The sequence below is a fragment of the Solanum lycopersicum genome, chromosome 1, assembly GCF_036512215.1.
Source record: "Solanum lycopersicum chromosome 1, SLM_r2.1".
In the NCBI taxonomy this organism is placed as follows: Eukaryota; Viridiplantae; Streptophyta; class Magnoliopsida; order Solanales; family Solanaceae; genus Solanum; species Solanum lycopersicum.
This window is the reverse complement of record NC_090800.1, coordinates 18,984,336-19,056,424: the sequence shown is the minus strand read 5'-3', so window position 1 is coordinate 19,056,424 and position 72,089 is coordinate 18,984,336.

The window sequence follows — 72,089 nt, the reverse complement described above, 5'->3', positions numbered from 1 at the left end:
GACTACCTATGATAAGATTATCCCTTTTCAGCATATATTCACCACCTAAGGTTACTCTAAGATTCACTTAAGAAAAATATGAAGAGACTGCCCATACACCCTCTTCATGTCTACATAAGAAACCCTTAAAGCTACCCTGGATAGCTACCTTTTGATTAACATACCTTTAATTATGTTTATATTCATTATAACTATTGAGGAACATTCACCAATCAAGCACTTTCACATAATGGTCTTGGAGAAGACCTAGGTACTCACACACTAACATCTTTAAATCCTAGTCGTGCAATGTCTAAATAGAGTCCCAGTCTACTACCTAAATATGCTAGTACTCATCCAACACTAGCATGTATCCCACATGATGAGAATAGTCAATAACAAACATATACCTTACTAGCTTGGCATGGAATCCATATTCTACCCTACTCCGTTGGAGGGTGTTCTACTTGCCAAGGGTAGAACTAGGATACATTCCATGTAAGCACATGGTTAAGTAATATCAAGGTCTATTATGCACTCTAGTATCCTTATCAAGTAGAGATACATTGAACTCTATTCTCCTTCTCAAAAGAGTTAGAAACCATAAGATATTTACTCGGTGCAGTAATCAACCGCTTCTTTTTAATCTGCCTAAAGCACCTCAACCGTACCGCCAAAAAGTCATCCGTATAGTGCACGAGCAACCTTTGATCTCATACAGTAAGTTCAATTAACTAAAGGCATATGAGAAGGCACCATCTATTTGTCCTACCAACTCATAATACCCCTACAGAGAATGTTTTACAAGGGCAGCCACTCAAGGTCTATAAGGATAGCTCATTCTTAATCTTCTATTTATTTAGAAGGTTCTACGTATTAGTCATGCATATAAAGCCACCATCTTAGGTCTACCGATAATCCACTTTCATTCACCATTCATTCATACACATACAAGAAAAAGTTGCATAAGCTTACCAAGTCAAGATGTTCATATTCATAATCTTCATGTATGAAGAAGAAGGATATATTTTACCTATCAAGACACACACATCATCTCCATATCACATATACAATAGTGTTCAAGTATAATGTATGTTGAAATTCTTGGACATAATGGTTCGTGACAGACCCGCATCGTAGGGAAAAATTTGCCACACTGCGTGATAGCTGCACGGTAGCTTGGCAGTCCAAGTTTGAGTCCTCCTTGGGGACCCTTTTGATGGTCCCTAAGGCGATGTTCTCAAGTGTTCCGATTCTTTGTATGTAAGGATATATGTAAGAACAATCTATTCTCAATTTCACCTTCAAAACATCCCCCAAAACATCATTACAAAACACAATGACACACTAGTTCAATGTTAACTACTTTCCGAACGTCTTGGACGTTCTTGGAGGTTTTACCTCCTAACACTTCCAAACATTATACACTACCTATAAACACTATTGTTAACCTTTTTAAGATTTTAAAATCTCATGAAACAAGTGTTAGGATCTAGTTCAACCTATCTCATTTTGAAGGGTGTAAAAATTATTTTATAATCGAAATCACATCCCAAGAACCTGTCTCATAATTGTTATTTCGTATTTTTTATTGTTCTTGTAGTTGATAATTTCAACCCCCCCCCCGTTTTACATTCATGTCACACTCTGATTTGGATGATGTCTTTATTTTAAAACTTCTATTCATATGTCTGATTTAACAATGTTCACACTTTACTATTGAATCTTAAACATGTACATCTCCCTGTGAGATTCGACCCATACTCATTTAGATGGGTTTTATAATGACTAGTGATCGTTGACCCTTAGAATTGGATGAAGTCTTATTGAAATGTTAATTAGTATCATTGGTGCACCTATTGATGACTATTAGCTAATATATCTGCATCGTTGAAAGATGCAGGCCAAATGGTGTTAGTAAATGAAATGTACGAGCGTACAAGGGGAACCTTAAGTAAAATACATAACCTTAAATTGATAAAAAAGAAGAACGCACTCACCTAATCTCAACTCAACTAAAGGATAATCAAATATAATGAAACTCATAAATACTCAACTCATTTCAACATAAAAGAAACAACAAAAATATATTATAAAAAAATATGTAAAAAGAACAGATACTAACTCAATGAATTTAAAAATATAGTAATAACTCTTTTACTCTTATTTGGGAGATTCTCTAACGAACAACCATCACTATGACCTATATGAGTATACAACCTCTCACCCATGCTTCCGTAATTATCTTATACGTTGTCGGACTATAAGACATCCTCGAATAACTGGATCCACTAAGCTATGCTTAAAGCAATATGGAATCATCGAAAAAGAATGACCCTTTTTACCCATATTGGAATACATTGTTGATGAGGACATTGAGTTGTCTAAACATATCCCCAAATCCATGCTCAAGACTACTCCCAATAATATATCACATGGTAATAGGTTTAAAAACATTTTCTAATTCTTACACTTTGATATTGTTATCAAAATGTTTTCTTAATATTGATAGTGCTTAAAACTTCTCATGATCTCATTTGGAAATAAATGTTTCCGCTCGTTTTACATGTAAACCATTTACTCTTGGGAATACATAGTTGTCATATACTGATTTAAAAAATAAAACTCAACTATCCTTATCCTCATACTTAAGTACATAATTTGAAAAAGTTTAAAAAGCTTACAAAAGACTTCTAAAAATGTCTCACTGGTTCTCTCAAACTTGACTCTTACTCTTTTCTTGAATTTGAAATATAAATTCAAGAGTTATGATTCATTATATATAAGATCTCTAAATATTTAATGAAGTTTTAAAATAGTTATGATTAAAAAATGAATGAAAGCTCAACTTAATGGAACAATTGCAGAAAGAAGGGCGGAAGGCCCTCCACTTATCGAGCCTTGTTTTTTGAACTCCGGAGGTGCATGCCACCATACCTCTTGTCGTATATGGGGTATAATGCTTATCGTTACCAACAACACTTACTACAGTTCAAGTGTCTACAATTGTCGATAATATATGTAACCCAACTGAGGATTGGGGTCGTGTCCCAAGGGAGTGGTAGTGAAAAGTTTTAGCTAAAGAAATTTACAAAAAAAACATTATAAATCAAATGGGGTTACACTAAAGTGTTTGATATTAATGGAGTGTTTTTCACAAGTAGATAAATATGCAAAATAAACAAGAAAACTATGCAATGAAAGGGGAAATCTTGGGATGTGACTGCAATACAAATTAATATAGATTATTCAGTGGATGCTTTCGAAAGAAAATTTGTAGAAGTTAGTTAATATACTAAGCTTTAATGAAAATAAGTACTCTCACGAGAAACTAACCCCGTTTGAAATGGGTTCCTCTCGGACATCCATTTTCTGCATGAAGTCCAATCTACACCTTACCCTACTCACTCTCTCGAGCTGAGTGTTAGGATATGGGACTAGGACTCACCCTTTCAGGCTTAACCTCATGTCGACCCACTCCTTAGTCTCTCAATATAGCGGTTTTAGTCTCACAACTTCTCTCTCTAGCAAGTCGAAAACACATAGGTGAGATCGTATTTGCGACATAAAATCCATTAGATTAAACCACAACCACTATACTAATTCACCATTAAACTACATCTAAGCTCTCAACAAGCATAACCCAACAATATTATCAACTCATATTTGTTAAATTACACCTTAAGAATGGTGGTTTTTAGCCACACATCAAGAAATAAGAAATAATACCTTCAATGATGTTGAAATCAAATGGATAGAGGGAAATAAGTCTTGATTTTATAAAAGGAGGAAGAATCAAGAAGACCCACTTCCGATTTGGGAAAGATGAAATCCTCCTTCTTTAAGTCGTCCAAAAACCATCTTAAATTTTAGGGAAATAATATGAAAATTAATATATTAGAGTAAGTCTTATAATAATGTTCCACTCTCTAGATCTGTTCATCAACTTAAGCTAAGACTAGAAATTATAGTTTTAAGTTTTTGTGTTATGGAGGATTATTCAGCGAGGTTACTAGGAATTTCCGATCGATTCACTTATTCTCCCATTTTCTAGTTCATCTTATATTTTTTTCTTTCCCACAACATCTCTGTGTCCTGGATCATTGGGATATATGGAAGTACTTCGCGGAATTATTTGGCGATGCACTAACTGCTCCTTTTTCCATTGATTTGATCCTTTTTCTTCAAGGCTTAGCACACTGGAACGAAAGGTGAAGTACGTCACTTAGTCGATTTGCAAAGTGTACGTAGCACTGATGAGGCTTAAGGTTTTTTGCTCCGTTTAGCATTTTTGTCCATTTTTATTACATAGTGTCCATTATTTCATTAAATCTTTAAATACCTTAAACTAAAGAGTTTTTATAAGATACTCAGATGAAATACGCAATTGAGGACACTATTTCCATTAAAATATAACCCTAAATGAGTCAAATTTGTGGAATCATCAACACCCTAAGCTTAACTTTTATTTTCCCTCAAGTAAAACTCAAGTTCAGGAGCTCAACAAGGATGTCTCAAATAGTACTATACAAGATTGAATCATGAATGCACACAACAAGACAAACTATTTATGCAAGGATCAATTGTGTCGTAAGGACCCTAAAATGAATTAAGGTTCTTAGATACTCACATGTGTATAATAATGTTTAAAATATGTTAATTAAGTGTTTTACTGTATTCATGCTTAATTTGAAGTCATTTGGAGGTCAAACATACAAGAACGTACAATGCCTTCGAAAGCTAGCCTTGTGACGTGCATGTGTGTCTTGACATATTTTACGTGTTTGTTTTGGTTGAAATTAATATGGAAGGTTTTTAAATTGTATAGTAGTGTATTTACGTTTGAAACGTCCAAGTACGACTTCTTAAGATCCCCGCAGAAGGCCTCAAAGAAGACAACAAACACTGCCTAGGCATTGCCTTGACAATGTCAAATGATGCTCAAGAATGATGGTCAGTATTCATGGTGACACACCGTTGATGGGGATGAGTCTTTCCATACATATCATAGGATCTACATCCCCCAAATGACAAGCCTCATATGTAAACGATGATTCCCAGTATGGCCGGTTGATGGATTTACACGGCGTCGATGCAACATGCAATTGCTGCTAGTCGCACTGTTTCATTAAGGGGTGAATTGGTAATTCACCCCACATCCCAAACTGAACCTATACACTTAATTTAGGTATTTTTGGTTATATTTAGTTTTTTATTAAGATCAAAACCCCATACCTAATTCATTATTCAGAAAAATTAGACTTCCCTCTCCAAAACAAAACCTCTCTAGAAACCTCCATCGGATTGTAGATTGGCTTATCATGGAATCTTCATCAACTTTTCATGGATTCTTCATGTATAAGGTATGGTTATCCTTCATTCATAGTCAATTTTCCTACTAAGGAGTTACTTCAAATGTTTTCTATGAGGATTCATGATCAAACCTTCTATCTTTCAGTCTAGCCATGGGTTTTTTCCCAAATTTATTTCAAAATCATGCTTACAATTACTTGATGTTCATGTAATTATTTTATAGTAAATTTCAATCCAATTTCATGATTAACCCATGTTCTTTCCAATTCTAAAATTAGCCTATATTATCGACATTGTGATCTTGATTAAATATATATTACTCTGCCTTCAATAGATTGCCAATGTAGTGAATTCAATGTGATTTCGATCCTACAGTAAATGAAGCATGATTTCATTTATGTTATGATATCTTTAGATACTGCCCTATATTGGTATTATTTATGAATTATGATTATTGATCATTGAGGATCGTCTCTTTGTAGGTTTACTTAGTATGTGTGAGGTTATGGGACTTCACATGTACAATGCACTAGTAGGATAAGAATGAGATTATGTTTAAGGTCTTATGATGTATTAGTGAAGTAATATTTAAATATTCTATTGATTGACTAATGCGTCTTATGATGATATTGGTATATTTGGACTCAAATGTTGTTTGGTGATAAGTTCTTTTATGTGGTCAATAAAATGTGTCGGGTCAGATGTGAGTTATATGTCCTATTATATGAAATAGAATTATAAATGCATGTTTTTGATTAACAAAGGTTGTATGTATGACTTTTTTGAGCCCTTGAGGTGATGTTTGACAGTGCATATTGTAATGTGACATTATCAATACATTGCACCAAGTATCACGTGAGGGTTACTTGAAATGTCAAGAAGTTAAAGTAAAGTAATCTTACTGTAAAGAAAAAAGGGGCTTACTGCATAGTGAGGTTACTGTAAAGTGATTTTAACTGTGCCTTAAATGCAATGTATGAATTTATGTGATATTATGACTAATGAATATGCTTATATCAAGTATGTGAATTGTATGATGCTTATGTTATCAAAATTTATGAAGTTTTCACAAAAGTACATGATGCATGGTTTCAAAGTAAAAATGTCCCCTTTCAAATACATGTTTTTGCATGGTTGTCATACTTAGTGCATTATTTTACTAACACAATTCTTCTTTACCTTTTTACACAAACTGTAGGTTATGGATGCTTAAAGGTTATCTCTAAGGTGAAGGACTTGATATGTGTTACCCAAGCTCATGGAAAGGAATCCTTAAGTTCAAGGATTTCCTATGTCATGTTTTGTGTTAAGTTTTGTAATAGCTTTCTTATGTTGTTGAAAGGGTTGTGTCCCTATTATGCTCAAATAATGTTGAGTTTAAGATGATAAAGAGACTTAGAGTCTTTAACTATATATTATGGTCTTTTGTATAAATAATGGAAGTGATGTTCTAGCATATGATGTGCTATGAAATTTTATAATTTTCCTTTTAATTTACCTATGACAATGCGATAAATGATAATTATGGGCATGTATAAGACATCTGCGGAGCTTTCCTAGCTACTATAGTTTTATTTATGAGTGTTATATTATTTTATTAAAGACCAAGGAGGATCCTATCCTACAAGAGAAGGAGGAGGAGGAGAGGAGGAGCCACTTCCATTTCAGGTACGACAAGTCCATTTTGCACTTGAAGCGAGCTTGACTTTTCCGGATCATCTATACAATTGGCCTCACGAGTGTGGACCTTCTTTATTGCATCAAACATTCAGACTAGCTCAATAGAGTTCCATACCTTCAAAATAATAAGGCGGAGAAAGGGCTAATTCTGGAAGCTAGTATGCCATTTCTTGGCCAGCACACACTATTGAATCATCCCCTTCCGTTTAGAGGTAATGTAATACATGTTATTTATAAGGGTTGCTCCCCAATCGTGACAAATTTTTTATCAGAGCACGAGGTTATGAAATTGGTTTTATAGCCTAAATTCTCATATTTCCACGTCTATTAGAGTCTCTTTCATCGGTGGTGAGTTGCGACACATCAAGATAGAGAGTCTATAAGATGGTAGAGTTTCCATTCTTCACTATTCTCATGTCGTTCCATAGAATTTAAATTTATAAGATCTCTCTCTTATATTTTCATGTCCAGTGGTTTTTTAAATTTGATTTCTTGGATGAGATGGTATGTGAGTTTGATGCTTATCTTGGTTTTATGGTTGGATGAGTATGTGTGAAGGTGAATTTTTGCATGCTTTGATGATATGATGCCATTTTTTACTATATATGTGATTTAGGTGAAATGACATGTTATGTGAAGATTTATGTTATGATATGGTTATAACTTGTTAAAAGATGTTATGGTTAAAAAAAATGAGTTTCCTTTCAGAATAATGAGTTGCTATATGGTTTTGCATGATAATAGTCTTATGATATGGTTTAGAATTGAAATTCTTTGAAAAAGTGTAGCAAATAGCTAAAGATGCATGTTGCCTTTATGTATGTTTAATGGTTCAATGTTACCTTTGCATATGTGTGGTTCTTCTTAGTTGCCTTATTTTGATTGGAGTCCTTTGTATTGACTTGATCCTAGAAGTGGGTGTAGTATGCTTACCTTGTAGGGTGATGATGTGGGTTGGGAAGTATGACCTAGCTTAATTGTTATCGATTTCCTTTAGGTGTTAAGCTTGGAAGAATAATTATGTTTCAGGTATCATCCCTTGATGATGGATTTAGTAAACTCCTTGATGGGAGATTTGGAGTGAAAACCCTCAATGATGTTAAACCCTTTTGTGTCAGAAGTATCTAGGTTCGTTTTGACTGTCCTAGATGGTAATATTTAGACTACCCTTGATGTTCCTATGTTGAGTTCCTTTGAACTCTTTTTATGTATGAAATCACTTTTAGGTGATATTGATGTAGGTTATACTTAAGCTTAGATCCCAAGAGTGGGATAATGTGATTAATTATTGAAGTTGGTGAGATGAAGTTCTCCTAAGGTGGAGTTAAGTTTCTCTTAAATGAGTTTATAGTAAGTGGGGGATGGTGATGAGAGTAGTAATGTTCTAAATATCCCTATCTTTTCCTTCGATTCTTACTTGAGCTTGAAACTAAATACTTCCTAGTAGCTGGTTCATGATAGGAGTCTTACATAATGTATGAGTTGCATGTTTTCCATATGTTTTGTATGTATTCACTAACACTATGTTAAGATGTTTTGAATATTCTAAATTACATGAAAAATGATTTTTTGATCAAATTCATGTTTTCTCATATTGATTAGGCATCATGACATGTTAATTGTGCATTAATTATTATGATATAAGGTAATAAAAATGTTAGATGACCCTCTAAAAGTGTGGAAGTTTAATTCATTAATGATAAATTGAGTCTCCTTAAAATGGAAAAAATGATGAGCCTTTTGAAAATTATTTGATTTACATGGTTTGGAAAGTGTGATTGTTGGCTCATTCTTGAGTAGTGAAGATATGTAAGTCAATGTTATTGTGTGTGCCTATAAATTGCAAGTATTTCCCAAAATGATGCATGTTTATGGAAGTTAGTGTCATGCTAGAAATTGAAACTATGTTAAATGACTTCTTATTGGTGTAATGTGTGTGGTGTGACTTACAATTTTGACTCCACTAGGAAGGATGTATGAGCATGCTTCGGTTAAAAGTTGAGAATTTCTCATTTAAGATAAATTTATCATTGTGCATTGCTTGTGTATGAACTCATGAGACATGTAAATGTGTTGAGGAGAAGGACATTCCTCCTTAAACATAACTAAGCACGTTATCATTGGGTATGGCCTTCAAGACATTATGTATCAATGATAAGGACCTTTGTTGATCTACTTGACTCAACTTTATGTGTGTTGGAGTATGAGTGCCTATTTTCTTCTTGAATGATGTTGAACTTGCCTAGGTGTGACTTAAAGGTTGTTGAATAATGAAATTTTGATGAAATGAAACGGAAAGACCATGTTATGATTATGACAAAGATGTTTCTTACTATGAACATGACAAGAGCCTATGTGTTTGATGCATTTTGAAAGTGAGTGAAGAAAGGCTTTGCTTGCTTGTGTTGCATTAAGATCTAAGTGGTTTTGCATTTGGTTTTCCATGTAATTTTGGTGCATTGAATTCTATGTGAAGATGTTATGAATGTTGTGAGCTGCTAAATGGGTCATTGAAGTCCTTGAAGTGTTTGAAGTGTTTCAAGTGTCAATCGAGGATTAACGTTCACTAGTTGGGGATATTGTAAGGAACCTCGAATAAATTAAGGTGATTTGAGAATCACATGTGTCTAATCAGGTCTAGAATATGTTAATTAAGTATTTGAAAGTATGTATGTTTAATTTAAAGTCATATGGAGGTCAAACATCCAAGAACGTCCGATGACGTTTGAAATTTAGACTGAGACATGCATGTGTGTCTTGGTGTTTGTTGACATGTTTTACATGTTAATTTTGGTAGAAATTGATATGGAGGGTCATTAACATGTATATGAGTATATTTACATTGGAAAATCAACACAAAATGCCCTCAAGAAGGACACCAGAACTGCCTAGGCACTGCCTTGGCAGTGTCAACAGCACACAAGAACGACGACCAGTAGTCATGGTGACACCCCATCGATGGGAGGGCGTCATTCCATACTTATCATGGGAGCTAAATCCCCAAAATGAAAAGACTCATACCCAAACAACGTTTGCCAATGTGGCCCATCTATGGGTCTACTGGGCGTCAGTTGGAGTCATCGATGCAGCCCGCAATTTCTGTCAGGCGCACTGTTTCATTAAGGGGTGAATGGCAAATTCACCCCTAGTACTAACCTGAACCTATACGGTTAATTTAGGTCTTTTTGGGTATATAAATTTTATTATTAAGATCAAAACCCTATACACAATTCATTATTAAAAAAATTAGACTTCCCTCTAAAAAATAAAACCTCTCTAGAAACCTCCATTGGAGATGAAGCTCAATAGAAACTTGTAGACTGGATTTACATGTATTATTCATCAACTTTTCGTGGATTCTAATTTATAAGGTATTGTGATCCTTCATCCTTAGTCAACATTTCTTCTAAGGAGTTCCTTCCAATGTTTTTAATGAGGATTCATGATCAAACCTTCTATCTTTCAATCTAGCCATGAGTTCTTTTTCAAATTGATTTCAAAAGCATATTATTATGAAATTATGTTAATGTGCTTACTTTAAAGTTAACTATAATCCAATTTCATGATGAACCCATGTTCTTCCCAATTCTCAAATTAACCCATATCATGAGCATAGTGATCTTGATTCTATGTTGATTGAATTATGATTATATCATGTTGAAATTCTTACAGTTACTGACTATTATTTATATTTATGGTGAATCATGTTAATGTATCCATGTGGATCAAGGATTGAAGATTTAATAAGGTTGATCTATATTACTCTACTTTCTATAGATTGCTCAGATGTAGTAAATTTAATGTGATTTCGATCCTATGGTAAATGAAGCATGATTTCGTTTATATTATTATAAATTTAGATACATCCCTATATTTTAATTATTAATGAATTATGGTTATATATCATTGATGATCAAGGAAAGGGAGATTTGGTAAGATTTCTCTATTCCTCTACTTTTCTATCGAGTTCTTAGATGATTGGCCTTGTATGACATTGTGTGATGTTGTCCACTTATGGTGGTGGTGTTTTCCATATTTTTAATGTGTATGTGATATGATCATGTCCTTAAAGGAAATTTTATTATGAAGGTGTGGTGGTGATGATCATCCAATATGAAGTATAATGTCTAGTCTTCCTTTCTAGTTATGATCTAGGTTGTATCGTTATTGTTGTTGTTATAAGCATGTGAATGACTATGTTAGGTGTTTCTTTGGTACTTCTATTGATGATGTGATAATGGTTTATGAACCCCTATCTATGTACCTCTATATGAATATGTGACTAGCTAATGTTAAGAGTCTAAAGTGTAATGTGAAGTTATCTTGTCTCCTATGCTAAATAGTGATGTGTAGTCAATGCATGTATATGATTTTTGTATTAAGAGGTTGGATGACACAATATGATTTTTATAGACATTATGATATCATATTGACAAATGTACACACACTTACACCTCATGCATGCTTACAAGTAGTATAGGTTCATGGTGTCTAATGAAAGGATATTCTCATATGCACTTTCGTCTACAACAATGCATGTAATGTATATGTCCATGAAGTATGTTATGTATCTCTTAACTAGGATGACATTATAGGTGTACTATTAAAGACAAGGGTATGGAACCTTGTCTATGTATTTCACATATGTGCCTTGATAAAATAGTTCCTATTGTTTATTTTCTGTGTACATGAATATGAATGCATGATTAAGCTATGAACATGTCTTATGCATGGTTGAAGTGAAGTATGAACATGTGTGGTCTAAGTATGTTTATGTGAAAGGTTTGATCACATATATGTATACACATATTAATGAAAACATGTCCATTGTGCATGTATGATGATCTAGTCAATAGAGGGGCTCTTGAAAGGTGTTCTTAAGGGTAATCTAGATGGTGCTTCTATATAGTATGTCCATGTGAATGGTTTTCTCACATGATTTAGGTTGATTAAAGGACCTTCTCATCTATGACCTATGAGCTATGCATATGGGGAGGCAATCTTCTAAAGCCTATTTTTTATGAAGTAATGTTCATAATGACTTTTCAATAAAAGGAACTTAGCATAGCAGCGAGTGAACTTAACCAAATGAGAGAATGAGGAAGGCTTGTTCACCAATGGTTTCTCATAAGGTGTTTACTTTCCTTGAAGGAATATTTCACCTATGGGTCCATATAAGGTGTTAAATTTCTAAGATGAAGATTCACCCAGGGTATCTTATGAGATGAGGACTCCAATGTTAAGGGGCATGGAGGGAATCCAATAAAATCTCTTAGTTCCATAAACTATGATTGCCCCATATCAAGTTATATCACCTAATATTATAGCACGATTTTAATATTAAGGCTATAATTTATTTAAATTAAAATGGACAAGCGAAGTAAAGTAAGGACCCTAACTAGGATAACCTAAGGGAAGTTGCTTAGTGTGGATGAAGGTATGGAACTTTACATATGCATTGCACAAGTAGATCTTGAAGAGAGTTCAAGGGAGGTGTTGTAATATATATGATCATATTTATGTTTCTTATGCATTATATTGTAGTGTCATATACTTGTTATGATTAAATGAATGGTATGAGTCCTAATGAGTATATATGATGTGGTGTTACCTTATATGCAAAATGTGGGTCTTATTAACCAAATAATGAAGGTCTTGTTTGGCATGTATGAAGTTGTCTATATTTGTCTTGTTGATATATTAAGTAAATGGTATGTTTGTAGTCTCTTTGTAGGTTTACTTAGTATGTGTGAGGTTATGATGTCCAAGTGAAGTAAAGTATGAATATGCTATTGATTGACTAATGTCTCTTATGATGATATTGATAAATATTGAATTGAAGCATGTCTTGTGATAAGTTCTTCTATGTGGTCAATAAAGTTTGTTGGGTCAAATGTGAGTTATATGTTGTATTATTTGAAAAGTTCTTATGAATGCATGTGTTGGATAAATGAATATTGTATGTATGATTTCATTGTGGTCTTAAGGTGACGCTTGAGTGGGGATAGTGTAATGGGACATTATCTATACATTGCACCAAGTATCACTAGAGGGTTACTTGGGAAGTCAAGGAGTGAAAGTAAAGTGAGCTTACGGTAAAGAGAAAAAGAGCTTAGTATAAAGTGATTCTAATGGTACCTTAAATACAATGTATGGATTTAGGCGAAATTATTACTAATGTATATGCCTATATGAAGTATGTGAATTATATGATGCTTATGTTATCAAAGTTTATGAAGTTTTCACAAAAAGGCATGATGCATGGTTTCAAAGTAAAAATGTCCCCTTTTAAATGCATTTTTTTCCCTTGTACCCATACTTAGTGCATTCTTGTACTAACACCATTCTTCTTTACCTTTTTACATAGAGTATAGATTATGGATTCCTAATGGATGTTTCTAAGGTGTTTCCAATGCTCAAGGAAAGGTATCCATAAGTTCAAGGATTTCATGTGTCATGTTTTATATAAAGGTTTGTAATAGCTTAGTTATGATTTATGTTGAAAGGGCCCTGTCCCTATTATACTCTAATAATGTTGAGTCTAACATGACAAAAAGACTTAGTCTTTAACTATGTATTATGATATTTTTATATATATAATGGAAGTGATGTTCTAGCATATAATCTGCTACAAAAGTATTAATTTTTTTGCTAAATTTACCTATGACAAGGAGATGAATGATAACTATGGACTTGTATAAGACCTTCGAGAGGTAAAGTACACCAGTTTACTTCCACAGTTACTCCTCAATTGTAACATGTGTACTCAAATTTCAAATTGTGACACGCCATTATGGGATATTCTAGAGCTCGCATTACTTGCTTCAAATGTAAGTTAAATCTTAAATGCCCTCACACAAATGACGATTCCATTATCAAACCCAAGTGTAATCAATTTGAAGTTCAGGAATCAGATACGATGAACACTTAGAAAAAGAGGAACACAATGTATGCTTTCACACATAGGTTTGCCTTTATTTTCCAATCAATAATCATTTCCAGTTTCTCAAGATCAAAAATGTATTTTTCAAGGCTTGTAATGAGGCTTAGTTCAAAGTATGGTAATTTAAGCTCATTGACTAAAGATCCTCGTGAATTGTGGTACTCATAACACTCCCTTTTGCTTCTCCTTATTTTATCAATTTTTGTTCCAGTGCTTCTATGTCATCCCTTTATTCACATCCATTGAATGCTTGGAACCCTTTCAACCTTCTTTTTCATTCTTTTCTTTTCTTTTTATTTTTCTTTCTTTTTTTTATGGAGGGTTTCCTTTCCTTTCCTTTCCTTTCCTTTCCTTTCCTTTCCTGTAAAATCCCAGAAACTTTGTGGAACTAAGACACAAACTGTTAAACATAATTAGTGAGATTTTACAAAGGAATTAGAATTTCTTGAGTGATAAGGTCCCTAGACGTAGCACCTTGTGTTCTAAAAGAGCTAAATTGGAAATAACAATAATATTGATATTTTGAGAGTTAATATAAGTATGAGTTTTGAGTCACCTTCAAATGACCATAACTCCTAGAACAAGATTACAAGTTCTACAGGATACCATAGGAATCAGTTTGAATAATATTTCCAACACCATCGAGTTCGGATGAGTGAGATATGGCCTTTTGAAGTTAGGTTGTCCAGTTAAGGAAATTAAACCGAAAAACAGTAATGGATATTTTGGTCTTTTCCTTACCCCAATCATATTTCATTAAATTTTTGTAATATTTTAGGGGTCTAATCCTATTAGGTTCATTTTTATAATTCTAATGTAAGACTAGGGTTTTAGTTTAGAGCTCTAGAAGAGAAAAGAGGAGAAAAAAGGAAAGAATCAAGCATTCGTCCAGATTCTTGCGTCTTGTTTTGGAATTTCGCCATGGGTATAAGAGGTATGTAAGCTTCCATAGTGCTGGGTTAGTTCACCCACTTTCCAAACATATTTTTTTCAACATTGTTTCATTCTCAAAATGGTTAAGGTAAGTTCTTGATAAGTGTTGTTGAGGTTCATTATAAATTTTCTCTTGTTAGGGTTTTGATGATTTCTTGAGATGAAAGTGATTGTTTAGAGTGTTATTTTGAATGTATTAGTGTTTACTTAGGTTGTATAATTTCGTCAAATCTCTGCCTGTAGAGAGGCTTGCACGGAGCACCCTAAATGCGCCCAAGGGACTGGGGCAGCACGCTTGAAGTCCGCCAATATGCAGTCTTTGAAGTTTAGGGTTGTCACCCTTAGCCCAGAACCTGCTCGGATCGCCTGTCTTAACTTCTTTTATGTTGTTTGTCCCGTTTGAGCTGATTTAAAGTGTATCTTCACTACTTTTTAATTCTAAACACTTTAAAATACTTCTAAAAAACATATAAATAATTCATAACATGAATCATAACCTTGAATTAATAATATAAATTAAAGGGAAAGTTAAGTTTGAGAGTTCTTTCGAACTGTTTTTAGAGAGTCTCTCTAAGTCCTTCTGAGGACACTTCTACAATCTCTTATAATTGTTTTAAGACTCGAGGAAGTGAGTATGATAGTGAGCAGAATGTATTCATGAGTATACATTATCACATAAATCCTTCATATCATGAACCATAACTCTTGAATTCATAATTTAAATTCAAAAGAGACTTAAGAGTAAAGTTCAGGAAAGCATTTAAGATCAATTGTGAATCCTTGAGATCAACTATCAATTTGAAATAAGTTTTGAGGATGTAATTAAGAGAATGATAAGAATTGTATACATGAGTTCTATGTAGTTATTATACCTTCGATTCTAGTCAGTCATGCCCATACATTCCGCATGAATTCCATAAATTTAGTGTCATTGAGGAGTAGTATCTCCAAGTTCTATGTCTTGAGTGTTGAGTTCCTAATCACATATAATATTATATTTCTAATCATAAGACTATTACATATTACCCATGAAGTCTTTGATTTTAATTGTTCATTCTCGTAATTCCGCCGAAAGAACCCTATAAGTCAAGCAGCCTTGAGATTACAAGTAGTCTTGAGTTTCTAAGTTGAGTAATTCATGTTAATAAATCTGCATTAACCCTTTGATTTGAGCATTATTAAAATGACTAGTATCATCGAAATTCGTAATTTCCAAGTATTGAGTTCTAATTAGTGTTATTGAAAACCTTACATTAAGCCTTTCACGTCCTTAATTAAGAATGAATCATATTTTAAGAGGTCTTTTACAATTGTATTAGATTTGTTTTAAGACTTGAGTTTTATGTTCAATACAGAGTAAAATTGAAGGTCATTTCAAAAGAATATGGGGACTATGTGTTCCTAAAGAGATTAAAATGTTTCCACATTTAAATAAGAACGAAACTGAGATTTCCAAAGAGCTTTTTAACTAGTTTTTAGCAAAGAGTAAATTCTTTCACAATTAAGAATGAGAGGAAATTTTGATTTCCAAGATAGCCTTTGATATATGTGTTTCAGTAATTATCTCAAAATAACATAAAGAAATATGTTTTTAAGCATAAGAGCTAGTATCCTATTCTGGGAGTAGTATTGAGCAACTATATTGGGGAGAGTTCTGACTACTCACACCCTCTATATACCATGTAACCATCATGTGTAGAAAGGGGTCATACTTTTTAGATGATTCCTTTAGTTTTTTTTAGCATAGACTAGTAGATCCACTTATTTTTTAGGCTATATACTAATGAAAGTGTATAGGACGGCCCTGGCACCGTGAGGCAGAATATTGTATCATCGCAATAGCTCTTATGTGATGGTTGTAGGTCAAAGAAAATCTCATAGAAGTTATTATAATTTTATATACATCATGTAATTGTTATTTGATATACATTTTAGTGTTATGTTCTATCCTTGTTATATAAACATAGTTGACATCATGTATGGAAACAAATTTTCTTTATATTGCACTTGTTTTAAACTGCTTTATATTGAAATGAGTTGAGTATCCTAAGCTGATTTGTGCTTCATTGAGTCGAGTATCATATCTTTAATGTTGATTATTGAATCTATGAGTTGACTGTCTAATCTTTTAGTGGAGTATCTTATATTTGAGTACTTTTGAGTTGAAATAGTAGTTTTGAATATCCTTAAGTACTCCTTGAGTGGCGTAAATTTTAAAAGAGGTAAGTATGTATCAATTTTTTGTAAGTTCAAGCTTATGTTTTGCTTTAAAATTCTTACTGTATCCTGCATCTTCTCATGATGCAGACAGAGGTTTTCAGGATCATCAACAAGAGTATTATTGATACATCCGAGAGTATGTTGAGCCCCCTTGCTATTGGAGGATTTTGTCTACTTTTTTTATTAGTCAGGATGTCGTAGGTCTTTTTCCGATTTCAATCTTTATCAGTTAGAGGTTTTATAGATAGTCAGTATAGTTGAGAAGTCTCTATTTTTCATTTATATTATTAAATTATTTAAAGAACTTTTGCCTATTTAAATGTGAGTCTAATATATTATTATTATTTTGAGTTAATCTTTTAAGTTACAAAATTGTATTTTAGTTATGGAGTTTTTATTCAGTTTTAAGCTTTTGCATGCTTAAGTTAGTCTTCAACTTTTAGTCAGGCAAGATGAGGGTTCTCTTGGGGACCAGTAATGGTTCTTGAGTGTTAGCCACTTCCAGTATTTAGAGTCTAGTCGTGACATTTGCAATACAATGGGTTAAGGGACACTTTTCTTGCACTTTTTTACCTACGCTCTTCCTACTCACTACACCCCAACTTAAGCTTTTGGACTAAGTTGGCTATTCACTAAAGAAAGGTATAGTTCCACAAGTGCTCAAGATAAGTTCACACAATAACAAAGGAGGATCACCAAGGAGTTATATATCAAATTGGCTCACACTTTATAACATTGTCTAAGATCATATCAAGATAAATCATTACTTAGTTGAGTAGACTAACAGGACAAATTTTAGGTTTATTCATGAAGAGTTCATAGTAAGTTATAACACTATGCATCGAAACTTCAATCAAAAAAGACTATGCAGTTTTGCTAGTGTGAAGCGGTTATCACAAGAGAATTAATTTGATACATGGCTAATCACAACGAGATGCAAAGAGTTCATATATTATCTATGCAAATCCATTTTGTCACTTCGTAGCCACACATCAAAATTTTTTTGATTGAGAGAACCATTTAGACATTGGTATTAATCGAAATCGATATTCAAACTCATAACAGAACAACGACTTTCAAAACAAGAGGAGGTGGAATTTTTTTTCAAAAAAATTCAGAAGAGATGTCAAATCTCAATTTAAACAAACAAGAAGCCATAGGCTTAAAAAATCGAACAAGTAGTTAAACATGATTTAAAAGAGACAACCCAAATAAAAAATCAAATATCTCTCAAAAAACACAAAAAAGTGGGTCATACCCCACCACGAATAAGAAACATTTGTCCTTAAACACAATTGTTAAATATCTTAATCTAAAATCAAAGAAAAATAAAGAGAGGTAAAGAGGGGATTTTGTCTAACTACTCGCTCCATCGTAGGGACATCGGTGCCTGATACATCAAATTGGACTTTGACAGTGGTCACCGGAGTATCATCATTTGGATTCTAATTTTCTTTATTTGCTTTAGCCTCTGCCGCGATATTGGCTGTAATCATCCTGTTTAAGTCATGGGTTGCCAGAAATGAGTTTATATTGTGTAGAATTTACGTTTCCACGAACGGATAGTAGGGTCACTAGGATTCCTCGTGCTGGGACTTTTTTTCTTGTTCTCCTTTATTTCTATTATTTTTTAAATCATTTTATCTCTTTTAAACTCTTGTGCTCTTATTTGTTGGGGTGGCATGTCTCTCTCTGCTAACTTTGGTGTATTTATTTTTACAAACACTTCCAGTCAAAGTTAAAAAGTATTTAAGTAGGATCTATGGGGATTTTGAATGTAGAATCACTCCGCCAAACTAGTTGATGAAGTGTTCATTTAGTTCGGCAATTCTCTCAACATTAAGCATAGAGAGCATAAGGGTGAAGACAAGGGGATAACAAAGTACAATTCAGCAAGATGCAGAATATGGTTTGTTGACACCAAACTTACCTCAAAAAGTTAAAAAATTACAACTCGTTTAGCGTCAATTGAAGGTTAAAGGGAATGTTAGGCAAATCGCTGAGTGTATTGGTGAGCTTCGCCCAACATGCCAAATGACTCCTTGTGCCTATTGTAAACCTATCCACACACCAACCCATGGTAATTCAATTTAAGCCTCTAAAGCATAAACTCAATTAAAAACCATAGAAAATGCACATTCCCATGGCAGAATAATGCAATTCACGGCACTAGTAAATGGGATTTTATTATAAAATCATGAGTGATCGAATGACAATAAGTAATGCATGTAATTCTAGTCGCTTAGATAGATTTGGCATAATTTCAACAAGATTAACAACATGAAATTCAGTACAATTTCGGTGAAGTAAATATAGGGATTAAACTACCAACCGTGGATGTTGATTAAAATGTTACGATCACTCTAGGTTGGAACTCAATCTAGATTCGAGCATGATTCCAAAACCTAGAATACTCTAAAAAGCTAGAACTTTAAAACTAGAGTGCTAGTGTGAGTTTGTGATGAGGAATACGTGAGGGGGAGTAGATGAACTTGAGACTTTAAAAATTCTTCTTGCAACGACCGTCCTGATTCCGACTATTTGGCGACTTTAATAATGCTCTCCCATTCACTTGGTGAAACCCCGAGTGTCTAGTTTCTCCGCTAAATTAAATTAAATCGTTGTCTCACAATGAAATCTCAACAATGGTCTTCGTTGAGGCTTCTAGACAGCTGGCGATGCACCAATGATTCCTATAAACCGTAGAGTTTTACATGATCCCATCTAAAGATATCTTGAGAAAATAGAAAAAACAATCGTCATTGCCGAACTTGTTGGCAGCTCGCTAACTAGACTTGTTTCTCACCTTTATTAACCATTTCATACTTGTCCCTAACTATATCTGTACAAACAACACACCATTATTTTATCACGAAACAAAAGTGAACCATTATTTCATCAAGACACAAAAATTAATTAAAGGATTTTGGGTTTCCTCCCAAATAGGCTTAAGTTAATGTTGCGGCACAACGCAAGTCCAATTTCAAACCTCAATCTTGGTGTTGGCTATAATATCACTAGGAAAAGCACCTTGATGTGTAAGATTTAGGCTAGAAAAGATATAACTATATGGATTTCCAATTGTTCGATCGAAACAAAGTGGGTGGTGACGGTCTAACTATGGGTGGACACATCTTCCTTCATGTCTTTTAGTACCTAATCCGACCCTTCAATTTTGTTGAGGATACGCGAGAGCGTATTCTCATATCGTCCACCTTCCGAATCCTTAGGCTTCAGGTGCTCATGGGAAGGCACATATTTATCTTTTTCCCCAATTTTCAAATTTGGATAACGGTCCATCTATTCACTATCTCTATTTTTCCAGCCTTCATCTATATTCCAACCATGATTTGCACCTTGCCTCAGGTAGTTAAAACTTTATCCACAATTTTGATTGGCCAGAAATTTTACATCCTTGTTATATAAAACGTCAAACTTCACTTTCTCCAGGTTTGCACACCCAAACCCCACAACGTTGACATCTAGGGCACCATACCCCATGACATTGTGGATAGATTGTCAAGTAATGTCATTTTTTGGCCATGTTTTGATCTCTCTCATAATACTTTTAAATTTAACCCTTAGATAGCGTAAAGGTGTGAGGAGATACTTGGTCTTCATGGGTATACCATGCTCTGTTGATAGTCGACATAGAAGTTGTGTTGCTACTGCATATGGTTGTTGCATTAATCCTCCATGCTAGAGTTGGTCAGCGACACCCTTGTTTACTGAGTTCATGCAATGGTAAAAATATTGGAGGAGGACTTTATCACATAGACCAAGGGCCAGGCATTGGAGCACCATCTTTTTGAAATGCTACCAAGATTTATACAGAGGCTCCCCATTCAAGTGCTTAAAGTTTTGAATGCTATCCCAGAGTAACATCACCTTCAATTGAGGTAAAATCGCACCCGAAATATGGTTACCAATTCTTCCCAAGAAGTGATAGATTCTTATGAGAGTTCTACTAGACATTTTTACGCCTCTCCCATTAACGAGAAAGGAAATAACCTCAACCAAACGGACTCCTGAGAGATGCTTTTAAAATAGAAAGGTTCACACACATATTATGTTTCGAAGATTCTGATAAGGGTCCTCATGAACCAATACATTAATAAGTCCCTTCAGCTGCAAGAGTTGCAACATGGTACTTGTTATAGGAAAGATTAGATTTCCCTTAGCTGGGGTGTAAGCGAATGGCTCCAGCACCTCCCATTAGATTATGGTCATCGATGTTAGGCTCTTGGATATCATTGAGATTTACAATAAGTCTTGGTGGCCTAGTTGGTTACCATTGCTCCCGTTTACACTCATACTCTTAAAGTGGTTACCCAATTAAATGAAACAAAATTAAAAGATAACTTAGTAAAGATAATACTAAGCAAAAATAAAGGCTTTATTTAACATCTTTACTTAAAACAACTCCCCGACAGTGGGGCCACGTTGATACTTATCGTGAATACAAACACTAACAACCGTTTTCATGTTCTACGATCGTCGATAATATAGTAACTTAACTGAGTGTTGAGGTCGTATCCTAAAGGAGTGGTAGTGAAAAGTTGTAGGTAATTAGAATTTCTTTTGAATTATTCGTAGCTAAATAAATTTACAAATAGTAACATTATAAATCAAAGGGGTGGCACGAATGTGTCAAATATCAATGGGGTTTGTCACAAGTAGTAAAAATAACAAAATAAACAAGAAAACTAAGCAATGAAAGGGGGATTTGTTGGGATGTGATCTGAAATACAAGTTAATATAGATTATTGGGCACATATATTCGATAGAAACTTTGTAGAAAATAGTGACTAGGCTAAGTTTTAATTGGAAAGATTTTCTCTCGCAAATTAAAATAGGTTCCTCTCGGACGCCTATTTGTCTCATTAAGTCCAGCCTACGCCTTACCCCAGTCACTCTCTCGAGCTAAGTGTTAAGATATGGGACTATTGCTCACCAATTCAGGCTAAATCTCATGTTAACCCACTCCTTAGGCCATCAATCTAGTGGTCTTGGTTTCGCGACTTCTCTCTCGAATAAGTTGAAATCACATGGGCGAACTTGTATTTACAACTAAAAATCCATTATATTAAACTAAAACCACCATAACAGATCACCATAAAACTATATCTAATGTATCAATAAGCAAGACCAAACAATTATATTAACTCATATTTGCTAAATTACACTCCAAGAATATGGGTTTTTAGCCACCCATCAAGAAATAAGAAACTTTTTTTTGCAATGATGTTGAAATCAAATTGGTATAGGGAAATAAGTCTTGATTTAAGAAAAGGAACCAGAATCAAGAAAACCCACTTCCAATTTTGGGAAGATGCAATCCTTTCTTCTTCAAGTCTTCCAAAAACTTTTCCAAACATGGGAGAAAATATGAAAACTAATATATTAGAGTAAACCTTACAATAATGTTCCACTGTCTACATATCTTCATCAACTTATGCTAAGACTGGTATTTATAGTATTTAGTTTTTCTGGTGCGGCAAATCGTTTGGTGAGGTTAGTAATAATCGCCGATCGACTATAAATTTGCCCATTTTCTACCTCATCAGCTTTTTATTCTTGCGTACAACATTTGTGTGTCCTAGATGATTTGGTGATAGAGTAATACTCTATGGAACTGTTTGGCGACGTGCCAGCGGCTCCTTTCACTACCAATCTGACCCTATTCCTTTAGGACTCAGCACATTTGAACAAAAGGCGATGTACGTCCCATTTGCGATTCACCAAGTGTAATTGGAGATGCTCATGCTTCTGTTTCTTTGTACTTTTCAGCCTTTGGTCCCTTTTTGAGGCATAGTGTCCATACTTTCCTTTAATCTTCAAATACATGAAACTTATGAGTTTTTATCAGATATTGGGATAAAATACGCATTTGAGGACACTATTTCAATTAAAATATATCCCTAAATGAGTCCAATATGTGGACTCATCAGGTTTTTCACCCTAACCATTTCCGAAAATACTTTTAATTTTTTTGCCCTAATTCACCTATAAGTAAATAACTTCTTCCAGACTATCTTAAATTCGAATACTCAATATAAGTAAATGAAATTCTACTCAAGAATAATCCTCAAACTCATAACATTCACCCTAAGAACTAATCAAACCCTAATATTAGTTATTTCAGAATGAAACTTCAAGAAAACTCATTTATAACTTCAATACATGGATTTTCATGGACAAAATTAAATCATGAAACTCTTGATTGGTGAGGGTGAAAGAAACCATCACCATGAAAGCTTAATACAACGAAAGGAACAAATCCTTAGAGAAATCTGTCAAAGATCGCAAGAAGTCAAGAACACTTGAAGTTTTTCTCCCTTTTCTCCTCTCGAACTTTGCCCTAACTTCCAAAATGCTTTTAGACATTAGCGTAAACTGATTTTAATAATATTTCACCCCTGATTTGGGTGAGAAGACGTGTGGGACAAGTGGGGTAAGGAAAAGACCAAAATACTCCTCCATAATAGAAATGGATTTTCATAATTAGACAGACTTAATTCAAATGGGCATATATCCCTTATCCGAAGTAAATAATTATGAATACTTGGTGGCGTTGGGAAGAGGATACAATGATAATTCATTTGATATCTAATGATCCACCTAACACATCATGAGCTGAAAATATGGTTATTTGAAGTTGACTTAAAACTCATAATTGAAGTCTAACTTGCATATATCTCAAATTCGCTATTCCTAATTTTGTTCATTCTAAAATTAGCCTTTTCTAAGACCGAGGTGTTACACTTTCTTGACCAATTCTTATTCTACAATTCTCCTCCTAACCCCCCCCCCCCCCCCATATTCTCCTATTTCTCCAATTCTCTTTCTTCCTCAATTCAAATCAACACTCGATTTTAAAAATATTCCATCAATGGAGAAAATGTGATTCTCCTACAACATCCTTAAAGTTTAATTTGAGAGAAGAAATTTATTACTTCTCACGTTGAGGAAATTATAGTAAAATTTACTTCTGGTTATAAAAATTTAATCTCATAAATTTCAAATTAACTAAAACTAATACTTTTGAAAACATTAAAATTAACTATCAAATTGTAATTAGATTTCTGCTGCTTATGAGTATCTAATAATATAAGCGTGAAAGTCTATATTGAGTTGAAGAAGTAGAAAATCCTGAAAATACTTTATATCTATTGTTCATCGAATACAATTGTTATTTTTAACAAATTAATACTCGATCTTTGTGTGAAACATCTAAATCCTAAATGATACCACGAGCTTCCTCTTTATTTCAAGAAAATAACTCTTTCTTTCTCTCTTCTTGATTAGCGCATTCAAAATAATCAGGTGAATCCCCTTTTCTCATTGGTACAAAAAAATTACTTTTCTTGGTCTCATGAATCATCAATTGGACAAATTTTCTTTTACATTTGAAGACTTTCCTTGAGAAAGTAGCTAATTACTAGACACTCACTTGATTGTAAAGATAAGAGCAACTATGAAATGGTGATTCCTCCATTTTCATTGAAGTAGGGAGGGCCTCATTCCCCTTCTTTCCGGCCTATTATTGATATTGATTTTTGTTGTTGAATATACCTTACTTACCATGCCATCAATTTTGAATTTAGTCAGAAAGAAATAAGTTAGGAGGAATGAAGTTGTATACGAAGCTTTTCTTCTTCTTTTATAGTCGTAATATTTGGTTTGCCACTAATTTGATTCAAAAGGTAACCAACGGTTTACGACTTTCTCCTCTTTCCACAACCATAACCATTTGTCAATCCGATTACTTTATCGCTAAACTAATATTTGCAAAGGAATACATTAAGGCTAGTAATAAACTCACTTCTGATAACAAGGAATGCATAGAATGCTTTCATCAATATACATTGAAAGGTATACTATTGGAGTCAAAGACAAGGAAAAAATGGAAAAGCTACGCACACTGCACCTCAAATAAATAATCCTACTAAGGCTTCATGAAGTCAACACATACATTCACCACTGGGGCTTGGACACATCTTAGCATACTCTCCTCTAGAAGCATTCATACATTGCTCTCAACTACATCTCTAATATGAGGATGGGAAGGAAAAAGTATTGATTATATGTGAGATGTCCAAGATAAAGGGGGGAGACAGATTTATCTACTCACTATCGAGAAGTATTTACAACTGATTTTCTTGTCTTACTATTTGTGACAAATTTTAAAAGATGTGAGAAATCATGTATTTATTTTATGAGCATTTTCTTATTGGGTAAAAATCAAACCGCATTGTTAATGACCAAGAATTGATAAACCAAAAACCAATAAAGAATTCCTTGTTTATTTAGAATACTTAAAAACCGAAAACTAATAAACTAAATCGATAATACATAAAATCGAATAGTCACGCCTCAAGACTACACCCAGGGTGGGACTAGCACTCGAAGACCATTTTTTTCCTCAAGCGAACCTTTAGTATTGTTTTCTTAACTCAGAGGAAGACTTAACTCAATAAAACAGTGTCATTTTATAATTACATGAATAATAAATTTTCCAGAATGACACTTAAGTCTCCTAAAAAATATTTGCATTAAAAAGACAAGAGACTCAAAACTGATGACTGACTATCTATGAAGTCTATAATACTATGATGGATGAGACATAACCCATCACGTCCTATAAAATAAATATTGGAAAGTGAATAAATATGTCCTCCGGAATGCAAGGAGGCTCATAACTGACTCCGAGTTCTCAATTGGATCAAAGAAGTGTTGGATAATGATGATCCTTGTTTCTAGTATCTGTATCATGAGACAATGCACGTAAACTGGCACCAGTACATTGAATGTACGAGTATGCGAGTTTGAATGGTAAAAACAACTTACGCTTCAAAAAGAGTAAGAAGAAACATATACCTTGACTCTTCTCAACCCATTAATAACATTGACTAAATATAAAGCAATAAGTCACATACAATATATAAAAACTTTTTTTAAAAAAAATACTTAGTTGGTTAAACAAAATGCAATAACAAACTCAACTTTACTCATATATAAAGTAGTATATTTTCTGTAGGAGATTATCTAACCTAAAAGCATCACTATGAGCCTAAGTGATGGTAAAACATCTTACCTCAAAGTGCAAAAGGACCTTCCTATACCTTGCCATTAGTATAGAACCTGAACTACTAAGTGAATCCACTAGTATAAGCTAGAACCACTAAGGAATCATCTAAAAAGTATGACCCTTTTTATGTCCATGTTAGCTACATGGTATATGGGGGCTTGAGTTATTATAAATTTTCCTCCGCATATTGATGCTTACTATGCCCAAAATACTTAGCTCATATATTTACAGAAGAAATTCTTCTCTATTTAGAGGTAATTTCTAAAACTTAGCTTAAAAAACTGTTGAAAATCATTGTTTCCTCTTAACTAAAAGTAGCCAAAATCTTTGTTGGAAGGCCTGATTCCTTTCTTTATAAAAATGTGAACATTTGTGACTCTTAGGGAATACTTAGTTCCCTTTTAAGTTTTGAGAAATGAACTCAACTCCTTACTTTACTCATCTTGCAACTTAACTTCTAGGGAATACTTAGTTCTGTATAACTTTTGAGAAATGAAATCAACTCTTTTATTTTTTCTTAACATAAAACTTAATCCTCAAAACAAGGTTAAACTTTTGAAAACATTACGGACTTACTTTTACTTGCTTGTTAACTTTTAGACTTGACATTTAACTTCTTTAACTTTGACCTTAATCTTGAAATTAACTCTTGGTTATGATTCAGTTTTGGATGACTCCCAGGTGATTAGAATTCATTATAAATAGTTAGAATCACTGGAGAGTGTTAATACACTTTAAAAGGACTCAAATAGACTAAATGACAAAAAATGGGCAAAATTCCAATTCTGGCGCGTTAGGGGCGCGCCGCGCTAGCATTATTGTTAAGGGGATTATTTTGGTGCATTGTAGGAACGCTACCCCAGTATTCTAGCACTATGGGGGTGTGTCGCACCTGGCCCTCCCCATGTGCATCTGACGAGTTTCTCTTATTGTTTTCAACGCTAAACTCTCTAAACTTCCATAGGTTCTTTACCCAAACTTATAGTATCATCAGTACCCTTAATAACCAATATATCTCACTCGAAAAACAACTCATAATTACGAATCAATTCAGAATTAGGTATTCAACAACTCAATCCACAAAAATTCAATAAGTTTTTTTAAGAACTTCACTATTGTCATTCGACAAATTAGAAAATCACTCACTGAATTGAAAAAATCTTGGTGTCTGGGTAAGCTGATCCAACACTAAATTATCTCACATACCTTGATAGGGATCATCCCCGACGAATTCCACTTGCAAGCTTGATGTTCTTGGCAAAATTCTTGAGTTCTCTCTACCTTTTTTTTTCATTTCTCTCTACTTTAAGCCCTAAGAGTAGTTTAATTTTCCAAAACTAATTAACACTTGTTTTTACCTGAATAAACTTCTAAAATGAAATAGGAAATTAATTGGTGAAAATACTAGTTTAACTTTCCTTAAATCCGAACTTGGACTTTCCTCAATCCAACAACCCAACTTCAAAAAAGCATAACTCACTCATACGATATCAAAATCGTGTAAGCTTGGTGGCATTGAAATTATGGTTGTCTGAATATGACCAAAACTAACTTTGCTAACCTAGGTAAATTTTGCAAAGTTTTTTCCTTTTCTTGCCAAAAATGATTATTTTTAGTTTCTTAGCTATTTCAAGATGTGCGATGTTACAATATCTCCCGCTTGGGAACATTCATCCTCAAATGAGATTCTTTTCACTAAGTTAAGTGTATCAACATCAAGTTAAACATTCAATCAATCAAAAGCAAGTAACTACATGCTTACTCATAACTTATTTAGTTATAAGAAGAAAATTAGCACCTTGATATGCATCTTCTCCGAATTCAAAGAGATGTGGATAACTTTTCTTCATATTCTCTTCAGCTTCCCACATAGATTCTTCAACATATTGGTTCCTCCATAGGACCTTGACTGATACGACCATCTTTGTTTTTAACTTGCAAAATTGGCCATCTAAAATCTGAACTAGAATATTCTCATAGGATAAGCTATCCTCAATCCCAAGATATTTAGTTTGTACAACGATGATAGATCTCTTATATACTTCTTCAACATAGAGATATGAAACACCGGATGGACGACTGCTATTTCTTATGGTAGCTCTAACTCATTAGCTACATTGCCAATTGTTTTTGCTACGCGATAAGATCCAATACACTGGCGACTAAGTTTTCTCTTCTTACCAAACCTCATAAAACCTTTCATGGGTGAAACCTTCGAATATACTAAGTCATCAACTTTAAACTCTAATGGGCTTCTCCTAACACATGTATAGGATTTTTCACAACTCTATCTTGTTTTCAATCTCTCTGGAATCACCTTCACCTTCTCCATTGCTTGGTGAACAAGATCTAGTCTTTTTAGCCCTTTTTCACCAACTCCAAAACACCCAATAGGAGATCTACATCTTCTCCCATAAAGAGATTCGTATGGAGCCATTTGGATGCTCGAATGATAACTATTGTTGGAAGCAAACTTAAAAAAGGTAGGTCATCATTCCAATTCCCCTTGAAATCAATCACTCAATCCCTCAATGTAATACCTCAGAAATATAACGACCTAAGATAGATTCTCACGTAGTGTCTATGTCTTTAAAATAGTATTTCTACGCCTGAATGAAAGTAATAAACTTTATTAGGAAGTGTTAAAGCCTAAATGTCAAGAAATGAACATGACGTCCGGAGAGTAGTAAAAGTGACCTAGTGTGCCTTTAGGTTTTTAATGAGTTGAAAGAGTCGTTTAAGGGTCAACTTTGTAAAAATGCCTAGGGTACACTTTGGAGAATGTATGTCCTCGTATGACACATCAAGGACTAACCTAAGGTCGCTTGAAGAGGACCCAACATTCGACCCTAAAATTGTCAAAAGACGGTGTGCAACCACGAGTAAGACAACAAGCTATCAATGGGATGACTCCGCGTTGATGGTGCTCGTTTTTCAACTCTTAGAATGTGAAGCCTTGTATGCATTCTGAGGACTCTCTCTCCTAAACTACATTTGACCAGTATGGTCTGTGGTTTTGTTGACGAGGCGTGGATGGGGTCTCGTCGATGGACCCTGTCACACTGTCCTAGAAACACAGCTTAGGGGAAAGGGGTTAGTTAATTTGTAATTAATGAATTGGTTATTAGAGGTTGTTTTAATTATTTAGTTTAGGGATTAAAAGGATCCTAAGCTGTTAACTAACCTAACACATCGTAAACCCTAAAACCTAACTCTTTCTTCTGTGTAGTTTCACTCACTACCCCCAAAGACCATATTGAAGAAAAAGTTCAAGACATTATAGGGATTCAATATCAAGACTTTCCTTCACTATTCATAAAGTATTCTCAGGTGATGGATTCTATTCACTCTTGGGACTCTTTTCCCCAAGTGGCTCTTCAAAGATTTGATTTCAATGTTCACCAAAAACCTTGTTTTTGTCCAATTTGGTGGTTCTACTTTATAAATTTAATTTTGTAGTATTAATTTGATTTTTATTGATGATTTAAGGATGTTTATGTGTGGATTAATGTTTTCCCTAAAGCCTTGAACTAAATATTTACAAAGACCCATGATTCTTCTTCTTTTAATAACCCTAACTTGTGATCTAAGTTGATTAAGATTAAGGGAGATTTAATTGAATGTATTATTGTATAGTTTAATATTATATGATGATTATGATTGAATTGTGGGTTAAGGATAATATGATTGAGAGTAAGATCTTGTAGAGATTCTAGGAAGCCATTGGTAAGACTTTCAAGATCATGACTACCATACTTAAATTATGTTGGTCTATTATCGGTGTGGTTGCTTAATTGAAGTATTAATATACGAGTGTAATAGGAAGATGATGATATTATGAATATGATAGCATTTTTTGAATGTGACGAATTGTGAAATGATGATAAGTGTGTAATCATGAGAAATTAAAGGTAATTCTTATGTGCATCTTATTTCCATGATTATGATATAATGTTCTCACTTAATGTTGGGATGTGATGAAACGAATTTATCATTCTAAAACCTAAGAATTATGATCATGTTATACAAGGGGTTAGTCTCCAAATACCTATGATAATAACTAATGTTAACAAACACTATAAGATACTTCAAAAAAGGGAATATGTAGCTTAGCACCGAGTGAACTTAACAATGAGAGGTGACCCTTCAAATGAGGAAGGTAGGTTCACCAAGTTCCTCATGATATGGAAACTACAATGATAATTAGCATAAAGAGAGTTTCTAGAAAAAATCTCCTAGTTCCCTAACTATGTGCCTCCAAAATAAAACCTATCAAGTGGATCAACGTAGACGTTATTATGATGTATATGTCCTACCACTACAAGTAGGATTCCCTCCTTTTGGTGTGAGGGGATGACACCAGATTTCATGTTTAACTCACATGGTCTATTATCGATTATGGCGAAGTTCCCTGAAAGTGAAATGAATGATCGGAAGTAAAAGATATATAACAATTAGGATGACTTGAGTGGTGCATTTGTGTAGATAAGGAATGGCACTTTACCCATACATTGCATATATGGATTCCTATGGTGTTTGCTTTATATACTTATTTAATGAATGATATACTCAATGTTGGTCTCATATGATGTTGCATTTACTTGATATACATGTTGTTGGTCTAAATTTCTATGTATGAGATTATATACACTTGTTATGATGTTATATGATGTAAAGACAATGTTTATGGTCTCTTTACTAGTTGACTTAGTTTATGTGTGTTTATGGGGCTTCACATAAACATTGCACTAGTTTATTTGAATGGGGATTATGAGTAAAGTCTTGTAATGTATTGACGAAATGTTGTTTATGGATTTACTATGATGTTTCTCATGAACATTAATATGAAAAAGTTGTATTTTTGCTGGTGTTGTGAACTTGGCTATATTGTTGGAATGTGCATAAGGGATTTTAAGTTAACTTAGCATGCTTTCAAACCAAATGTCCTTGTTAGCGTGTTTCTAAATGTTTTACTTGCATATGTAGTCATACTTAGTACATGTGGTTTGCACTAACCATATTCTCTCTATTTATATTATAGTATAGGTTTGGTTCATTGAAGAGTTTCATGGGCATATTTCAAGAAGATTGGATAGATTCCCAAGTTGCTGAATTCTCAAGTCCGAGGACGAAGACTATTTTTCTAGTCATGTCATTTGATTATTCTAAACATTGTTCTATTTCCTATATTGTAAAGACTATGTTGAGACTTATTGTATTGTTGTAAGGGCTATCTCTGAAATCTTATTCTCCTATATTAGATGGTTATGTGTGAGATGATTGTAGACTATTTTTCGATATCTGAGAAGTCTATATAAACTTCATATGTATTTTTTTTAATTTTTCGTATCTTTATTGATCTATGAAATGTGATTATGTATGCTAAGGGCTTGTTTTAGGCCTCTAAGAGGACGAAAAAGTCGGTTATGATTATGGGGTGCTCCATGGTCGTGAAAAACGTGGTATCAGAGCAAGGTTAATTAATCATAAGAATGATGTCTCACTAATCCACGTGTATTTAGAGTCTTGTTCGTAATTGTGAAGAACAACACACTTATGAATGAGAGATTATGTGATGCTTAGGAAATTCTAATTTCTTTTGGTATTCTTAAGGCTTGCCCTCAAGAGTCTTAACTCTATGAGTCCTTTTCTTCTAATCATTTTTTATGTCTATAGGATATTACTACTAGAAGGGCGGCCACAATAATAGTCAAATAGGAGATTGCTAATGCAGCAGTTCTTCCGTAAGACAACCAAGATACTCCTCAATAACAAGCTCCTTTAGGTGACCAAGCTCTGGTCAATCCTCCAGCTATGATAGAAGAAGAGATAAGGATGACTTTCATCAACTTGTTTAAAATATAACTACTCAATCTCAAGCCATAACTATTCAATCTTAAGCTATGACAGCACAAATGAACCGGGAATTGCACTCCGTGTGAACCAAAATGGCAGTACCATGACTTCTCGCTCGAGAGACTTCTCAGGGACGAAACCTCCAATGTTCTTTATGCCTAAGGTGAATGAAGACCCCAACACTTTCTTGATGAGGTTTATAATATTTTATATGCTACGGGGTGAGTTAAAATGAGAAGGTCGAGCTAGCCACCTATCAACTCAAGGATGTATCCCAAACTTAGTACACTCAATGTAGAGACAATAGAAATTTGAGAGCGGGTCCCATAAGTTGGGAAGTCTTTAGGAGGAAATTTCTTGATAGGTTCTTCCCAAGAGAGAAAAGAGAGGAAAAAGCGAAAGAGTTCTTCAACCTTCACCAGGAGGCGTGAGTATGAAAGAATACTCTTTGACATTCACTAAGTTGTCCAAATATGCCTCTTCTTTGGTGTCCAATCCTAGAGATGATATAAGTCATTTTGTGAAAGGTGTCTCTGATGAACTTGAGAAAGAATGTCGTTCCGCAATTCTTTATGATAATAAGGAATTTTTTTTATTTGATTGTATATGCTTAATAAATTAAGGAGAATAGGCTCAAGAGAAAGAATAGGGAGGTGAAGAGGTGAAGGCTCAATGATAGAGATACTTCTAGGGGTAAGTTTGAGATTGAAGACAAGCCAACGTTCAAGAAGAGATGATCCAACCATGTCCCTTTTAATATTCCAAAGGTTCGAAAGGATAGGATCTCTACCCCTAGGTCCCAAAGAGTAAAAGGTGGTGGTTCACCAAGTGGAGTTATATAATGTACCAAATGTGGCAAGAAACATGTGAGTAAGTATTTAATGAGTACCGATAATTTTTTTATGGTGGGAAGACTGGTTACACTGTTAGGAATTGTCCCAAGTCCAAAAAATAAAGGAAAGGAAGGTAATCAAGCACAATCAAGTGGTGTTATGCACGATGCTTAATAAGAAACGTTTCGATGCTCTCAAGTCTAGGGTTGATCAACTGGGCTCTCCCAATGTTGGTACTGGTATATTACAAATATTTTCCATTAATGTTTGTGCATTGCTAGATCCCGGTGCCACTTTATATTTTGTGTCTCCTTTAGTGGATATGAAGTTTGATATGCTCTCTGATGTCATTGTTGAACCTTTTTGGGTTACCCCGGTGGGTTACTCTGTTGTTAAAGAGTTTATAGGAGTTGTATCATATTATTATCCAGTATAGTTACATTGGTTGATTAGGTATAACTTGATATATTGTACTTTGATGTCATATTGGGGATGTATTGGTTACATTCTTTTTTTGCTTCAAATTATTATATAACAAGGTTAATTAAGTTTCATTTTTCCTAATGAGCTCCTTTTAGAATAGAAGCAGGGAAAATCAATCCCTAATGGTCAAATCATTTCGTGTCTAAAAGCTTGTAAGATTATTTCTAAGGGATGTCTCTATCACATTGTGAGGGTCAAGGACCTTGGGTCCGAAACTCCTCCCTTAGAGTCGGTCCCCATAGTGAAAGACTTCCTAGAAGTCGTCCCCTATGATTTACCCGAAATTCCTCCCAAATGGGAAACATATTTAGGCACATACTTGATGTCGGATACTAAACCCATATAATTCCTCCTCGCTGCATGCCTCTAGCTGAGTTTAAATAGTTGAAGAATAAACAGATGATTAGCTAGATAAGGATTATATACAACCAACTTTTCTCCATGGGGCGCTCCGGTGTTATTTATGAAAAAGAAAGATGGATCTCTTAGAAAGTTTATTGACTACTGACAATCAAACAAGCTCACTATAAAAGAATAAGTATCCTCTTCCTTGGATTGATCATTTATTTATCAACTCCAAAGTGCGAGTTACGTTTTGAAAATTGATTTAAGGTCGGGTTATCACCAACTTTGGGTGAGAGGTGTTGACATTCCTAAGACGTCTTTCCGAACTAAGTATGGTCATTATGAGTTCCTAGACATGTCTTTATGTATAACTAATGCCCTGGCAGATTTTATGGACCTTATGAATAGAATGTTATGGAATTATCTTCATTCATTTGTAATTGTCTTTATTGATGATAGCTTGGTATATTTCAGAAATGAGGGTGAGCAAATGGGCCATTTGAGGGTAGTATTGCAAGTCCTCAAGGAACATCAACTCTTTGCCAAGTATATTAAATGTTAATTTTTGTTGAGATGGGATGCCTTCCTTAGTCACACAGTTTCAAGTGAGGGTATGCAGGTCGATCCAAAGAAAACTGAGGCGGTTGAGAATTGGCTAGACCTTTGACTCCAACAGATATTCAAATTTTCTTTGACTTAGCCAAGTACTATAGGAGATTTATTTATGGGTTTTCCTCCATTACTTCTAATTTGAAAACCTTAACCCAAAATAAATTCATGTTTGAATGGTCAGAATCTTATGAAAGAGCCTTCCAGGAGATGAGTTATAAGCTTACTTCCATTCCGGTTTTGACCTTACAAGACGGTACCGAAAGGTTTGTGGTGTATTATGATGATTCTTTATTAGGTTTGGGTTGTTTCATCATGAAACATGGTAAGGTGATAGTATATGCCTCTATACAACTCAAAGTTCATGAGAAGAACTCTCCTACTTATTTTCTTGAATTAGCGGTTGTAGTGGTTGCTTTTAAGATATGGAGACTATATATATAGGGTGCATCTAGATGTATTCACCGACCGTAAGAGTCTTCAATAAGTATTTACTCAAAAAAAGTTAAATCTACACTAAAGAAAATGGTTAGAACTCCTAAAAGACTATGATATGAGTGTCATTTACTATCCTGTAAAGGCTAATGTGGTTGAGGATACGTTGAGTCGAATGACTATGGGTAGTGTAGCTCATGTTGAAGTTGGTACCCGGTTGGGTGTTCTAATAGAAGATTCTCCATAAGGGGGTTTCATGGTCAATAACAACTCTGTGTCATCTTTAGTGGTTCAGGTAAATTCTAAGCAACATTTTGATCCTCTATTGATAGAGTTGAACGGATCAGTTCTTAGTAAGTAAAATGAGTTATTATCCTATGGGATGGTGTACTTAGGTACCAATGAAGGATGTGTATATCGGATGTGGATGACTTAAGAATATATATTATGGAAGATACTCATGGTTGTTGATATTTTATTCATCCGGGTGCCACTAAAATGTATCATGATCTTTAAGAGGTCTATTGGTTGAATGGTTTGAAGAAGGACATAGCGAGTTTGTGGACAAATATCCTAATTGTCAAAAAATCAAGGCCAAACATCAAATACCGATAGGGTTAACTCAAGATATGGATATCCCTACTTTAAAATGGGAATATATTAATATGGATTTTGTTATGGGTTTGCCCCTCACCCAGAAACAAAAGCATTTTATATGGGTGATTGTTGATAGATTGATCGAATATGCCCACATTATACCCGTCAAAGTTACTTATTCAGTAGAGGACCATGCTAAGTTGTACCTTAATGATATTGTGAGGTATCATTGAGTTCCCTTGTCAATTATTTCAGATAGGGGTCCCCAATTCACAACTACGTTTTGGAAGGCATTCCAAAGTGGGATAGGTACCAAGGGAAAACTTAGTACGACATTTCATCTACAAGCGGATGGTTTGGCAAAACAAACCATCCAAACCTTGGAGGACATGTTGAGGGAATGTGTTATTGACTTCAAGGGTAATTGGGATTACCATCTACCATTGGTTGAATTTTCCTATTATAATACCTATCATTCAAGTATCTTCATGGAACCCTTTGAGGCCCTTTATGGGAGTAAATGTAGATCTCCAATTGGGTGGTTTAAGGTTGGTGACTTTACCCTAATAGGTAGAGAAGCAATCTATGAGGTCATGGAGGAAGTCCAGATTATAAGGGATCATTTTAAGACAGCCCAAAGTCGGCAAAAATCTTATGCCAACAATAGAAAAAGGGACCTTGAATTTATGGTAGGTGACGTGGTCTACTTAAAGATATCACCCATGAAAGGGGGTGATGAGATTTGGTAAAAAGAGGAAACTTATTCCCGGTTTGTGGGGCCATATGAGGTTGTAAAATGCATCGGAAAGGTCGCCTATGAGTTTAAATTACCTATTGAGTTGGCTACGGTCCATCCAGTTTTCAATGTTTCAATGCTCAATAAGTGTATAGGTGAATCGGGATCTGTCCTTCCGCTAGAAGGCTTAGAAGTCAATGTTAATCTTTCCTATGAAGAGGTTCCGGTTGATATTTTAGACCATCAAGTGAAGAGGTCGAGGAATAAAGAAGTAGCTTCTGTGAAGGTTCTTTGGAAGATTCAAGTAGTGGAGAATGCTACTTGGGAGGTTGAGGCAAACATGAAATTGACATATCCTCAAATTTTTCCCTCCTCTTCTAGTCAAGGTTGAGGTTAGTAACTTCTCCTAATTCTTGGTGTTCAAGGGTCTTAATGTATTTTGGAACTTCTACGATTTTCCCTTCTTTATGCATGATTTGTGAAAAAAATCCATGTTTCATATATGCCATGAATTTTGTGTCTTCATACTTGATTACATGTTTGGTATATTCAATTATGTAATATTTCTTGTGAAATTGCTCATGTGTGAATAAAATTGTGTTGTGGTTCTTGTTGAACATGTTGAGTTACATGAAAAGGACATTCCTCTTTGTGGAATTTGAAATAATGAAATAGGTGCATTTTTTGTAGTTGACATGATTTCTATTTTAATAGTGGTGCATTGTTGTATTGAGAATGGAATGAATGTTTCCTCCTTTGTTATTGAATTATTTTATGTCTCATAAGCTGGTTGGGCTTCTATTCTTGAGTCATAATTCCAAGAAGATGTTTAAAGTGTCATTTGAGGACAAATGTTCCCCAACGGGGTGATACTGTTACACCTCGGAAATCTAAGGATCTTGGATAAAGTCTCAACTACTGGATAAGGCTTTAAAACAGCATTTCCAGGACTAAATGAAGGTGTCTACTTGATTGGGAAGTTTTAAAGCCTGAACGTCAAGGAATAACCATAACGTCCCGAGACTAGTCAAAGTTACCTATTGTGCCTTTGGGTTTTGAATGAGTTTTAAGAGTCCTTTAAGGGTAAAAACTTTGTAAAAAGTCCTGCGGTATACCATAGTGCATGTTTAGAGTCCAAGTATGGCTCCCCAAGGACCTCCGTAGGGGACCTTGACGAGGACCCAATATTTGACCCTAAAAGTTATCAAAGGACAGTGCGCCACCCCGAGGGGGACGACAAGCCATCAATGGGATGATGCCCCGTAGATGGTTTTCATTGGTCCACACTTAGAATGTGGATCCTTTTCTCCATTCTAAGGAATCTCTATCTCAAACTATGCTTGACCAGTACGGTGCGTAGTTTGCTTGACGGGGCGTAGACGCAGTCTCATTACCCCTATCACACTGTCTCAAAAACAATTTAGGTGAGGGGGTTGGTTAATGAGTTAATAAATTAATTAATGATTAAGGGAGGTTGTAATTACTTAGTTTAGGACTATAAAAGGATCCAAAGTGATTAAACTAACCTAACACTTCATAAATCCCAAAACCCAAATAGCTCTTACTTTTTCTTGTTTCTATCACTACCCAAAGACCACATTGAAGAACAAGTTCAATCTTTTCTAGGGTTTCAATATCAATACATTCCTTCAATATTATTCAAGAATTATCAAGGTATGGAGGCTATTCACTCTTGGGACTCTTTATTCCCAAGAGGTTCTTCAAAGATTCAATTTTATTGGTTCATTAAAACCTTGTTTTCATAAAATTTATTGGGTCTAATTTCTAAATGGAAATTTGTAGTATCAATTTGATTATCATTGATTATTTATGAATTTTTATGTGTGAATTGACGTATTTGCTAAAGACTTGAACTAAACCTCTACAAAGACCCATGAATTCTCTTCTTCTCCTAACCCTAACTTGTGATTTAGGTTGATTATGATAGAGGGATATATAATTGAATGTATTCTTGTATGATTTTCTATTATATTATGATGGTGACTTAATTGTGGGTTAAAGATCATTTGATTGAGGGAAAGATCTTGGATGAGATTCTTGGAAGCCATTGCTAAGACTTTCCAGATCATGAATACATTACTTCAATTATGTTGGTCTATTATGTTGTTCAATTGAAATATGAATATGTGATTATGATAGGAAGATGATGATATTATGAATATGATAGCATCTTATGAATGTGATGAATTGTGAGATGATAATTGGTGTGTTATCATGAGGGATTTGAAGGTGATTCTTATCTGCATCTTATTTCCATGATTATGATATTATGTTCTCACTTAATGTTGGGTTGTGATTAAAGTGATTTCTCATTCTAGTTACTAAGAGATATGATCATGTTATAAAAGAAGTTATCTCCTAAGACCTATGATATTAACTAATGTTAATAAAGACTCTAAGATACATCAAAATGGGAATATGTATCTTAGCACCGAGTAAACTTAAAAATGAGAGGTATCACTTCCAATAAGGAAGGTAGGTTCATCAATTGTCTTATGATATGGAAACTACGATGCAAATTAGCATAAAGAGAGGTTCTAGTAACAATCTCCTAGTTCCTTAACTATGTTCCCCAATATGAAAACCTAGCTAGTGGATCCACATAGACGCTATTCTGATGTATATGTCCTACCTTGGTAAGTAGGATGTCCTCCTTTCGGTCGGAGGGGTTGACACCGAATTACATGTTAATCTCACATCGCCTATTGTCGATTATGGAGAAGTTTCTCAAAAGTAAAATGAATGATTGAAATTAAGAAGATGCTTAATAACTAAGATGACTTGAGAGATGCACTAGTGTAGGTAAGGGAATGGAACTTTACCTTTACATTGCATATGTGGACTTTGAGGGGATTCCTAGTGTTGATCCTTTATAAACTTATGTTATGAATGAAATACTTAATGTTGATTCTATATAATTGTGGTATCATATGATGTTCCATTCCCTTAATATCCATGTTTTTCTCTACATTACCACGTATAAGATTATGTACACTTTTTATGATATTATATGATGTAAATGCAATGTTTATGGTCTCTTTACTAGTTGACTTATTTTATATGGGGTTATGGGGCTTCACATAGATATTGCACTAGTTGACTTTAATAGGGATTATGGGTAAAATCTAGCAATGTATTGATGAAATGTTCTTTATTGTTTTACTATGATGTTTCTCATGAACATTTAATATGAAAATGTCTTATTGTCGATATGTCGTGAACTTGGCTATATTGTTTGTATGTGCATAAGGGCTTTTACATTAACGTAGCATGTGTTCAAAATAAATGTCTTGTTTAGAATGTGGTTTGTACTAACCCACATTCTCTCTATTTCTCCAATTATATAGGTTCTGTCCATTGAAGAGTTTCAAGGACAACTTTCAAGAAGCTTAGAAATATTCCCAAGTTGGTGAGTCCTCATGTTTGAGGACGAAACCTATTATTCTAGTTCATGTAATTTGATTATTCTAAAGACTTGTTCTATTTCCTATATTATAAAGATTATGTTGAGACTTATTGTCATGTTGAAGGGATATATCCAAAATCTTGTACTCCTATATTAGATTGTTATGTGTGAGACGACTGTAGACTATTTTTCGATATATGAGAAGTCTATGTGAAAATTATATATAAAGTTTTTTAATTTTATGTATCTTTATTGATCTATTAAATGTGATGATGTATATAAAGGTCTTGTTTTAAGCCTCTAAGAGGATGAAGACATTGGTTACGATTAGGGGGCATTCCCAGTCGTGACAGTCAACATATCTTTTAAGGTTTGGATAGAACTCTCTACTTCCCCATTCGTCTGAGGATGAAATGTAGTTCTTAAGTTCACCTATAAAAACAAACCTTTTTGGAAAGATTTCTAGAATTGTGATGTAAATTGTACACCTCTATGTGAAATTATCAAAACTAGGACTCCATGAAGTCTCACCACCTCCTGAATGTATAAGATTGCATAATCCTTTGTCAAATGATTACTCTTTATTGTCAAAAAGTGGGTTGATTTGGTCATTTTATCGACCATCACCAGATTGAAGAATTCTACCTGCGAGACCTTGGTAACCCTATGATGAAATCCATATTATTCATCTCCCATTTCCATTCTGGAAGTTCGATATTATGAGCCAACCCTCTAGGCCTTAGGTGCTCTACTTTCAATTGTTGGCAATTCAGGCACTTGGCAAAAAACTCAGAATGCCATTCTTCATACCTTTCCACTACTATACATCTCTCAAATCTCGGTACATCTTTGTGAAACTTAGATAAATGGAATATCTGGAGCTATGATCTTTCTCCATAATCCTCTCTTGGAGTCCATCTACCCAAGGTACACACAATCTACCTTGATACTTCAGCACACCATCTTCCCCTAGTTCAAAATCTAATACTCTTTTCTTATGAACATTTACCTTCAATTCAAGCAAAATGTGATCTTGGTCTTTGTGTTTTTTCACCACTTACACTAGTGATAATTCAGATTCATTTGTTACAACTATACCTCCTTTTGTGGAATCCATAAGTTGACTCGTAGGCGTGCAAGTTTGTGCACATCTTTGACTAACTCCCTATTTTATTCCTCAGCATGGGTGGTACTCCCCGTAGAAACTATTTTAAAGAATCAGCAATAACATTAGCCTTACCTAAGTGGTAAAGAATATTTATGTTATAATCCTTGAGTAATTCTAACCACCTCTCTATCTGAGTTTGAGCTCTTTCTGGGTGAACACATATTTTAGGCTCATAGGATTAGTGAACTTGTTCTACACTTTGGGTATCCACTCTAATTTCATCACCGAAAACTATGTGGCCCCACAATGCCACAAACTTAAGCCAAAACTCACACTTATGAAATCTTGGTATATAACTCCTTATCTCTCAAAGTCAGAAGGACTATCCTGAGGTGACTAGCATGATCTTTTTCACACCTTGAATAGATTGGTATGTCATGAATGTAGACGATAACAAACATATATAGATAAAGTTTTGAATACTCTAATCATAAGATCCATGAATGTTGTAGGCGCATTGGAAATCTAAAGGACATGAACAAAAATCCATAATGTACATATATGGTTCAAAAAGTTGTCTTTGGAATATCACATTCCTGACTTTCAACTAATGGTAGCCTGATCAGAGATCAATTTTTGATATGCAAGAAGCACCTGAAGCTAGTCAAAAAGATCATCAATCCTTGGTTCAGGATACATATTCTTAATGGTAACCTTGTTAAATTGGCGGTAATGTATATACATCCTAAGGGAACCATCTTTCTTTCTCACAAATAAGACCATAACACCCCAAGGTGAGACACTTAGTCAAATGAAACCCTTATCTAACAGATCTTTCAATGGTTCTTTCAACTCATTCAACTCTGCTGGTGCCATTCTATATGGCAAAATATATATAGGACGAGTATTTAGAGTGATGTATATGCCGATGTCTATTTCTCTCTCAAGATGGACTCCAGGTAGATCATGAGGAAAAATTTTTAGAAACTCTTTAACTATATGGACTAACTCAATGGGAGGTACCTCAACACTTGAGTCATTAACTTGGACTAAGTAATAGATACAAACCTACATAACTTTCTCGTCTTAAAATACGAAATGAAACGATCCTTAGGCACTGCTAAACTACTACTCCACTCTATAAGTGGCTCATTAGAGTCTAAAACTTGACAAGTCGAAATCTACAATCTATTGACTTATAACAGGCATGAGTACAATCCATACCTAAAAAGATATCAAAATCTATCATTTCTAACTCAACTAGTTCATCCATGGTGTTCTTGTGATTGATAGGAACATCACCATCATGATAGACTCATTCTACTAAAATAGTCTCCCCAATAGGTGTGGAAACACAGAAGGGTTCTTTAAGTTTCTCAAGAAGAATTTCAAACTTATTTGCAACATAAGGAGTTACAAAATACAAACTTGCCCCTGGGTCTAGCAAAGCATAAATATCAAAAGAAAATACTTTAATCATACCAATCATAACATATGGAGATTTCTTTTGCTCTTGGCAGCTAGTTATTGCATAGAGGTGGTTTACCCTCTGCAAGTACTAGAAGTAGCTCCTCTAGGTGCAGCCCTGTCTGGTGAGCAACTGATGAAGACATCTCTATTTCATAAATTTCCACTAATTTTCTTATTCTTAAGACACTTTTTCATGAAGTGACCCTCTTACCCACACTAAAAATAGCCTGACTGGCCATCACGACACTTGCCAGTGTGGTTCTTACCATACCTACCACATACATAAGCTCAACTACCTCCTTGTGCAACACTACCTTGAGACTGTGCTGGCCTAGCCTTGAAGTTCCAATTCTAGCCGTTAAATTCACCTCTGTTTCTGGTTGTACGTATACTAGCAGATGATGGAGTATGCCCCTTTTGTTTCTGAAAAATTGACCGTTCATGCTACCTTTTTGCTGCCCAGTCTCATTCCCAGTAATACCTTTCTTTTTTCTATACTCTTCTTTGTCCCTCAACTTCTCCTTTTCAACCTGGTGCACACAGACCATTAACCTGGATATGTCCATGCAACCTATAAGCATCACAGCCCTGCACTCTTTGCTTGATGAACGACCCAAGCCAGCGACAAACAAGCTCATTTTACTCCTTATATCCTTAACCATTTAAAGATCATAGTTACACAACTACGTGAACTTTAACCCATGCTCATGCACACTCAAAAAGTCCTATTTAAATGGAAGAAACTGTCGAACCTTCGCCTCTTTTAATTCTAGGGGATAGAAATGCCCCAATAAAGCTTCTTTAAAATAGGCCCAACTCGGATGTGGTGCATCCTCATCTCTTTTCTCCTTCCACTAATCAAACGAACTCCTAGCCACATTTTTTAGTAGATATGCAGCTAGCTCAACTCTTTCAGCATCAACAACATACATCACATCAAACACCTTCTTCAGTTCCTCAAAGAAATTCTTTCAATCCTCAGTAGTGATCTAACCAATGAAACTTGGAGGATGCATCTCAAGAATTCTCAAATCGTCAAAGTGTCTGACTCTTCTTGTGTAGATCCTCTTTTGATATAGACAAAACAAGGAAAAAAACAAAGACATGAATGATATGTAAATTAATACTCAAGATATTGAAATTATAGGCAACAAGGTACGAAAATCCTCACCTCTCAATTGAATTCAACATCATAAATGCATCCCAAAGAAGAATAACCAAATGAAACCAAGAATCACAAAGGGATAAAACTTTTCTTAATCAAACTCAAGAAGTTTTATACAATCCCAAGAGTTCACCTTAATTACTCACTAAGAAGATACTACAATTTGAGAGTCAATATTCAACATAATCTAAGTTTTGCAAAATGATAAAAGACTAATAATCATACTACAAAAATAAAGAAGACATTACTTTGACAATTTTACACTTAAATGAGGTAGGAGTCTTTTTTGGTTGTCTTCTTTTGTGAATTTTTTAATTCATAGAAACTTCTTTGATAATTTTGTCCTTAATGAGATAAGGAACTTGTTTGGCTGCCTTCTTTTGTGAATTCTTGAATTCATGAAATGGTCATTTTCACACATGGCCTCTTATCTTCTTACTTATCATCTTGATCTACCTTAAAGACATTGTTTGTCTTTCTTTGGTGACCTTCAATCTCCTCTAATGCTTCCCTTTTAAGGAGCATTGCTTTTAGGCCTTCGAGATCCTTTTCTTGAATTTGTGTGAATGGTCTTGAGGATTATATGTCACTCATGTTTGTGTCATCCATGCCCATGTTATCATCATTGATTCACAACTTGATTAGTTACCACTTGGCTCAGCATCCAGATAGCCCCATGAAATTAACCATTAGTGACCTCGCCTTGATGTTGCACGTCACGTGCATTAGGTATCTCTGGTTCCTTTACATTCCTCTTAGTTAGATGACCTCTTGCTGCTATTCGTGGAGGCATGTTTATTTGAAACACACACAAGCATGAATTAGAGAGAAACTTTTAAAGATAAACTCTAACGCACAAAGAGAGTGTGAAAGAAGTGAAGGAATTCCTAAATGTTGCAGCCTTCTAATTTTAAATGTTGTGCGCTTCACACTGATAACTAGGAATCTAAAGACACGACTTCATAGACTCCATTAGACTCTTGAATTATGTGCTCTGATACTAGGTTTTTGACACCCCAAGCATACATCCTAGGGGGGAGTTTCACTTAAAGAGCTTGATGGCCTCGAGCGGACCCTTGTCCTAGCTTACTTAACTCAACGGAATAATTGTCTCAATAAAACAGTATCATTTGATAACTACAATAATAACAAGTTGGCCAAAATGACACTTACATCTCATAACAAAATATTTGCAATACAAAGATCAGAGACGACTGTCTATGAATCTCTATAATACTAAGATGGATATTGGAACAAACACCACAACATCCTATAAAAGAAGGACTGAAAAGCGAATAAATGTGTTCTCCATAATACAAGGAGGCTCACCACTGACTTTGAGTTCTCAACTGGATCAACGAGGCACTGGATGATAATCATCCTAGTTACATGTATCTAAATCATAAGACAATGAAGGCCAACTGGTATCACTACAGTTACGAGTATGAGAGTTGGAATGCCAACAACAAGTAAGCTTGAAAAAGAACAAGAAGAAACACTTAACTTAGATCTGCTCAACTCATGAATAACATTGATTAAATATAAAGTAATAAGACATGTGCAATATGTTAAACATTTGTGGAAAACACTTAGTTAATTAAAGAAAATGCAATAACAAACTCAACTTTGCATATATATAAAGTAATATACTTTCTGTTGAAGATTCTCTAACCGAAAACCATTACTATAGGCCTAAGTGATGGCACAACGTCTTACCTCATGTTACAAGAGGAACATCTTATGTGTTGTCGTCAGTATAGAACATAAACTATTAAGTTGATGCACTATTATATGCTAAAAAGTAATAAGGAATCATCTAAAAAGTATGACCCTTTTTATGTCCATGTCGGCTACATGGTTTGTAGGGGCTTGAATTTATATAAACTCTCTTCCGCATATTAGGGATAAATACTACACCCAAAATATTTAGCTTATATGATTTTAAAAAGAGTTCTCCTCTTGTTTGAGGTAATTGCTCAAAGATAGCTTTAAAATCTCTCTTGGAAATCATAGTTTCCTCTTTACTAAAACTAGACAAAAGCTCTGTTAGAAGTCTAGATTCCTTTCTTGCTCAACATGTGAAAACATTTGTAATTCTTAGGGAATACTTTATTACCTCATAAATTTTGAGAAATGAACTCAACTCCTTACCCTTTACTCAGCTTGTAACTTAACTTCTAGGGAATACATTGTTCCCTTATAACTTTTGGAAATGAACTCAACTCTTTACTTAACTTGTAACTTGAGCCTTTAAACAAGGTTAAAACGTTTTTTAAAAGACTCTTGAAATCATTAAGAACTTGTTTTGACTTTCTTCTTAACTTTTAGACTTCACTCTTAACTTGTTTAAAATTTCATCTTAACATTGGAATTAACTCTCGACTCTCCTTGAATGAAATGATGAATCCAATGTTACTGTTTACGTTTTGGATGATTCCAACGTGTTTAAAAATAATTGGAACTACTAAGAATTACTTTAGAGTGTTAATAAACTTTAAAAGGGCTCAAACGGATTAAACAAACAAAATCTGGCCAAAAATATTGATTCTAGCACATCAAGGGCGTGTCGCGCCAGAGCCAATGTTTTGGGGCTCTTTTTTGGTACGCCGCCCAAAACTTTGCGGTGCTATGTGGGCACTGCGGGCCTGGCCCTCTCTAGGTGCGTCTGACAAATTTCTCTTCTGGTTTTTCATTGCAAAACCCTTTGAACTTCAATAGCTCTTTCCTCAAACCCTTAGGATCATTAGTAACCTCAATACACAATAGATCTAACTTGACAAACAGCCCAGAGTTACGAATCACTTAAACAATAGACATGCACCAAATCAATCAATAAGAATTCAATAAGTTCTTCAAGAAATTCACTATTCTCATTCAACCAATTTGAAAATCAATGAATTGAAACAAGATTGGTGTGTTGGTTAACTGACCCAACACTAAATAATCTCACATACCTAGATAGGGATAATCCAAAACAAATTCCACTCGCAAGCTGGATGTTCTTGGTGAAATTCTTTAATTCTATCTACCTTATTCATCTTTTCTCTCTTCTCCAAGCCCTAAGCGTAGTTCTTATTTCCAAAACTGAATTAATACTTGTTTTTAACACCAATAAATCCTTTAAAATGAAATTGGAAATTAATTCATGAAAAAACTAGTTTACCCTTCCTTAATCTAGATTTGGACTTTCCTCAATTCAACAGCCCAACTTCCGAAAGAAATAACTTACTCATACAATATCAAAATTGTGTGAACTCAATGGAGTTGAAAAGATATTTCCAAAGACTTTCCAACCATATAAAGAACTACCTCTAACTCATCCTGAGCTAGAAGTTATGGACATTTAATAATAACCAAAACTCACTTTCTTAACTTAGGAAAATTTTCCTTATTTTTTCTTTTTCTTGCCAAAAATGATTATTTTTAGTTTATTAGATTATTCTTATCTATTTCAAGTTGTGAGATGTTACACAAACTAAACTAACTAATGCACAACCTTAATGAGACAAAGTGATTTTGTTTTGTCTCTCTTTCCTATTCAGATTCCCAGGATGATGAGTCAGTCGATCCTTGCATCATTTATAAGGAGATGGACAACAAAGCCTCCTCCTCAAATAAAGATGTGTAGACGTAGAACTTTTGCAATAGTGATTGTCTTGGCGAGTTCGGCCAGGAGGGAAGAAAACACATTATATAGTATATTTTTATGGTATCATTGAGGAACAACAACATAATGGACGAACATAACCTCTAAAAATTGTGCTTTATATGATAGAACGATTAGTGGTATTTTGGAATTGTGAAAAAAATTGTGCATTAATTGTCCTAGAGACAACTGCACTTTTTAGGTACTAGCGGCAGCTGTACTTTATCTATTCTTAATCAAACATGGATTGAGCAAAAGAGAAAAACACAAAACTTGAACCATATGTTGACTCTTCGCCTTTAGAACTAATGGCTGTGACAAGGCCAATCTTGATCTCGACTCTTGAAAGATATGTTTCTCTTTTGTTGTGTTTGTGGTTCATCTTCGTGTTATCTGAACAATTTCATCTTCTAGACATTTATAAATTGACTTAACGTTTTTCTTTGACAGATATTACCTGAATCACTCTTTGCGTATGAATAAGTTGATTTTTTCTCATGTCACTAAGTGAGATAAAGAGTTAGGGTGACTTATAAGGTTTCATTTAATTGACAGGAGAAGTTGCAATACTTTGAAACTATGAATTTAAGTGAATGATATAGATGATGCAGCATTGAGTTTATTCAATTGAAATTAATGTATAATTTGCTTCTACCAACTCCTAATAATACCTACTTTGAATGATTAATTGCAATGGACATACTATAGTACTAAAGTAAAGACTTTAAATACCCACATAAATTTGTTTTGATGTCAATAACAAAAACTAACAATAACATTTTAATATTGAATAATCTGTATAATATTCATAGTTGTTAGAAACATAGGTGAGGTTGGGGTTGTTAGTTTGAATACGAGAAGTTATTTTTATAATTTTAAAAATTAGGTAAATTATTTGTGCTTTGCACGAGATTTACCTATTTTATTAAGCTTACATATTATCATTCGGTAATATTCATATTTTCAATACATATAGTACATTCTCAAGAATATTTTATTTTAAGGCAAAGTGTTCTCCGAATGGAATTGTTCACAGTTAATTATTCGAAACTAAAATTTTGACACTTAACATATTAAAACTACACAGCATAATTTTGTGAGTACTTGTACTTATAAATATCCATAAATAATAATAAAGATAACTTTACTTTCCTAGCAATCAAGAAGAAAAAGGCATGTTGCTTAACATATTTTTCAAAAAGATAGTTTATTGGTTTGTATCCAAGTTTAAAGTTCACAAATTTAACTGAAATAATCCAAAAGAAAGAGTTGTTACTTCTTTATATAAAAAAAAAACAAAAAACATTATCAAAATATAGAGATATCACTTCATTAAAATAATCATTAACATATTATCGATAAAATTTTAGCTTTTGTCATAGTGTATTTTAGGCATCTGTAAGTTAAATAAACTTGATTTCTTATTATACCCAAAAAGAACAGATGAATAAAAATAAAAAATTACTTAACTTGCGATAAAAAAAAAAGAGGATTAATTGTGTCTATACTAATATTCTAGGAAGAGTGCAATGACATATGAATTATTTGTTCCTAAGAAAAAAACAATCAAAATAATGTTGACACCCAATTTTGACCGACCTTTGAACTTTATTAGAAATCCTATTCGATTAAATACGTATTTTAAATTTTAGAATTTTTAGTCGACTTTGCTTGAAAATTATATATTTTAGTATGTTTTATTTTATAAAATTATCGTAAATATTATAATATTTTAAAATTATTAATGAATTTCAAATATTTTAAAATTTAAATGATTTTCTCAATTAAAATGTTTTGGCTCTTATTTATTAAAGTAAAAGAATATTGTCTTCCTTACTTTACTCTTACTCATCTATTTTTTAGTAATGAAATATTAAATTAAAAAAATCTGATTTGTCTCTCCTTATTTAAGATAAATAATAATAATAATAATAATTCTCTTCCTAATTTATTCTTGCTTATATTTGGAAGTGATATATTTTTATTTTGGCTGATTTGAATCTCCTTTTTAATAAGGAAAATAATATATTTAATTAACTCCTTTAAATATCTTTTTTCCTTATTTGTTTCCCCCTCTTTACTATATAAATAAGACCCCTCCCTTCATCAACTCAGAGACACGCATTCACTCTCAATCAAAAATTTCTCTCATCACTCTCTCTTTTCTCATTGCTCTCTTGCTACTTTAACAACACATTAATATTCCGGTAAATATTCAAGTGTTCTTCGCTATTTTGCTACTTTGTTCGAGTAAAAGGTGAATCAATTTGTTTTGCTTAACCGGTTAGTATTTTTAACATTTGTACTATCTTCACATTCACATATTTGTGTAAGCTATTGTCTTTTTTTTTATGTAGAATTCGTCATTAAATAATTGCATATTGTCTCACCTTGACTAATAAGTGTGATTACTTGTGTAGTTATTTGATTACTTGACAGGTTTCAAACTTGAAGTTCAAGTTGAAGATTAATTGAAGAAAGATTTGTTTGTTTATTTGAATGTATATATATATTTTTTATTTTTACCTATTTTATTTATTCGAATGTTGTAACAATTGTAACTCTAAAAGATGATATATATAAATTTGTTTGGGGGGTCGTCTAAGGGAGGGGGGTTTATATGCTTACTTGTTCATTAAATTTTTTAGAAATCATGCCTATAGGTTTGTCTTTAATCGCCTAGATTTAATATTTGTAGGTGTTATAATCTAATCAATTTTCAATTTGCTTGACGCCTTTGTTAACAAGTCTTAAAAAATAATAACTAGATTCCATTAATTTTTTTAAATGTTAAAATCAAATCCTAATAATCTAGTAGGTTGTTAGATACTAAAAATATATTATAAATTTTCATTTGTCTTATCACGTAGAAACTATGCCTAAGTATTAAATTGTTCATATCATTTACAAAATCATGCATATATATGTTACATTGTTTTTTTAAACACCTAGAAATCATGTCTATAGGGTTGTAAATAAACTTTTAGCATATCTATAAAAAAAATTGTTTGTGCATATTTGAGCCCTCCCCCTAAAATTAGTTAATATTATTTAATTAGTAATCCTATTTGTTTTCCGCATTCATGATGCAATAATTTTTTTTTAATAATACTAAATTAGAATCATTTCATGCATTTAACTTGGCTTTAAAAATATTTCATATCAAAACTTGTAACATAATTTTCTTTAAAAGTCATTATTCAATCTTCTTTTAAAACTTTGGATTGATTTTGACATTGTTCATTTTGAAAATAAATTATAAGCACTATCTCCTAATCTATCGTTAGTGGGAAAGTCAAAGGAACTACGAGGTCTAGTTTCAATTTTTAAACCCGACGCATCCTCGGAAGTACCACCTACCCTTGAATTTCAGAAGGAATTATGTGTATCTATATGTTTATGTGCCTACATGTAAACTAGATCTTTTAAATCATTTTTTCAAAAATATAAGCTATTGTTTTTTTTAAGACCGACCTCAAATCAAAATTGTTTCTATGGTGGAGGAGTGCGATCAACAATATCGTGGCATCATCCCTATAAAGAAACAAACATTTTTTAAAAAATAAAAATTACATATTCAAAACTTGCTCAATTTTCAAACTTTACTTTTGCACATATTAATTGTTTAATATTTGCCAATTTTATCTATAACATAGCCTCGTATGTTAAATAAATAAAAAATAAACTTGATTGTTTATTATTGCTGTCACCTAGCCTCGCATGTTTAAATTAATAAAATAGCCTTAATTGTTTTATACTTGTTATCACTTAGCAAGCATATTAATGAATAATAATGAAGTGACTTTGATTGCTACTTATAACCCCCACATAGATTGCATGAGATACGGCCGGTACCCACACTTGTGGACCTCGAGGGATGCCTAACACCTTTCCCTCGAGGTAATTTGAACCCTTACCCTAATTCTCTGGCTCGTTGACCTTAGTTAGACTTAGTTAGGTTAGATAGGTGCCCTAACGCGCCTTAATTCGTTAGGTGGTGACTCCAAACTCAAAATCCCAAAACAGTTGTTAGGTCGTGCACAAAACCCGTTTTCTGCGAAAAAGGGGCGCGACAAATAATATACTAAATATATGAAAGAAAGAAAGTAATATATTTGGTTATTTTAACAAACTTCGTCATTTATCTGTATTAGTTATCACATAATTGTTTTTGTGTGCTATAAAATATAACACAATACACAAGCAATAAGAAGATAAATTTTCAATCATCTTCACTAGAATTTTTAACATAGTTAAAAAAACAAGTCACCAAAATAGCAAACATGAATTGCAATCGATACATGAATCAATATGGCTTACAACAAATGATTAAGCTTCATGAAATATTAGAAATGAAATACACTTCATAAGAAGTTTAATTAATGTATTTAAATTTGATCTCCCTACAGCAAAAAAAAACCTACAAATAAAAATGGCACAAATAAAAGTTTTGATTACAAAAGAACCAAATGTAATGAATTCAATCATTTCAATAGTGTTATGAGTTATGGAATGAAAGGTGCAAGAGTAGTAACATGGTATTGCAATCAGAATCAATTTTCTTTCACTACAAGAAAAACAACTTGTTAAGGCCAACAATTAGAGACGAGCTAGTTATCCCTTCCCTAATGATATATGTAGTGGGACGACATTATATTCATTTTTTGAAAGGGAACTATCTCGATTTTGGTCCTTATTTATATACTCCATCTGTCCATATTTAGTTGTCCACTTTAGAAGTGGCACGCATATTAAGGCATCAATTATTATCATAGGTTAGTTACAATTTTACCCTTAACTTAAAAGATTATGCAACTTCCCAAGTATAATAAATGTATTTTCTTGTTCCAAAAAATATGCTTTACAACTTACACTATGGTTGGGTCATTGGTATTCATTGTATTGTATTGTATTGTTACTATACCTACAATGTTTGTTTTGATTGTTATTTAAAATGTATTGTATTGTATTGTTAAATTTCGTTGTTACATAATAATGAAAACCCCTATTTTATGAAACAACAATTGAGTGTGTTCCCATATTTATTTAATTTCTTTTTTCAATTATATCTTTATATAATATTTCAAAATACTATTTTACCCTTTACCTTAATTACTTAAATATAGTGAAACCTCCTATCCTAGGATAATTAAGGATATTTTTGTAAACATATAAATTACAATATAGTTGGATACAATCAAACCAAACAACTAAAAAGTTATTAAAAAACAACGAATAATACAGTCTAGCGAAACATTGTATCTACCACACAATACAGTACAATACAATACAAAACATTACGAAATAATGAGTAACAATGATCCAAACAAAGTGTTAGTAGTACTAGAAATTTCTAGAATTAAATTAGGGCATATTAGGGGAAAAAATCATTATCCTTTCTTGATTTGTTAAAATAAACAATTAAATAGAAACAGATATAAAAGAAAATATGGACAAGTAAATAGGATTAGAGGAAGTATTTTATAGCAGAGATACTAAATCCGGTCCCTAAGAAACTTATTAACTGGTCCCCAATTGTAATTGAAGGAATTAGCGGGAATTACATCCAGCAAAATTTAATACTGAAGGATTAAAAGGATAAAGTTTTAATTAGTTTTAACCAAAACTTAGGCGCTAACTATTTTTTGATTAGCCAAAAAAAATATCCGCTCTTTTTTTTCAAAAAATTAGTAAACGTATGGAAAAGGAATAGTCTTTCTTCTTCCTTTTTTCAGAATAGTCTATATGGTCGCAACCTAGCAATTTCTTCAATTCATCGCCTCATCAATAAAATTGCGTCGACTCTACCCCAATATCAACACAGTGAATATATTTTCATAGTTACGAAAAACCAGGTTTGTTTCCTCTTCTAAATCGAGTTGCTTGTTTTTTCCATTGATTGATTGATGCGTTTTTTCTTATTTTATTTAAGTTAGTCTTCTTCTTCTTTCTCTTTTCTAACATGATAGGTTAAAAGTTTCATAGTATGCTCTGTTTTCTTCCTTGGAATAAGTAAAAATCGAGTTTCTTGTTTCTTACATAAATTTTATTGATGGATTATTTTTGTTGTTTTATTCAAGTTAGTCATCTTGTTCTTCCTCTTTTCTAACATTAAATAGGTTAAAAGTTTCATAATCTGTTATGTTTCTTATTTGTCAGTAAAAGATATTTAGTTTAGCATTCTAATATAGTTGACTCGATTTTGTTGTTTTCTTCTTTCTTGATCATCAGTATTGGACCAGGAACGGTTTTAAAATAAAGTATAAGGAGTATGTAAATTAACTAATAATTGACAATATTTTTTTAACTCCAAACATGCATAGAGCTCTTATTGAACAGGATAGCCTTTCCATCTGATAATCATATTGTCCATCTATATTTGACAACAGACGCGACTAATAAAAACTTACCTACATATCATAATATTCTCATCTTCCTGTGAAGCATGGGTCAGTAAGTTATGGGCTGAACCAAGCGAAATACCTCTCTTCAAAGAAATATCTTCAGTAGCCTTCTCCACTGTATATATCCTGACAGCGCCATCTGTTTCTCTATCTCCTTCTTCTTGTAACCTTGTATGTTCTTCAAACAGAAGAATTCCTCCCTTAGTAAATCATCAAGTTCCCCCTTGATGTAAAGAATTGTGTCCTCCAACCGAGGCTTCACAACATTCTCCAAGGCATTGACCCTCTGATATAACAGTTCGTTGTATTTGAAAATTCTAATTATTTCGCGAATAACATATATTTGCATAATCACAATGTTTCTGTTATTTATTGATTTTAACGGCTAAATGTATGTAGGGTACTAGAGATTATAAGCTCTATTAAGTCTTACTTATGACTTTTCAGGACTAACTCCATGTGGGGTTTTAGCGATTATGTGTGTCTGGAAGTACAAAAAATATTGTGTAGCTTGTAACGATGTATATAGGAAAAAATTCCCTAATCATATTTCAAGTTATATTCATCTCTTTTATGATTGCTTGTGCGGGTTTTATCTATAGACAATTATTTTATGTAAAGGCATACCAATTCTTTTAAAAAATAATTATTGTATGAATAACATATTAGTTTCACATCTTTTGTGATTTTGTAATTTTCTTAGTCCTTTCTTAATATACTGTTTTATGATTCAAGTAAAGTAACTATTCAGTAACTATAAACAAGTAGTTTTTTAGTATCGAATCACTATTTAGATAATCTTATGTCGTAATAAATATTGTTTTGTGTATTTACTTGCTCCAATCTTTGGTAGCCTCAAAGGAAAAAACTGTTACCGGAACTAACATCTTCTATAAGTAAAGTTATAATCTTTTATAATTCTTAGTAACAGATATCTTATATTTCAACCCAATTGTGTTTATCTGATCGTAACAAGTTGGTTGTCCTCGTAAAGATTATGGCACCTAGTAAGCAGCGGATGTAACTTGTTGATAATTATATCGATGAAATCTACTTGATCGGTGTGAAAAATTCTTTGGAGAATGTCATTTTAACAATAGAAGAAGAATATTAAAAATACAATGTTTGTGTGTGAAATGTTACAATACAACATTAGAAACTCGTAAAATATTTGGGATACATTTTCTAAGACATGAAATAATTTGTAATTATACTTTTTGGTGTCACCATGGAGAACGTTTGGATGAGCCATTATCATAATCAGAATATGAAGATAAAGAGAAAGATGATGATGTAGTAGAAGCATGTGAGAGTGAAGATGATGTAGAAGAACAATTGAGAGAATCATATCCTAATCTTGATGGAGGAACTACACATACTAGTTATGATGGCTTACTTGAAGAGGAACCAAATGTTTGAAGGAAAAAGTTTTACACCCTATTGAAGGATTTTGAGTTTCCTTTATACAAAAATTCGAAAGCTTCAAAGCTTTCCACTTTGATCAAACTATTTCATATCAAAGTATGGGTCATTCGAGTAATGCATCATTTACAATGATATAGAAAAACATTGAAAGAGGAGTTGTTGCCTCATGGTGCCAATTTGCCAAATTCATATTATGAGGAAAAGAAGACAATTAAAGAACTTGTTCTTTCATACAATAATATAGATGTTTGTACTAGTTATTGCATGTTATATTGGAAAGAGGATAGATTACTCGATTCTTGCAAAATTTATGGTGCGTCGAGATGGAAAATAAGTACACATAGCTGGGAAACAAGGAATAAAAGGGTGAAAATATAGTATTAAAGTGTTTATGCTATTTTCCTTTAATGCCTAGACTTTAGAGATTTTTTAAGTACTTTGATGACATGATATAAGGATAAAAGAGTTGATGATGGAATAATGAGTTGATTCGACGGCATGGAAGTCTTTTGGTGAACTTCATCCTTCATTTGCAATTGAGCCTCGAAATGTTCAACTTGGATTTGATAGTAATGGATTTCAACCATTCCGTATTTCAAAACCTCACATAGCATTTGTCTCGTGGTTCTTCTTCCTTATAATTTACCACCTTGGTTGTGTATGAAGCAATAAAATTTTATTTTGTCAATGCTTATTTTTGGTCCAGATGGTCTAGGAGATGCAATCGATACATATGTTCATCCTTTAGTATATGAATTGAAGGAGTTGTGGGAAGTTGGTATTGTGACCAATGATGCATCAACTAAGCAAAAAAAATTGTGAGTGCTTCTTTATTATGAAGCATCAATGACTTTCAAGCATATGAAAATTTATCGGGATGGGGTACAAAAGTAAACTGGGATACCCATGTTGCAATAAAGACACTTCCTCAATTCTATTGTCTAAGGGTAAGAAGCAGTGTTTTATGAGTCATCGGTGTTATTTTTCTCAAAATCACAAATGGCGAAGTGATAAGGGGTCATTTGATGGTACAATGAAGTAAAGCCATCCACCAAAAGTGCGTTCCAGTATTGAAATACTTAATCAAGTATTCTAGAGACAATTGTACTAGAGACAAATGTAATTTTTATTATTCATCTTCATGTAATTTTAGTTTCTTTGGACAATTTCATCTTCTAGCCATTTATAAATTGACTTGACCTCCTTTTATGACAATCACTCTTTGTGTACAAATAAGTTGAATTTTGCTCATGAAATTAAGTCAGATGATGTGTTAGGGTGACTTGTAAGGTTTCTTTTAAATGATAGGAGGAGTTGTAATACTTGAAACCATGAATTTGAGTGAACGATATAGATGATGCAACATTCAGCTTTTTTTCTTAATGATATATAAGATTAATTGTAATAGGTTGTAGTACGTTTAGGTTGATTTGTGAGGTATCGTTCAAATGTAGTCCTTTCTTTTGCATTGCTTCTATCTTAAGAATTTCTTCATTATATTCTGTTGAAATTAATATAAAATTTGCTTCTCTAAACTTCTAATAATGCCTACTTTTGAATGATTAATGACAATGGACACACTATAGTATTAAAATAAAGACTTGAAATATGTGCATAAATATATTTTGAAGTCAATAAGAAAAACTAACAATAACATTTCAATATTGAAGACGTATATTATATTCATAAGATGTTCGAAGCATAGGTGAGATTGGGGTGGTTAGTTTAGATACAAGAAGTTCTTTCTATTTATTTTATAAAGTAGGTAAATTACCCGTGCTTTGCACGGAATTAAACTATTTTATTAAGCTTACATATGATCATTTGATAATATTAATATTTTTTGTACATACACTACATTTTCAAGAATATTTTATCTTTAGGCAAAACATTCCTTCGAATGGAACTGTTCACTGTTGGATATTCTAAATTAAAATTTTGATACTTAACATATTAAAATATCACAACATAATTTTGTGAGTACTCGAACTCACAAATATCCACAAATAATAATAAAGACAAGCTTACCTTCCTAGTAATCAAGAAGAAAAAGACATGTTGCTTACCATATTTTTCAAAAAGATAGTCTATTGGGTTGTATCCAAGTTTAAAGTTCACAAATTTAATTGAAATAATCTAAAAGAAAGAGTTGTTACTTCTTTATTAAAAAATCAAAAAACTTTATCAAAATAAAGAGTTATCACTACAGTAAAAATAATCTTTAACGACAATTAATAGCATAATTGTCGTTAAATATATATTTTTAGAGGCAATTGGTACTCTCTATAAATGTCCCTAAAATTTATAGCAACATTGGATCTAATGACAATTAATTAATATCAGTAAAAGATCTAGCACTCTTCGTCAATGTGCATATTTGTTGTCGATAAAAATTTTGTTTTTGCGATAGAATATTTTGGGTATTTGTTAGTTTCAAATAAATTTGACCTCTTACTATGCCCAGAAACAATAGACGAAGAAATATGAAAAATTACTTAACTTGCGACAAAAGAAGTGGATAAATTGTTTCTATACTAATATTCTAGGAAGAGTGCAATGACATACGAATTATTTGTACCTAAGAAAAAAATCAAAATAATATACTAATTGAGGTAAGAAAGAGAGTTGTTTGTTTGGATCTTTTAACAAACTTCATCACTAGTTCTGTATTATTTATCACATAATTATTGTTCTGTATTATCAAATATAGCACAACACAAACAATTTGCCCAAAAATTATATTTAAAAATATGTAAAAGCGACAAAAGAAAAATAAATTTTCAATCATTCTCAGTGAAAATTTTAACAAAGCTAAAAAAAGTCACCAAAAAAGCAAATAGGAATTGCAATAGATACACTAATCACTATGACGTACAATATATGATTAAGCTTCATGAAATATGAGGAATGAAACACACTTCATAAGAAGTTTGATTAATGTATTTCAATTTGATTCCCCTATAGAAAAAACCGATAAATAATTGTGACATCAAAAAATATTTCGTTTATTAAATAACTAAATGTAATAATTCAACCATTTCAATAGTGTTATGGGTTGTGGAATAAGAGGTGCATGATTAGTAGAGTGGTATTGCAATCAAAAACAATTTTCTTTAATTTATTCATACGAAGAAACCAATAGAAATGGACAAAAAAGAAGATAAATTTTCAATCAACTTCAGTGAAACTTTTAACACGATGAAAAAAAAGCCACCAGAATAGCAAAAAGAATTGTCATAATTACCTGAATCACTATAACTTATAGTAAAGATCAAACTCCATGAAATACGAGGATTAAAATTTTGAAGAACGAAACAAACTGCATAAGAAACTTAATTAATGTATTTAAATTCAACTATCCAACAGAAGAAAAAAGCCTACAAATAATAGTGGCAGGAAATCCCTCTATTTATCGACAGAAAAGGGTAGTGTGAATAAATGTTTATTGTTCCTACTTGTCATAAAAGTCACAACTTTTAAAAAAAAGTTACACCTCTTCATATAAAAGTTACAACTTTTCCTAGAAGTGACTAATTGTCGTAAAAATCACAACTTTTCTTGAAAAAGAAAGGCTAATTTTGTATATAAATAAATTAACTGGTTTGTGGAGATACCACATAGGCGGGCCTCTCTCTCTCTCTCTCTCTCTATATATATATATATATATATATATATATATATTGAATTAATTTTTATTTTAATGATAAATACTTTGTTGACAAAAACAACTAAGCTACATAAAACTAATATACACGATTCTTATCCATTACTCCAATAACTCACAAATAGATAGGATATGTATTATAAAAAATTTATAAACATTCAGTAGTTATTAAAATGTAAAATAAATGGTAATTATAGTGTAAGAGCCCGACCCGTCATTATTTGAGAAGGATAAATATCCACGAAAAAATTTAGATCATGTCCCGCTACAACAGGACTGATGACGCTAGTGTGGTAACCCTGGAGCGGCAACTTACCCGGCCGTAGCGGGATAGGCGAGGAAGAATATTTAATTCCATGAAATTCTTATTTTTTCCATGTTTCTAAAAACAACTCATAGGTCGTAAATTACCCTAGATACCTCAGAAAATTGTTCAAGTTTGGGAAAGAAGGAGGAGGAGCTTTCTAGCATGGGAATGGACGAATCTTGTGAAATCTTGGTCAAATTCACTGTAGCGAATCCGAAAAAACTAGAAAATAAACTCTGTGAAATTGCTTGGCGTCCAGGTAGGTTAACTTTTATGCATTGCGTAGTTGTAAATATGTGCTTACCTTGTAGTATACGAAATCAATCATATAAGATATGCGTAGACTTTTGTCACCGAGTAAATTCCATGGAATTTCCTATAATGCAATGTATTTGGGTTAGTGTTTGATGTAGCGAATTAATGATTCATGAGTGTTCTTAGTTGTTTTCTTATGGAATTCATTCATTAAACAAGGGTATTCGGTAGAAGAGAATAAATTTTGACCTATGCTAGGTTCGACCTATCAAAGTAACACATTGATGAATGTTTAGTAATTTAGGTTTAAAACACTAATGACGAACTCTAATGAAGAACTAGTGTTGAACTTGGTCTATCATGAGATATGAATTGATTCTTAGGTGATGATTATGATTTGATAATTGTGTAATATATGCATGTTCCTGCTTCATTGTGATGCTAGTATGTATATGAATGTGCAATATTGATCACATTTGTAGTAACTGAGATAGATGAATGATGTGGACATAAAGTCATAATGTAAATGTATGATCTTGATCATGTACTTGTTATTGTGATTGTGGTGCATGAATAGGATCGCATTGTCACGTTCCAACAAACTAACTGGATCGGTTTTCACATTCTAGCATTACATTTGGATCGATTTGTCATGTTCCGACATAACTTGGAGTCAAATTTTCATGTTCTTGTAAGGTAACAGTTTGAGTTAGGGTTCCCAGAGAGAACCTACTACTTGTGACAAAGGTGTAGGGTAAAGCATGTTATAGTTCGGTATTGTGATGTGTATATACTTGTGATTGTTACGTTCATAAATAATGATGACAGGGTGTGGGTGGAACCATGTGTATATATGTGAGGGTGGGGTGATGTATAGACATTTTATAAAGTGTACTTATCGAGAAAGAGTGGATTGTCAAGATGTAGTCTGGGTAAGTACCAAAGGAGAATGGAATAGGGCTAAAGATTGAGGCAAGAAGAAAATATATGGCTTGGGTAGATAAGGTGATAAATTTAAGAGTGGAACATGATCGATTGGTAGGAAGAGATGTTAGTGGTGTTTGGGATTATCCAACGAGGTAAGCATGTGTAGGCTATGATTTAATAAAACCATAAGTGTTAGTGGTTGGGAAAGTAGATGGTTAGTAGTCAGAGTATATGTGTAAGTTGAAGGGGTTCTAAGAAAGGGCAAGGTTGTACTAGTACGTGTGATTGTACCGATACTACTCTTATTATGTCTTTTGACATAGTATGGATGCAGGATTTGTAATGTTTCATTAGGTGAAGACAAAGAGATTTTCTAGCATCTTCTATTCTTTTTCCGCATTGTAGGAGCTGTGTCTTTTGTTATTTTCTCCAGATTTGTTACTTTTAATAGATTTTGTACTTGTAAGACTAGATCCTTGGGGTTGATAATTACTTTACAATTCTTAACTATTTCATGAAAAAGATTTTGTTGTAAAGATTTCATCAATATAATATCTATGTTTCATTAATTTTCTGAATGTATAAACCCTCAGGGTATGAGGGTTCTCTTACTTATGTGTTAGAGTAGGTTACCACAGAGCTTGGTGGATTGGGTCGTGTAATGACCTAATTTTGTCACTACGGAAAAGTCAATGAAAAAAGAATTGGGGATAGAAAAAAACTTTTTGGTAGTAACTTGGAATTTCCCTATGTGATCCGTATTTTGATGAAATTGGAGGTATTAAGGTGTAGGGACATATACTAATTAATTAGAGGTCTAATTATGAATTTTTTAAATGAGTGAATAGCTAAGACGATAAGGAACTTGTAGCACTTTCCGAATCCAATTTGGATGAGTAGAACTCTTGGAAACGTTCTTTTCATAAATTTTGGGATCATGTTGTCTCCGGTGATGTCATTGTAGCGGGATTCAGGCTGCTAGAGCGGCACCGCTGCACTGGGATGGGTTCATGGAGCGGGCCTGATGTGATTATAGTTGCTAATAAACCCTAAAATTACCATATTTGTTACTTTTGACTTGTAGGCTAAAGAGGCGACCCTAGACGAGTTTTTCACCATTTTTAGGCTAATGGTAAGGTTTTAACTCCTCGAATCCATTTTTTGATCCGTTGAACCTAATTTCTTTTGTTATTATTGATGGGGATGGGTTTGATCTAAGATTTTGGTGGAAAAAACCTAATTTTGGTATTTGGATCTTGGGTTTGGTCTAAGGTTATTAGGTTTATTATATTCCAAATTATTAGCCCTTTGATTGTTGATCCTTGTGTATATTTATTATTGTAGACCTAGAACAAGTAAAATGAATCCGGAAAAGGAAGATTTAAGTGCCTTAAAGGATTCAAGCTTGGTTTCGAGGTAGGTGGTGGTTGTCATTTCATGTTGCTGTGATATATGTTTGTTATTGCTTCATTATAATGCATGTATGTATGAGAAGGTTGCATTGTTGATCACACTATGTAAATGAGTATGAACGGATAATTTTAAGCCATGAATCACCTATTGTTGTATGATCTTGCTGATATACTTCTTCATATGATTGTGGTGTGTTAATGGGATCATATTGCCACGGTTTTGCATGATAATATTTTGGATCGAATTGTCACGTTCCGGCATTCTAACAGTTTGGATCTGATTTCGATGTTATTGTATGCTTGCAGTTTGGATCGGATTGCCATGTTACAGCATGCTAACAATTTGAATCGGATTTCCATGTTTCAGTATACTAACAATTTGAATGAGATTGCCACATTATGACATGCTAATAGTTTGACTTTTAGTTTCGTGAGAGGATCAACTACTTGTGGTAATTGTATTTATCACGTATTGACTTTGACTTATGACTTCTCCATAAGTTCAACTTAGTGAGAATGAGGGAATGAGACTTCATTTATACATTGCACAAGTAGACTTTAAAAGAGGTTGTGGTTTGGTTCTTTTATGCTATGAAGATTGCTGTTGATATTTGGTATGTTACATGGTTTTATTGTTGCTTTGACTGGTATATGTTTCACTTAGTGGGATAGTCGCATGATCCCACCAGTACACGGTAGTTGTGTACTCATACTACACTTGCTCTTATTTTTGTTGAGTATAGGGCGTCTTCCAGCGGGTGTTGACAAACCTCATTTGAAATATCAGTGAACATTTTGAATTCAAAAGTGAACTAGTTCTATCGGGCTGCCTTGATTTCTCTTTGATTAAGTACACTCTCTTCAGTCTCAAACTATTAAATAAAATGTTGTTTAGTTTTGGGGTTCTACCCCTTGTTCTTAGACTTGTTGTCAGTAGAGTTTTGGGAAAATGACTTTTAGGTTCTAGGTATTTAATTATGCATATGTTTAGTCAATTAAACTTGTTGTCGTACCTTAATTGCTTTAGTTTTGGTTTAGTTGCTTAGTTTGGGTTGTAGTAGTGGTTTTCCTACCGAATGGTTAGGGTGGGTGCCAATCGCGATGGTTTGAGTCATCACAAGTTCATATCAGATCCTAGGTTTGTTAATCTCATTTACCAAAATGAGTCTTTTAGAGTCTTGTGGAATGGCACGATGATGTTCGTACTTTTCTTCGAAAGGCTATAGGACATTAGGAAAAACTCACTTCTTTCTACTCCTTCGTGCTATGACTTGAATCCAATTGGTATCTGGGTGATATAAATTGGTATCTTTTCTTCTTCACTCTATAGTTCAAACTAGACGAATAGAAGTGGTAATATTATCGCTAGCAAGAGAGAATTGTGTATAGACTACTAAAAGTTGAATAGGGTTACCATTTGGAATAAGTTTTTATTGCCTCAGATAGATGACAATTTGACCAATGTCATGGTGCATTGGTTTTCTCTATAATTTATTTAAGCTCTGGTTACCATCATTTAAAGAATGAGGCAGGTAAAAATTGGGTTAGACCATGTTCAATGATAGAAATTAAAAGCTTTGTGGGGCTCGTAGCTATTATTGTCTCTTGTGGTATGATTGGAGTCTAATTGGTATCTCTCAATTCCAATTGGTATATCACGAAGTGACCTAGATGGAACAAAAGTAAAATAATTAAAACTGAGAAGGTTCCAATTGGTATGTGACCTTAGGATCATAAAAGGCATGGATCATCAATAACAACAGTCATCTATGGAGAGAAATAACTAATTAAGAATTAGGACTTATCTGCAGATTGTATCTTTGAAACTTTGAATGTGTGCTTCGGGTTGTCTGAATCAACTGTGAATGTAAAATTGTAATTGTTCGTATGTAATAAGCTGATTATGTGTACAATAAAGGTGTGTCTGAACTTTGATATGTAAAATATGTTGGTGTGATCGTTGAAGTTATGCAAGAGTAATTCTCTGAATATCATGAAATCAATTGTGATAAATTCTATTAATCGTAAGATGTCTTTGTGTATCCTGGGGAAGTGTGTGATGTGATGTTGAGTTGTTTACAACCATATGAGCCTATTAACGTATCCTACCTTGGAAAAATTTAGAAAGAATGATAAAAATGGAACCCTCGAAAAATATAGAAGGGTGAAAAAGTACCTAGAAATTCTGGCATGGAATCGGGTCCCGTCAGAGCCACTACAGTGGGATTGTTCCCGCTGAAGCTGTCCTGCTATAGCGGTATTTATTCTGCTAGGGTCAGACGAAGGGGAAATAATCTCGCTAATTTTTCCTTATTTTTAATGTCATAATTATGGAGCCCAAATTGTACCTCAGTGTTCAACAATCAAATATTAGATATAAGGTGGGTTAAAATTATGGAGAACCTGGCCATATGAGGGTCGGATGTAGTGATCACAAGTTCTATAATTGTTGTGATCGGATAACTAATGTGTAGTTGATCCGGATTCTACTTATTGGTTTGTGTCAATTCAATTTGCTTGGGATTTAATGTGGTTTGTGATATACATGATGCCCCCATCCAAGTTTCCATCCTAGTTGAGGAGTCAGTCATAGTCACCTATGTGTATCAAGTTGTCCTATTGTGTTGATTTGGTTATACTGGACTAACTGACTCAATATAATTTTTGGCACGACTTAGTTATCCTCCTATTATACCAAGCTTAATTGTGATACCAAGATTGTAAATCTAGACATCCCTGGTAGGGAAAGATTAGAGTGGGAAGGAGTAACAGGTGTAAGCTAGCTAAGATCATATCCTTTATTTGGGCTAGGAAACTAGTAGGGAGGGATTGTTTGGCGTAATTATCTCATATTCGGGATATTGAGGTTGAATCCCCCTCTAGTGAGTCTATTCATAGGGTGTTATAATTGTGAGAGATTGAATCTCAAGTCCAAGGTCATCTTGATAAAGGTTTCATCCGTCAAGTGTTTCCTTGTGGGTACTCCTGTCTTATTTGTTAATAAGGAGGGTATTATGAGTACATGTGATTTTATCTTAATACATAAGGGAGTGTATTAATTTTGAAAATGACAAGCTTATGGATAAAGAAAGTCTCGTTGTGATTACTTGGGTGAAGGCAATGAATTTTTTTTAAACTACTTTAGAAAATTATGTTAGTCCTTTGAATTTGATAGGTATACTTGATTTTTGAGGTGTTATATTAATGAAAATGTTGATTTGTAGTGATATTCAAGGAGGAAAAAAAGTAATGGTAATAAGAATTCGTGGTAGATGCTGACGGGAGGCAACTATGTAAGAAGATAGTGACTAGGCAAATTTGGTGTAGTAATTATCACTTGTAAGTATCTAGGATTGTGGTTTTCTAATATTTGGTGAGTAACATGGTTGTATGGAAAGTTTTAGGAGATGGTGGGACACCATTCGAATAGAAATTAGATGGCTAGAGTCATAATAAAGAAAAATAGTAGCATAGAGTGCAACCTTTAGACAGAGGCGAGAGCAAGAATGTAATGATCCTTAAAATGAATTAAGGTGACTAGATCCTCACATGTACCTAAAAATCTTTAAAATATGTTAATTAAGTTTTTTATAGTGGGCATTCTTCATTAGAAGTCATTTGGAGGTCAAACATCCAAGAACGTGTGATGACGTTTGAAAGTAAGCCTTGAGATGTGCATGTTTGTCTTGGTGTTTCTTCGCATGTTTTAATTGTTCGTTTTGGTTGAAATTGATACGGAAGATCCTTAACATGTATATGAGTTTATTTACGTTGGAAACATCCAGGCACGACTCCCAAAGGTCCTTGCAAAAGGCCCTCAAGCAGGAACCCAAACACTGCCTTGGTTGTGTCTACATACGTCCAATCAATGACGGATCGCCACTCAATATACACCCTGTCAATTGGTGTCGTATCCCCACACTTAGCTTGGGCAAACCTGCAGACAAATGTTGAGCCTCATACATAAACGATGGTTTCCGGTACGGCCTGTCGATGGGTCTACTAGGCATCGATGGTGGGCGTCGATGCAGCCTGGAACTGCTACCACACGCACTATTTTATTAAGGGGTGAATGGAAAATTCACCCATGTCCTAACCTTCACCGAGGTAGTTAATTTAGGTATTTTTGGGTAAGTTTGTTATTAAAATCAAAACCCCCATAACCAATTAATTATTAAAAATTAGACCTCCCTCTCAAAAAAAACCTTTATAGAAACCTCCATTTGAGATGAAACTCAAAAACAACTTGTAGATTGGATTTCCATGGATTCTTCATCAAGTTTTCGTGGATTCTTCATGTATAAGTTATGGTGAACCTTCCATATAAAGAGTTCTTTCCAATGTTTTCAATAAGAATTTATGATCAAATTTTCTATCTTTCAATCTAGCCATGGGTTTATTATCAAAAAAAATTCAAAAGCATGCTTATGTGAAATTGATGATTATCTACTATTTTTAATGTTTAATTCAATCCAATTTCATGATGAACCCACGATCCCTCCCAAATCCTGATTTAGCCTATGTTATGGTTAATGTGATCTTGATGTTAGAATTATTGTAATGAGACCAGTTATGACAAATTGATTGTTAGCTACTTCCTATTATGTATATTGATGGTGAATTATGTGTAATTGATCAATATGGATCAAGGATTGAAGATTTAGTAAGGTTGACCTACATTCCTTCATATTATATATGTTGATGATGTAGTGTGAATAATATGAGCTTGAATCCTATAGTAATTGAAGCATGATTTCATATATATCATGATACTTTTAGCTATTGACCTACATATGTATTAATTACGAATTATGATGGTTTATCCATGATGATCAAAGCTTGGTGAATTGGTAAGATTGCTCTATTCCTCTACTTTCCTATATAATTGCTAATTGAATTGGCCTTATAAGTCATTGTGTGGTATGATCCACTTATGGTGGCGGTGTTTACTTCTTTTCAATCTATATATGTGTTGATCATGGCCTTGAAGGTAAATTTATGTAATATGAATATTTGGTTATGATGATCACAATGTGGAGTAGCATGCCTAGTTTTCTATTCTAGTATCATGATCTAGGTGTTGATTATGTCTACTCAAAATGAATGAAGTTGTTAAGGTTAGGTATGGTCTAGGTGCTTTCATTGATGAAGTACTAATGTTAAATGATCCCTACCTATGTACCCCTATATGATTGTGTGATATTAGCCAATGTTAGAAGTTTTGAATGCAAATGTTAAAGTGTCTTGCCTCCAATGCTAGTATGTGATGTATGTTCTATGCTTCAATGTGCATTATGGTATTAAGAGGGTGGATGCCTCAGTTTGATGTTGATATCCATTATGTGATCATGTTGACCAATTTACACACACACCTTATGAATGTTTACAAGTAGTATAGGTTCATGTTGTCTAATGAAAGGATATTCTCTTATGCACTAATATCTACTACTATGAATGTAAAGTATATGCACATGAAGTTTGTTATGTATCCGTTTAACTAGGATGACTTGATAGGTGTACTAGTATGGACAAGGGTATGTGACCTTGTCTATGTATTGCACATGTCTGCCTTGATAGAATAGTTCCTAGGATTGTAATCTATGTATATGAATATGAAGGCATGAGTATGTTATGAACATGTCTTATATGATATGATGTAAAGTATATGATATGATGAATGAATGTGCATAGTGTCTAAATGTGTTTATATGAAAGGATTTCTCATATAGTTACACCTATACATTTAGGCATGAATGACGTAAAGTATGAACATGTGTGGCCTAAGGGTGTTTATGTGAAAGGTTTGCTCACATTTATGTATATACACACACATAAAAGCATGTATATGGTGCATGTATGATGATCTAGTCAAGAGAGGGGCTATTGAAAGGTGTTCTCAATGGTATCCTAAACTAGATGGTGCTTGAATATGCTCTGTCCATGTGAAAGGTTTTCTCACATAATTTAGGTTGATGAATTCTCATCTATGACCTATGAACTAACAATATGAGAGTTTAATACTCTTAAAGCCTACTTTTATAAAGTATGAATAATAAAGGAAACTTATCTTAGCACCAAGAAAAGAAATTGAGGGTGTCCTTTCCAAATGTGGAAAGGTAGGTTCACCAAAATCCTCCCGAGGTGGATAACTACAATACACGATTTGGCACAAAGAGGATTTCCATATACGCCTCCAAGTTCTATTAACTATGTTTGCCCCATATAATCTAGAAATTTATATCACCTAATATTCTAGCATGATGTTAATGTTCTACTTTGGCAAGGTAGAGCGCCTTCCTTTGGTGTAAGGTTCTACAACGCCAAATTCCATGTTTAGCACCCATGGTCTTACTGTCGGTTAAGGCTGTAGTTTTCATAAAGTAAAATGGACAATAGAAGTAAAGTAATGGACTCTAACTAGGATGACCTAAGGGAAGTTTCTTAGTGTAGGTGAGTGTATGAGACTGAACATATACATTGCATAAGTAGCTTTTGAGGGGAGTACTAGGAAGGTGTTCTAATTTATATTATCATGTTATGTCCTTATGCATGAAATTGTAGTGTTCTCTACTTGTTGTGATGATATGCATGGTATGAATCCTGATGACTCTATATGATGTGGTTTTACCTTGAATATATGATGTTAACCTTATTGACTATATATATATATATATATATATATATATATATATATATATATATGCACGAATAGCTTGTGGCCTTAACGTGATGCTTGAGTGTGGATAGTGTAATAGGACATTATTTATACATTGCACCAAGTATTACTAGAGGGTTACTTGGGAAGTTAAGGAGCTAAGAAGAAAAAGAGGTTACTGTGAATAAAAAGAAAGGTACTGTAAATGAAATACTAGGTTTTGTAAAGTGATGCCAATGTGCCAAAAATGTAATGTATGGCCTATGTGATGTTGTGACCTTTGTATTTGCATAAATGAAGTATGTGAATTGTATGATGCTTATGATATTCAAGTTTTATGAAGTTTTCACAAAAGCCATGATGCATGGTTTCAAAGTAATATGTCCCATTTTATATGCATGGTTTTCATACTTAGTGTATTCTTGTACTAACACCATTACTCTTCACCTTTTTAAACAAAGTGTAGGTTATGGATGCTTAAAGGATGTCTCTAAGGTGAAGGGCTTGATATGTATTTCGCAATCTCAAGAAAAGAATCCATAAATTCAAGGATGTCCTATAGTCAAGTTTTATTCAAGTCATGTAATAGTTTTGTTATGATTATATGTTGATAAGGGTCGTGTCTCTAATGTACTCTAATGATGTTGAGTCTATGATGGAAAAGATACTTAGAGTATAACTATGTAAATATGATATTTTATCGATATAATGGAAGTGATGTTCTAGCATATGATGTGCTATGAAAGCTTTAACATTTTCGCTAAAAACAATGCGATGAATGATAATTATGGGATTGCATAAGACCTCTGAGAGGTCAAGTACGTCATGTTACTTCTAGGGGGTGCTCCCCATCGTGACCGAATAATGTATTTGATTGCAAGGGTTAAAGAGATATCTTTTATAGGGGTAGATAATTGGGTTCAAAGACGGGTAATTACTTTTGTTTTGTTGTGTCTATGGTAATATTGTTACAAGTACATCAGATGGTTATAAACTATTGAAAAAGATTTTAGAAATGAGTGTACATACACTAGCTCAAAGATGATGAAAATTACTTTATTTGTTTCGAATTTTGATAAGTATATACAAAAATTGACCTTACCATGACAGGTATTCTCTGAGCATAGTGGGTTAAGAGTGTGTTGTAAAAAAGCGGAATTGAATTTATTCAAAAAAGGTTTCATCTCAAATTGTTTTGTTGTAGCAGGAGTTTTGCTGATGCAGTGACGCCACTAGCATAGGATTGGTATCGTTGTGGTAGACGAGATAGGACCTAAAATTGTAGATTTTTTAATGATGGCTCATTGTTTTGAAATTTTAACTGCAGTGGGATTTTGTGATACGACAGCAATTCCACTGTAGTAGGATGTGTGTTGTTGTAGAGGGATGACCACAACAACATAAGGTCGTTGATGAAAATATAAGTTAATAATGATAAATAAAGGGTTTGTGTTAGACGATTGAATTTACAATTAAAATTTTTCATTGTAAAGCTACATTTCTGCTGATATATTTTTCGAGGTATGAATTTCCAAAGTGTGGAATGGTCACTTGTATCAATATTGAGCATTTGAAAAGACTTAAACTTGATTCAAGTTTGTAAAGTTTATCACTTTTGATTGTTAAAGTATTTGAGGAAGGTTTCATTCTGAAAATGTTGGTTTAAAATAAGTTCAATGGTCGTAGTGTTTATCATGGTTGTTAGTATTAAGAGTGTTGGGACACAACACGGAATCTACTGCCTCAAAAATTATTTTCAAAAATCATGAGGGAACTGCTCCGCGACGCGGGAAGTCAAGTTTGACTTGGTAAAAGGAACCTATAAATGCAAGGGTATTTTGGGTGTATTGGGGACTAATTATTGACGGTTATTGAGTCTTTTCGAACCCCAATTAACCATTCAAATCAATACCCTCAAGTCCAAAACAAAACCTCTCCATTCCTTCTCTCCAAAACCTCCATTGATGAAGATTTGAAGCTCCAAGGGATAAAGAAATATTTTCCAAGTTTTTCCCAATCAATTTTGTGGGTTTTTTTTTTTTCAATTAAGGTATGGTGTTTCATCCTTGATTACTCTTCCATTCAAAGATTCAATTCCAATGGGTTTTTTCACCTTCTTCGGGGATGTTTGATACAACTCAACCGAATCTCTCGACATACGAAAGTTGACTCATGGGTACGGAACCTTGGGGGTTGATCTGAGAAATCCTTTTTTTCTCGTCGACTAAGGGGGAGAAAACACACCTTCGCAGATTACATATGAGAGTTACAAGTATGGTGGGGAAGTTAACGGTACCCGATGAAATTCAGGGATGGATGTAGACCTATCGGGTAGGGTTAATCATTCCACTCTCGGTTGAAGTGGCGATCACGGGTTCGTCACCAGTGCCCTTTCCTACCATATAAATAACATTTGTTGTTATCCCTCATTATTTTCATCCTTTTTTACACTATTGGTGGTCACAGTTACTATTTAGCACAAAATGATAATCATGATTGAAATTTCTTCCTCGACCACAGCCACAGACATGACTGGGGCCATGACCTTTCCATGCTTAGATTGGTGAAAAATTATTGTTGTTCACTTCATGAAATGGCATTAAACAAGCAGGTTGACTTTCATGATTTTTCATCAGTGAGTCATTATATTGTTCATAAACAAGGAGATGTGAAATTAATTCTGAATATTTCTTAAATCCCATTTATCAGCATGTTGTTGCAAGAGCATACTTGAGGAAGGAAAAGTTAACAATATTTTCTCCAACATATCATGCTTACTGATAATTTTTTTGCATAATTTTAATTGTGAGATAATTTTAAACATTGGAAGAGTTATACTCACTGATAGACTTCAAATCTTGAAGTCTCAAATGGATCCAGCCATAACGTGTCTCTAGAAGTAAGACCAAGTTTTGGTGGTCATATCTATCTTTTAAATTATTCCACATTTCCAAAGGATCTTTAATAGGTAGATATCACATTTTTAAAACATCATCAAGATAATGACTGAGAAATATCATTGCCTTGACACGGTTTTGATCCGATGCCTTTATTTTTTCTTAGATGGTGTCTGTGAGACTCATCGCATCAAGATGAATTTCTGCATCTAGTACCCATGATAGATAGCCTTTTCCTGATATGTCTAAATCAAGAAACTCAAGTTTGGAAAGATTTTACATTATTTAAGTGTAACAACCCATAAAACTAGTAAGTGACAGTAGAGCCCACGAGTTTATTTTTGAGTTTTAAATGTGGTTTTGAGTTGTAAAATGTGTTCCTAGACTTAGGTTAAGGGGATTAGAGGTTAAATGTAAAGGTAAAACCCCCAAGGACCAACCAAGGGTCCTTGAGGAGGACCCAAAAGCCTAACCCCCAAGAACCCAAGAAAACCAAAAATTTGCGAAAAAATATTGTGACTTGCGAATGTAACCTATGGGGCATAGGTCCAACCATGCCTAGTGACGAGGTATCATGAGTAAAGGTCTCTCATATCAAGTTGCGGAACCATTCCACGGATAGCCAGTATGGCCCGTGGATCCACCCACGGTTTGTGGGTGGGATTCGTGAGGCACACCAGTAGAACTGTCCAGTTTGACTTAGGTGAGGGGTAACTTAGTAATTTGTTAATCAAACAGTTAGGGGTTGGGGATGGTTATTATTGATGTATTAAGGTATTTTAAGGATTTAAAGTGTATTAAAATCCCTATTAGAATTCATGATTTCCAAAACACAAAATTAGAAACCTTTTCTCCTCAAAATATTCTCTCTCTCTCTAGAAATCACCATTGAAGAAAAAGGGTCAAGATTTGAAGCTCAAGATTTCACATTTCTCAATCAGTTTTCAAGGAGTTTCTTCTATATGTATGGTACTTTTCATCCTTGATTAAGTTTCATTCAAGGATACCTATCAAAAGATAATTTCAAGTTTCCAAGTCCCCCCAAAACCTAGGATTTTCAATCTATGCATGATTCAATTCCAAAACGTTTTTAAAAAGGGTTATAAGTGATTACTTATGAATTAATTTTTGATTTAATGATGAGTTATGGTGAATTGTGAAGGATTCCCCCATGAACCCATGTTTTTTTTCAAAATACAAAAGTGAACGTATGTGATTTAGGTTAATTGATTATGGAACTATGTAAATAGATTAAGCATATATTGATTTAGTTT